This window comes from Balaenoptera physalus (assembly GCF_965194825.1).
Source record: "Balaenoptera physalus genome assembly, chromosome: 4".
NCBI classification, from domain to species: Eukaryota; Metazoa; Chordata; class Mammalia; order Artiodactyla; family Balaenopteridae; genus Balaenoptera; species Balaenoptera physalus.
Genome location: NC_138891.1, coordinates 135,094,113 through 135,166,201, shown reverse-complemented (window position 1 = coordinate 135,166,201; position 72,089 = coordinate 135,094,113). Strand labels below are relative to the sequence as shown.

The window sequence follows — 72,089 nt, the reverse complement described above, 5'->3', positions numbered from 1 at the left end:
TATGGAGATCGTTTACGGAACAGCAAGAGTCACATTTTGAAAAGCCTGTGCTTGTACTGTCAGAACATAATCTCCCCGCATGAACTAAGTCCCGGATAATGCATTTCCTGTTTTACAGTCACTCAGAAGTTGCTAGTCAGCATTGCTGGTGGCAGAACCGTATTGCCACATGGCGGGGGTACAATTAAAGCCACAAGTAAAGAAATTTGATGTTTTAGCCCACCTGAAAAGCCTTACTGGGAGCAAATTAATGACTTCTCTGGGGCCTTGTGAATTGTTGAGACGGCTCTGGGGGCCTTCATTCCTTCCATCAAAGATTCCCAGTGATGCTCAGACCCAGGCTGGGAACCCTCAGCTCTCAGACAGTTCAACCAAGGGCTCCTCCTGTCCATGTGCCCTGTGGAGGCCTGCCTGGGACCCCCTCTTCTTGGGGGCTTCATGAGTTTCCCATTGCTGCTGTAACAAATTATCACAAACTTTATGGCTTAAAATAAAAATATATTATTTTGGGCTTCCCTGGTGGTGCAGTTGTTAAGAATCTGCCTGCCAATGAAGGGGACATGGGTTCGAGCCCTGGTCCGGGAAGATCCCACATGCCACGAAGCAACTAAGCCTGTGCACCACAACTACTGAGCCTGCGCTCTAGAGCCCGTGAGCCACAGCTACTGAAGCCCACACGCCTAGAATGCATGCTCTGCAACAAGAGAAGCCACTGCAATGAGAAGCCCGTGCACTGCAAGGAAGGGTAGCCTCCGCTTGCCGCAACTAGAGAAAACCCGGAGACAGCCTCATCCACCAGAGGGCAGAGAGCAGAAGCAACAAGAACTATAATCCTGCACCCTGTGGAACAAAAACCACATTCACAGAAAGGTAGACAAGATGAAAAGGGAGAGGGCTATGTACCAGATGAAGAAACAAAATAAAACCCCAGAAAAACAACTAAATGAAGTGGAGATAGGCAACCTTCCAGAAAAAGAATTCAGAATAATGATAGTGAAGATGATCCAGGACCTCGGAAAAGAATGGAGGCAAAGATCGAGAAGATGCAAGAAATGTTTAACAAAGATCTAGAAGAATTAAAGAACTAACAAACAGAGATGAATGATACAAAAACTGAAATGAAAAATACACTAGAAGGAATCAATAGCAGAATAACTGAGGCAGAAGAACGGATAAGTGACCTGGAAGACAGAATGGTGGAATTCACTGCTGTAGAAGAGAATAAAGAAAAAAGAATGAAAAGAAATGAAGACAGCCTAAGAGACCTCTGGGACAACATTAAACGCAACAACATTTGTATTATAGGGGTCCCAGAAGGAGAAGAGAGAGAGAAAGGACCCGAGAAAATATTTGAAGAGATTATAGTCGAAAACTTCCCTAACATGGGAAAGGAAATAGCCACCCAAGTCCAGGAAGTGCAGAGAGTCCCGTACAGGATAAACCCAAGGAGAAACAGGCCGAGACACATAGTAATCAAATTGGCAAAAATTAAAGACAAAGAAAAATTATTGAGAGCAGCAAGGGAAAAACGACAAATAACATACAAGGGAACTCCCATAAGGTTAACAGCTGATTTCTCAGCAGAAACTCTACAAGCTAGAAGGGAGTGGCATGATATACTTAAAGTGATGAAAGGGAAGAACCTACAACCAAGATTACTCTACCCGGCAAGCATCTCATTCAGATTTGTTGGAGAAATCAAAAGGTTTACAGACAAGCAAAAGCTAAGAGAATTCAGCACCACCAAACCAGCTCTACAACAAATGCTAAAGGAAATTCTCTAAGTGGGAAACACAAGAGAAGAAAAGGACTTACAAAAACAAACCCAAAACAATTAAGAAAATGGTAATAGAAACATACATATCGATAATTACCTTAAACATGAATGGATTAAATGCTCCAACCAAAAGACACAGGCTTGCTGAATGGATACAAAAACAACACCCATACATATGCTGTCTACAAGAGACCCACTTCAGACCTAGGGACACATACAGACTGAAAGTGAGGGGATGGAGAAAGATATTCCATGCAAATGGAAATCAAAAGAAAGCTGGAGTAGCAATACTCATATCAGATAAAATAGACTTTAAAATAAAGAATGTTACAAGAGACAAAGAAGGACACTACATAATGACCAAGGGATCAATCCAAGAAGAAGATATAACAATTATAAATATATATGCACCCAACATAGGAGCACCTCAATACATAAGGCAACTGCTAACAGCTATAAAAGAGGAAATTGACAGTAACACAATAATAGTGGGGTACTTCAACACCTCACTTACACCAATGGACACATCTTCCAAACAGAAAATTAATAAGGAAACACAAGCTTTAAATGACACAATAGACCAGATAGATTTCATTGATATTTATAGGACATTCCATCCAAAAACAGTAGATTACACTTTCTTCTCAAGTGCGCATGGAACATTCTCCAGGATAGATCACATCTTGGGTCACAAATCAAGCCTTGGTAAATTTAAGAAAACTGAAATCGTATCAAGTATCTTTTCTGACAACAACACTATGAGACTAGATATCAATTACAGGAAAAAATCTGTAAAAAACCCAAACACATGGAGGCTAAACAGAATAAAATACCTAGGAATAAACCTACCTAGGGAGACAAAAGACCTGTATGCAGAAAACTATAAGACACTGATGAAAAAAATTAAAGATGGTACCAACAGATGGAGAGATATACCATGTTCTTGGATTGGAAGAATCAATATTGTGAAAATGACTATACTACCCAAAGCAATCTACAGATTCAATGCAATCCCTATCAAATTACCAATGGCATTTTGTACAGAACTAGAACAAAAAGTCTTAAAATTTGTATGGAGACACAAAAGACCCTGAATAGCCAAGCAGTCTTGAGGGAAAAAAACGAGCTGGAGGGATCAGACTCCCTGACTTCAGACTATACTACAAAGCTAAAGTAATCAAGACAATATGGTACTGGCACAAAAACAGAAATATAGATCAATGGAACAGGAGAAAAAGCCCAGAGATAAACCCACGCACCTATGGTCAGCTAATCTATGACAAAGGAGGCAAGGATATACAATGGAGAAAAGACAGTCTCTTCAATAAGTGGTGCTGGGAAAACTGGACAGCTACATGTAAAAGAATGAAATTAGAACACTCCCTAACACCATACACAAAAATAAACTCCAAATGGATTAGAGACCTAAATGTAAGACAGGACACTATAAAACTCTTAGAGGAAAACATAGGAAGAACACTTTGACATAAATCACAGCAAGATCTTTTTTGATCCACCTCCTAGAGTAATGGAAATAAAAGCAAAAATAAACAAATGGGACCTAATGAAACTTCAAAGCTTTTGCACAGCAAGGGAAACCATAAACAAGACGAAAAGACAACCCTCAGAATGGGAGAAAATATTTGCAAACGAATCAATGGACAAAGGATTAATCTCCAAAATATATAAACAGCTCATGCAGCTCAATATTAAAAAAACAAACAACCCAATCCAAAAATGGGCAGAAGACCTAAATAGCATTTCTCCAAAGAAGACATACAGATGGCCAAGAAGCACATGAAAAGCTGCTCAACATCACTAATTATTAGAGAAATGCAAATCAAAAGTACAATGATGTATCACCTCACACCAGTTAGAATGGGCATCATCAGAAAATCTACAAACAACAAATGCTGGAGAGGGTGTGGAGAAAAGGGAACCCTCTTGCACTGTTGGTGGGAATGTAAATTGATACAGCCACTATGGAGAACAGTATGGAGGTTCCTTAAACAACTAAAAATAGAATTACCATATGATCCAGCAATCCCACTACTAGGCATATACCCAGAGAAAACCATAATTCAAAAAGACACATGCACCCCAATGTTCATTGCAGCACTATTTACAATAGCCAGGTCATGGAAGCAACCTAAATGCCCACTGACAGATGAATGGATAAAGAACTTGTGGTACATATATACAACGGAATATTACTCAGCCATAAAAAGGAACGAAATTGAGTCATTTGTAGAGACGTGGATGGATCTAGAGATTGTCGTACAGGGTGAAGTAAGTCAGTCAGAAAGAGAAAAACAAATATCATATATTAATGCGTATATGTGGAACCTAGAAAAATGATACAGATGAACTGGTTTGCAGGGCAGAAATTGAGACACAGATGTAGAGAACAGATGTATGGACACCAAGGGGGGAAAGCAGCAGGGGTGGGGGGGTGGGTGGTGGTGTGATGAATTGGGAGATTGGGATTGTCATGTATACACTAATATGTATAAAATGGATAACTAATAAGAACCTGCTGTGTAAAAAAAATAAATAAAATGAAATTCAAAAATTCAAAAAAACAAAACAAAAAAAAACCTGCATGCAGCAACGAAGAAAAAAAAAATATATTTATATTTATTATCTTACAGTTTAGAGGCCAGAAGTCCAAAATAGGTTGACAGGGCTGCCTTACTTCTGGAGGCTCTAGGGGAGAATCTGTGTCCTTGCCTTTTCCTGCTTCTAGAGGCTGCCTGAATTCCTAGACTTGTGGACCCTTCCTCTATCTTTAAAGCCGACAATGTAGTGCCTTCAACCTTTCTTTCTCCAATCTCTGCTTCTGTCATCACATCTCTTTTTCTTTTTTTAAAATTTGAGGGAGTTCCTTGGTGGTCTAGTGGTTAGGATTCCAGGCTTTCACTGCTGGGGCCCAATTCAGTCCCTGGTCAGGGAACTGAGAGATCCCACAAGCCTAGCCGTGTGGCCAAAAATTAAAAAAAATATTTTTTCATTAAAAAAATATATTTGAGATATAATTGATACATAACATTATATTAGTTTCAGGTGTACAACATAATATTCAATATTTGTATATATTGCAAAATGATCTCTACAGTAAGTCTAGTTAACATCCGTCACCACAGAGTTACAGAATTTTTTCCTTGTGATGAGAAGTTTTACGATCTGCTCTCGTAGCAACTTTTAAGTCTGCAATACAGTATTATTAACTATAGTCACCATGCTGTACATTATATAATCAGGACTTAATTATTTTATAACTGGATGTTTGTACCTTCTGACCACCTTCACACATTTCACCCCACCCCCTGCCTCTGAAAACCACCAATCTGTTCTCTGTATTTATGAGTTCAGTTTTTTCTTTCTTTCTTCCTTTTTTCCTTTTTTTTCTTTTTAGAGTCCATATATAAGTGAGATCATATGGTAATTGTCTTTCTCTGTTTGACTTATTTCACTTAACATTGTACCCTCAAGGCCCATCCATGTTGTCACACATGGCAGGATTTCCTTCATTTTTTATGGCCGAATAATATTCCGTTGTATATATACTGCGTTTTCTTTATCCATTCATCCATCAATGGACACATCTTCTTTTCTGACACTCCTGCCCCCTCATTCCCTTATAAGGACCCTTATGATTACATTGGGCCCACATATATAATCGAGGACAATCTCCCCATCTCAATATCTTTAATCTAATCACACCTGCAAAGTCCATTTTGTCAAGTAAGGTAACATATTCACAGGTTTTGGGGATTAGGATGTGGACACCTTCAGGGGCCGTTATTGAGCACACGAGAGGGGCTGCACGGAATGACACCAGACAGGTGGGTAGCTGCTCTTAGCACCTCTGCTTTGGGCTCTTGCACCAATTCAGCCTTGCATGCCCCCTCACCAAGCACACCCACACCTCTAAATCCTGGCATCCCCAGGCTGGCCACTACACCAACACTCCCTCTCTCTCAAAATCTGAAAGCTGTGGACCTTGCAGGGCTCTGCCTCCTAAGACTGGCATTCACCCTTTTCTTGTTAAACTCAGTGCACCGTTAACTTGGTGGGTGTAAAAGCCTACCTTAAAAAAAGAAGGGATAGAAGAATTAGCTTCGTTTTCTAGAGCTTGGGGTTACAGCAGGTGAGGGTGGAAAGGATGGGCTGCATTTCTCCGGTAATCTGTATACACTCATTTGTGAAATAGGCTATGACTTTCTGTTTGCAAAAGGGCATTCTTTGGGCCATGATGTGGGTAGTGCTGGCCAGTCATTAGGTAAGTCATTAGGGGACAGTAAGTCCCCTACGTACGGACCTTCAAGTTGTAAACTTTCAAAGATGTGAATGTGCGTTCGCATGTCCAACCACGTAAGTTAGTTCATGTGTCTGGTGTACATTGTCGCGTGTGTGCATCCTCTACAAGTGGTTGTGCTTTTGTGTACTTTACAGTACTGTGTACAGAGTACAGTAGTACAGTATCTTTATTTCAAGCCCAGGATGTCTGGAAGCAAGCGTAAATGCAGTGGGTATACAGCCAACTGTGTTATTTGGGTACCTAGGCTAACTTTGTTGCACTTACGAACAAATTGGACTTACAAATGTGCTCTCAGAATGGAACTCGTTCGTATGTAGGGGACTTACTGTACTGGTAGGGAAGAGAAAGCGTTACTGGGAACAGCAGACTTCTTCATTTAATTCCTTCCTCAACACTAACAATTCTTTCTGGGTACACATTCCCCTTGAAAAGGCTCGTGCCAGAGTTGAGACTTCCAGGAAAAGCTGGTGTTTGATGTAATAATGCCAGTCACCTGGATCAGCACATTGGCTTAGCTTGGGCAGGACCTATGAAGTATCAGCTGATTTCTAGAACTCAGTAAGAAGAAAAAAATTCCATACCTCATTCTGTAGAGTTTTAAGGCAGCCTAGAATAATAAATACACTATATGGCGGTGTATACCATACGCATGTTTTTGTTGTTGTTGAAGTGTAGTTGACTTACAATATTGTGTTAGTTTCAGGTGTACAGCAAAGTGATTCGGTTATACACATATATATGTATCTATCTATCTATACATATCTATCTATCTATATATATTCTATTCTTTTCCATTATAGTTTATTACAAGATATTGAATATAGTTCCCTGCGCTATACAGTAAATCCTTGTTGCTTACCTATTTTATATATGGTAGTGTGCATCTGTTAATCCCATGCTCTCAACGTATCCCTCCCCCATGTGCAAGTATTTTTTTTCTTTATAAATTTATTTATTTATTTATTTTTGGCTGTGTTGGGTCTTTGTTTGCTGCGCGCGGGCTTTCCCTAGTTGCAGCGAGCGGGGGCTGCTCTTCATTGTGGTGCGCGCGCTTCTCATTGCGGTGGCTTCTCTTGTTGCGGAGCACGGGCTCTAGGCGTGTGGGCTTCAGTAGTTGTGGCACGCAGGCTCAGTAGTTGTGGCTTGCGGGCTCTAGAGAGCAGGCTCAGTAGTTGTGGCGCACAGGCTTAGTTGCTCCGCGGCATGTGGGATCTTCCTGGACCAGGGCTCGAACCCGTGTCCCCTGTATTGGCAGGCAGATTCTTAACCACTGCGCCACCAGGAAAGTCCAAGAGGTACAATAAAATCTTTGATGTTTAAAAAGTGGTTTTGAGTAACTATCACTGGATTCATTTTATATACAGTGTATATTTTGGATAATTTTAGATTTACAGAAAAGATACAAAGATAGTACAGAGTATTCTGTATGCCACTTATCCTGTTTTCAGTTTCTCCTAAGGTTAATATCTTACATTTGTCAAAACCCAGAAACCAAACTGACACCTTAATATTAACTAAACCCCAGACTTTATTTGGATTTCACCAGTTTCCACATTAATGTTCTTTTTCTGTTCCTGGAGTCAAATCCAGGGTACCACCTTACATTACACTGGATTCTTTTTGAAGTGGCAGATATAGGATTACAAAAAGGGTAGAGTTAATTATATGGTTTCCTGCTGGTAGGGTTGAAATCTGGGCACTTTTCTTTTTGAGTTTTGTTGTTCTTTTTGAAAATAAACCGGATAATAAAGACAAACACCTGGATTTGTCTCTTACAAGCAAGCATTTGCTAAGGGGGAAAACTTTAAATTTCTTTATAATCTCAACATGCCTTATTTAAAAATTGTGCACAATGAAGAAACTTTGGAGGTGATGGATATTCGTTATTTTGATTGTGGTGATGGTTTCACATATGTAAAAACTCATCCAAAGGTATATTTCAAATGTGCACAGCAGAAAGCATACCAATTATACCTCAATCAAGCTGCAAAAAAAAAAAAGAAACAAAAAAATTGCATGTCATCTTTAAGACCTTAAAATAGGGTTGCAAAATGCTTAGTCAATGATTATCGAGGCATCAGATCAATCTATATATTCCAGGAATCAAATTCTACCTTTTAGAAAACTTCAGTGAGAGAGAATTTTAACTCTAAAGATATTCCATCCTTAATGTGAATTAGGAATTTCTCCCTTGGAAATCAGACCAGGACCCATATAGAAAACGATCCCAATTCAATGCTAGTGGCTCTGATCTCCTAAGGTGTTTCCACACTGGGGAAACTCCAGTGTCACTTTGGGCTTGGCAATACCAACAACCCAGTGATGTCACATGCAAACTGGGCCTCACCCCACCTGCCTGGCCAAAGGTCACTGGGGCTGATAAGAAGTGAAAATGTACCAAGAAGCCAGAGTTGTCTCCACTGAGAATTGGATGTGTCATATTTCAGGCTGGTGTTGAAGGATTTTAAAAAACCAAGTATCACAGAACAAAATAATTAGGCCATGGGAAAATACAGTAGATATAATACAGGTGCACAGTTCCAATCCACAACTCCAAAATCCAAAGAGCTCTGAAAATCACAAGCTTTCGTAACTTATGACCCGAGTTAACATGAAGCTATATATACCCTTTAATTATGCCATAAAATGCGAACGTTACACATTTCCCTTGAGAATGATCAATGGTATGATTACAGGGTGCTGGCCCATACACTGCCACAGGGGCTACATGATATCACCTGCAGCATGTCACCTTTCTAAAACCCCAAACTGCAAAATATGACTGGCCCAAGGTTTCCAGGTAAAAGGTTGTGCGTCTGTGCAGATAACCACTCCCATTGATCACACATCAGTACCTGGTATCTTAGGGAATCTTGTCAACCAATTTGTAAAGAGGAAATTGGTATCCCCTTCTTACCTGAGGCTCTACATTGGAAGTCAGGGTCTAAATTGGAAACAACAGAACCCACCCTAGCTAGTTCAAGTAGAAAACAAGCGTCTGAAAGGGTATCAGGAAGCAGAATCCTTGAAGAGCCAGAAATCAGGCCTGGGGGCCCCATGGACAGAAATGGTTTTCACATCACCTGTGGGCAGTTCTACTGGGCACATTCTTTTCCTACAGCCTCACCAGCACCAAGGTATTAAACTGGGTGATTTTTGCCCATGTGGTAGGAAAAAAAAAAAACTTGTGAGATTTGTATCTTTTGACCATGAATGAGGTTGACCACCTTTTGTTTAAGAACATTTGAATTTCCTTTTCTATGAACTGTCTGATCACATCTTTAGCCTCTTTTTGGGTGGGTTATTGTCTCTTTTAAAGTTGATTTGTATTAGTGATATTAGCCCTCTTTAGTCATGTGTGTTGCAAATATGTCCCCCAGATCGTAGTTTGTCTTTTGAATTGGTTTGTGGTCATTTTTCCCATATAGAAATTAATACTTTTTATGCAGAACAACGAAATATTATACAACTGGAAATGAATGAGTCAGAGCCAACTTGGCAGATAGAGGTTGATCTCTTGTTTGGAGCAAGTGAAAACTCTTAGGGGCATGAGAGTGTGTGTAGTGCACTCCCGTTCTTATTTAAAAAATATGGTTGTGCAGGTACTGTATATTCTGTAAAGATACACAAGAAAACACTAATGATGGTTCAATACATGAACATGCATTGCTTTTGTGTGTATATATACCCTTTAAAAAAGACAAATGTTCTTTTTGAAATTTGTGAACTGTGGATGTGTTGCCGTCCAAAAAAATGATTAATCAATTAATTATTTAATGTAATTAAAGTGATAATTACTTCCCTTTCTGCTTCTGAATTTTTTTTTTTTCCTTAGAAAGAAAGGGACTCTGTAGTTTAACATTGTTAACAGATCCATTCATGTTTTCTCCTAGGACTTCATTTCATATTTATTTAATTGTAATTCATATTTATGTAAAGAATAAAGTTAGGATCTCAGTCCTTTTTTTTCCTGTTGGCGTTTTAATTGGGATAGTCCTGAATTTAGAAAATCATGTGGTGAGAATTGACATATTTTACAACCAAGTGGATCTTTCTATTTATTCATCTTCTTTTATATTCCTCAAAATAATCCCTTCTAGTTCTTGCTAAGTTTATGCCTCAGCATTTCATCTTTTTCTTTCTTTAAAGAGCTTCTTTTTATTTTATTTTATTTTTTAAAATTTATTTATTTATTTATTTTTGGCTGCATTGGGTCTTCGTTGCTGCGTGCGGGCTTTTCTCTAGTTGCGTCGAGCGGGGGCTACTCTTCGTTGCGGTGAGAGGGTTCCTCATTGCGGTGGCTTCTCTTTGCGGAGCACGGGCTCTAAGCGAGCGGGCTTCAGTAACTGTGGCACACGGGCTCAGTAGTTGTGGCTCGCGGGCTCTAGAGCGCAGGCTCAGGAGTTGTGGTGTAACGGCTTAGTTGCTCCACAGCATATGGGATCTTCCCGGACCAGGGCTCGAACCCATGTCCCCTGAATTGGCAGGTGGATTCTTAACCACTCAGCCACCAGGGAAGTTCCTGCTTCTCATCTTTTGATGTATTATTGCCGTGATTGTAGAATAGACCTTTTCTTCCATTATATTATTTTATTTTTCTGATAGGCAGTGTTTTTTAAAATGTTTGTGCTTCTGAAAGAAGGCATAGGTATTGAAAATAATTTTTTAAAAACTGAGACATAATTGACATATAACATTGTGTTACTCTTAGGTGTATAACATAATGATTTGATATATGTATATATTGCAGAATGGTCACCACCATAGGTTTAGTTAGCACTCATCACCACACATGGTTACAAATTTTTGTTTGTGTGTGTGATGAGAAATTTTAAGAGTTACTCTCTTAGTAACTTTCAAATGTACAATACAGTATTGTTAACTATAGTTACCATGCTGTACATTATATCCTCAGGACTTATTTGTCTTATACCTGGAAGTGTGTACCTGTTGACCCCCTTTAACTCATTTTACCCCCAACCACACCCCCTGCCTCTGGCAACCACCAATCTCCTCTCAGTATCTATGAGGTCTTTTTTCTTCTTTGTATTGTTTTTTGTTTTTGTTTTTAGATTCTACTGGTGAGTGAGATCATACAGTATTTGTCTTTCTCTCTCTGACTTATCTCACTTAGCATGATGTCCCCAAAGTTCACCTATGTTGTCATCAGTGGCAGGCTCTCCTTCTTTTTAATAGACGAATAGTATTCCATTGTAGCCATGATGTCTGTATGAACTGGTTTTTGTTTCTCTGCAGGAAATTTGCTTTTTATAGCTTACTTTTGTAAGGTGTTCCATGATTAAATTCCCTGATTGTTTCTAATACCTTTCCCATTGACTGTCTTCGTTTCCTCACCTTCACTCTCACATCATCTTCAACGGGAATGATTTTGCCTCCTCTTTCACCTGCCATCACACACCATTCGGATGAAGCCCATGTTCTGAGGTGTTGTTTCCAGAGACCTAAAAATGCACAGACCCTGATGATGCTTTGGTGTTGGTAAACAGCGGCACGGCCTCAGTTGGCGGGTGGACCCGGGCTGAGGCTTTAGCGTGGTCAGCATTCGTGATCTTGCCCTCTTGCCCAGCCTGCCCCGAGCAGATAGCTGCTCCTCTATCTTCCGGGCCCTGGACAGGATTTAGACTGGGTGGCTTGGCTGCCAGTTAATGGTACCGTTTACGTAGAGCATCTCCCCTTAGAGCTGACAGGGCCACCCCAAAGGGATGTGGTATGTGAGCAATAGGATTCCGAAGAGTCCTGACTGTTGCCTGGAAGGGGGTGGGCCCTGAAAAGATGCCAAGGTTCCGGGCTGGCGCGGGGGACCCCTGGGACAGATTTCTCAGTGTATCTCTGGGGTCAGTTTCACCAACAACAATGGCAGAGCGATGCCTGGAAATTATTGAGGATTTCAACAATTCTCCCAGGAGGGGAGAGGAGTCGAATGAGAGAGATGTCTCGTAAAGGAGGGGATTCGAGTTTCTCAGCTGGTGGTTCACCCAGAGGAGTCACCCCCGTCGGGGGCCAGAAGAAGAGGAGAGCGAGTTTCCCAGAGGTGGTGTTGTAGGGTGGTGAAGTGGCCTGGGCTGACGGGTCCCCTGGGGAAGGTAGACTCTCAGGGAAGGGAGGGCTCCTGCTAGGAGAGGAGAGAGGAGCCGCGGCCTGGAGCTGTGCCCGAACCCTTGATACTAGTGGCCATTTCCCTGCCCCACACACCCACTGGGCAGGACCTGACCTCCTAGGAGCATGTTCCGCTAAAGCTGGGGAAAGGACAGATGGCATGATTGCAGCTGGGAAGGCCCTGAGCATGCTTAGGTAAACACAGATTGGACTTTCCTAATGGCATCATCAGACAGATTCTGGAATCAGCCCCGGGACTGGTTAAGAATAACAGGAAAGAGACGATAGAGGAGAGTTAGCTTCCGAGAGCAATGTTTTTTGGCTCGCCTACACTCAGCGGAGACCAGGCAATTTTGCAATTGCCTTGTAATTTGTACTCAACTCGCTTAGTGAAAATAGCCGTCTGGTTCACATCATACGATGTGCTGCTATGTGGTTGATGTGAGAAGACACTTCTACCAGTGGTTAAAGCCCTTCAGATTTTTCACCGTTGATTGAGAAGACAAAGCGACATGTGGTTATTATGTTATAACCACACAGTATCAAAGGTTACTTAGCTAAGTGTGAAAGTAATAGTAAGCACGGCAAACATCAAGAAACTTAGGAGACTATTCCTCGAAGCCTTTTGAATACATCCAGTACTGCATAAAAATCAAATAGGTTCTTCTCAGATCAAGGTCACATGCTTTTGCATATGCTGAAACCCCCTCTCAGGGTGCCAAGGAATCAGACCCTCGGTGAATGAGTCTCCTTGGTACGTTCTTTTTTTAAAAATTTTTAAAATTGAAATATAGTTGACTTACAATGTTGTTTTAATTTCTGCTGTACAACAAAGTGACTCATTTATACACATAAATACATTCTCTTTTATATTCTTTTCCATTATGGTTTATCCCAGGATACTGAATATAGTTCCCTGTGTTATACAGTAGGACCTTGTTGTTTATCCATTCTATATGTAATAGTTTGCATCTGCTAACCCCAAACCCCCAATTCATACCCCCCCACCTCCCCTCCCCCTTGGCAACCACAAGTCTGATCTCTATGTCTGTGAGTCTGTTTCTGTTTTGTAGATAAGTTCATTTGTGCCATATCTTGGATTCCACATATAAGTGATATCACAGGGTATTTGTCTTTCTCTTTCTGACTTACTTCACTTAGTCTGATAATCTCTAGGTTATCCATGTTGCTGCAAATGGCCTTATTTCATTCTTTTTTATGGCTGAGTACTCTTCCATTGTATATACATACTTGGTACATTCTAATGTCCCATAGAAGAGTGATTGAGAGGTTTTTAATCATGTCACTGAGATGCAGGGTAGTTTAGAGAAGGATGGGTGGACTCTGTCTCCTTCTGGAAATAGATGTAAACAAACAGCTCAAGTGACTTCACATCAACAAATACTGATGAACTGACTAGGCATGTGACATTCCAAAGGACGTAAAATGATAACATAGACTCTGCCTCCAGGATCTTGCAATCAAATAGCAGAATAAGATGGGAACTCAAATAAGGCAGAGGAGGAGGAAAGCAAAGAGAGTTCTTAGAAGGAGGGGGCTGGTCAACAAGGTCCACCGCTGCAGAGCAAAGAGATGGCAGAGATTGGACCACACCAAAGACCAAAGAGCAAATCTTGGGGTGTGGTTGCCGGGGACAGCAGTGGCTTTCAGAGAGCAGCAGGCAGGGAAGCCAAACTGAGAGGGATTCACCAATGAGTGGGTGTGAGGAAGCCGAGAAAAGTGTGGTGATGAGGCATGGTGGTGAGCCCAGGAAGTGGTAGGGCTGCAGGAAATGTGGGTCATTTTTCTTACGTAGAGGAAGACCTGGGGATGTTTATAGATGTGGAGAAGGAACCAGTGGAGGAGGGATTAACGATGCCGAACACGTGACAGTGATCACCAAGCTGTCTCTGTGCCCCGTATGCAGGCCTAGCCGTGCTTCTTAACTGCTGGAAGACATTCAGAGCACGGGTGTTTCATCGCTTAATGAGTATTGTTTTGAGTTTTGTTTGCTTTACAATGAGAACCTATTAATATCCTACTCGTGAGGTTAAAAACAATAGCCAGAACAGGTGTTTGTTGAGGTCTGCCTTGTTTCCTGGAGGGGCTCAGGGCAAGTTTGAGCTCAGCTCAGACCGTCAATAACAACATAACAACTATGGATAAATATAAATGTGGTCTATGCATATAATGGAATAGTGTTCAGCTGTGAAATGGAACAAAGTACTGACACGTGCTGCAACATGGATGAACCTTGAAAACATTATGCTAAGTGAAAAAAGCCGGGTACAAAGGGTCACATACTGTGTGATTCCATTTATATGAAATGTCCAGAATAGGCAAATCCATAGACACAGGATGTAGATTGGTGGTTGCCGGAGACCTCGGGGAGGAGGGGTGTGGTGTGACGGCTTAATGGGTACAGGGTTTCCTTTCGGGGTGATGAAAATATTTTGGAATTAGGTATAGGTGGTGGTTGTACAACATTGTGAATGTACAAAATGCCACTGAAACTATAACATACTTTAAAATGGTTAATTTTATGTTATATGAGTTTTATCTCAATTAAAAAAAAAACAAACCAGGGAATTCCCTGGCAGTCCAGTGGTTAGGAGTCCGCACTTTCACTGCTGAGCACCTGGGTTCAATCCCTGGTCGGGGAACTAAGATCCCATAAGCTGTGCAGTGCGGCCAAAACAAGCAAGCAAACAAACAAACAAAAAACAGCTCAAAATGATGCTGGGCCCTGCCCATTGCTGGACTCTGCGTTCTTCCCGTCAAGGATTTGTTACTCACTAGCCTTGCAAATCACCGCAGTCCACAGTTTGCTGGTCTCTGAAATGGGGATCCTAACATTCATTGGGCCAATTAACCTCCTGGCACCGCATGACCCCAGCTGATCTCCTGCTGTCCTCCTCACGGCGTGGATTGCGTTTCCCTTCCTAAAGCTTCATTGCACCTCAGTCTTTAGCCAACGTTGTGGCTGAAATGTACCAGGCTCTGCAGGGGCACCCACTGTCCTGGTTAGTCAGGGATGGGGCATTTCCTCAGAAGAGGGAATTTCAAGTGCTGAAACTGGGAAAGGCCCGGGTAAACAGGGGTGAGTGATTGCCTTATCTTGTGCTCTGGTCAAGTGCTTTGCAGAAGTCAAGACTATGATCTCTCCAGTTTTGGGGGACGGTCCCAGGTTCTCTCACCCTGAGATGGTCTTCTCTTGAAGTCATAGGGTCACATTACAGATGTGTGACAGGGCTCCCGTGGGCCAGGGCAGGAGGCTGGATCTTAAGATTAGTGAAGCCAAACCAGCGCTAGATTAGGGGCTGGAGCAGTTTCTCCTTTTGTAGTGGAAATTGGAATTTCTTTTGAGGTCCACTTTGAGGTCAGGATGCAAGGTACAGAGATGCAAGGCAAACTCCCGAGGATTATGCTAATGGTAGTGAGGGGAGCTTGGCAGGACCCTTTGGGCTGGACAAGGACCTGGGGCTTAGATGCAGTCAGTGGGGGAAATTAGGAGATGCCTCAAGCTGGGAGATGCAGATTTACAGAGATGCCAAGGAGGCTCCGTGAGAGAGTGACTGGGACTGTCTACTGTTTCGCTTTGAAGTTCAGTGTTACTGGAGCCCATCTGCTGGATGGAGGGTGGGGAAGCTCGACTGAGGCTGATGGAAGAACGATCAGTGGGGGCCCTCATTCACCTTGAGGGCCGCGTGTGTGAAGGGGTTAGGACAGAGGGGATCTGAACAGTGGTCTTGGAGCCTAAGTCACTGGGGAGGAGTGTTAGTCTGGGTCAGCCTATGAGGGACACGGCCACCAGCGCATTGTGGGGTGCCTTCTGAGAAGTGGTTGTGTGTGAATCAAAAGTGGGCACTGGGACTTCCCTGGTGGCGCAGTGGCTGGGACTCTGCCCTCCCAATGCAGGGGGCCCGGGTTCGATCCCTGGTCAGGGAACTAGATCCCACATGCGTGCCGCAACTAAGGAGCCCGCCTGCTGCTCCTAAGGAGCCCACATGCTGCAACTAAGACACAGTGCAACCAAATAAATAAATATTAAAAAAAAAAGCAGGCACTAATGCACTCTTCGTAACAGCCCCAAAGTGGGAACAACCCAAATATCCATCAGTTTATGGATGGATAAAGAAACTGGTCTAACCATATAACGGAAATTATTCAGCAATTAAAAAAACCCCAAGGACTTCCCTGGTGGCCCAGTGGGTAAGATTCTGCTCTCCCAATGCAGGGGGCCCGGGTTCGATCCCTGGTCAGGGCACTAGATCCCACATGCATGACACAGCTAAGAGTTCTCATGATGCAATTAAGAGTTCTCATGCCGCAACTAAGTCCGCATGCTGCAACTAAAAGATCCCACATGCCGCAACGAAGATCCTGCATGACACAACTAAGACCTGGTGCAGCCAAAATAAACAAACAAACAAATAAATAAATAAATAAATAAATAAAATTTAAAAAAAGAAAATTGGAGAAAGTCAATGAAACCAAAAGTTGGTTCTTTGAGAGATCAATTAAAAAACAAAAACAAAGAAACAGCTAAACATGTTACAACATGGATGAGCCTTGAAAACCTTGTGCTAAATGAAAGAAACCAGTCAGAGGTCACATGTATGAGTCTCTTTATATGAAATGTACAAGATAGGGAAATCCATGGACAGAATATAGATTAACGGATGCCAGGGGATGGGAGGAGGGGGATGGGGAGGGACAGCTGCGGGGTACAGAAGGTCAACTTGGGGGGGGTCACACATTCTACCAGTGTGCCTCCCAGAGTCATGCTGTGTAACCTCTGTGGGCCCATTATCCACGGACTCTGTTTATGCTTCAAGACCAGCTCTTTGTGAAGGAGTCTCTGAGGCATGGAGGTGGTGGGGAGGGAGGACCACACAGCCCAGATGCTGTCAACGCTCTTAGTCTCTTTTGCTCAAATGTGGGTTTTCTGTGTCACAGAGCTGATTTTTGCCCTGAGGTTTTGGTTTCCTGTCTCTTGCCAAGTTTCTGTTTGCCATCCTTTTGTGTGAGTTAGAACAAGTCATAACTGGGGGTGTGGGAGGCCAAGAGACGGCCCAGCTCAGTGCTCTCAGTTCTGGCTGCACTTTAGCAATACCTGGGTCTGTTGAAAGACTAGCAACGCCCAGGCTTGTACCCAAAGTCTCTGGAGTCAGTTGCGGTGGGTGGTGAGCACCTGCACCTTGACTGTACAGCCAGGCTGAGAACCCCTCTTCTGCAGGAAATATTCCAGAAGAGATCAAAGTGCATGCAGGCAAAACAGAGGGCGAAAGTATTACAGAGATGTCTCAGGCAGTTAATTAATACAAATATTGTGTTATTTTCCTGGGCTTTGTAATGTCCATGATATTTGATTCCTTTCTGAGATTTGTAACTTGTAATTTTATTTTCTCATTCTACACAACTGTTCACTTTTGCACCAAATTTTGTATTCTCTTTCTCAAAAAGGGGCTCCCACGATTCTATGAGTTTTGTGCCCCAAAACACTTGGGATCTGCTTCTTGTCTAAAGGCTCACTTAGGTTCAAGTTTAACATTTTGGCAAGAGTATTTCACACATATATCACATTAGTGCTCCCATAATGTCTGTGTGTCTCAATTTTAATGACTATTCAGTTAAGGCGTGACAGCCAGATCTGTCCACCGCAAAGATCCATTTGTGCCATTGCAATTAGTAAGCAGTCAGTGGAGTAGTATGTTGTCACCGTGCAAATATTCCACTCCCCAACTTTTCACTGAATGGTTTTAACAAGCATTGGTGTGTCTTTCTGGAGTCAATTATACCACTGGGAGTTGCAAAATGCTAATTGTATGATTCTTTCACTCATTTTGCCTTTATTGGCTGGAATTCTTCTATGAAGAAAGCTTTCCCTTGTTGATTTCACAGATGATTTTAATGTCAACCAACTGTGGTTTAGAAGCAGCGATTCAGTCCAATAGCCACATTTACAGAGGAGAAATACTGAGGTTCAGGTAGGTATAAAGATTTGCTCAAAATCACACAGTAACTAGCAATCAAAGGCTACTTTTTTTTTTTTTTTTAAATACCAATAGAAAAACCTTTCCCTTGAAACAATGCCAAAACACCAGAGCAGTGCATCCCAAACTGTTGTTCTTTTAGAACTCCTGTCAACATTTCCCAGAACAGGACCTGGCTTGGAAAATACTACCAGGTTTTGGGAAACATTAGGAGGCTTTTCATTTGATCAAGGAATGAAATTAGCTCCCCACTCTCTCATGGCCGTTATTTATCATGGTTCTGGAGGTTCTGGCTAACAAAGTAAGATAAAAACTAAAAAAGACGTATAATTGCTAGAAATAAGAATACAAAATCACCACTATTTGCATATAGTATAATACTTTTTCTAGAACAGCAGTTCTCCTTTTGGCCTCAGAACCCCTTTACCTTCTTAACATTTACCCTCTTAAAATTTACAAAATGGCTTTTAAAAAAATGTGGAATATATATATATATATATATTTACCATATTAGAAATTAAGACTGAGAAAAAAACCTTTAAAATATTTACTTATCAATTCATTCAGAAGTAAAAAACCCAATTACGTGTTAACGCAATGAATTCTTAAGAAGAATGATTATATTTTCCCAAACAAAAAGCGTTTGGTAAGAAAAGTGCTACTCTTTTGTAGATTCACAGATCTCTTTAACCTCAGGCCTGCTGGAAGGCAGCTGGTTCCTTATGTCTGCTCTGCACTCAGCAGGTGCACTGTCATACGTAATGCAGTCAGTGGGAAATTCCACTTCATACTCATGAGAGAATGAGAGTGAAAAAAGCAAATCACCTCTTGGTTATTATTATGAAAATAGTTTTGACCTTGCAGACCTCCTGAAAGGGTTTCTGGGACTATACTTTGAGAACGGCTGTTCTGGAACACTCAAGAGACTCAGTTAAAAGCTTTACTAGTATCCATTAGCTTGCTAAAGTGGCTGGATAAATGATAAATATATGAAGACAAATCACTTTCCCGTATACCAGCATCTCTGGAATGTCCCAGGCTCAACACAGTGTGTGTGTGTTGTGTGTGTGTGTGTGTGTGTCCATTGTGTCACCTTTATAGCAAATCTGGAATCTTAACAATCCATGGCTCATGTTGCTAGGAGTCTAGGCTTTTCAAGGGTTCCTTTTCCCTAGCCATTCCTTCTAGGGCTCCTGGATGGGGCAAAAATGGCAGACAAGATGGGGAGGCAGAGAATGAGGGCTCACATATATCATCAGAGCTGTGCCTGCTGCGAGGAGCCCTACTGTGTGCTATTGGCCCTCCCTCCAAGTCCCCCCCCCCCACACTGTACTGCTGACATCCGGGATCTGCCGGCTAGGCCTTGCAGAGAGGATCCCGTGGCCCTCTTGGTGCTGCCTTGATCTTCCCGTGGCTCCTGGGCACTGAGGGAAGCAGGTGATTGAGAGGTTGGCCCAAGGGGTGGTCAGGAAGGCACCTCACTATCTCCGGGATCTGCCACCTTCTCTGTCACTCTGGCCCACCAGCCAGACCTCTGTATTCATGGAGCATGTCTCAAAGGGACAGTGCCTTCTCTTCCTCCAGTTCATCTCCCTTCCAGGAGCTGCTATCTGGGGGTGGAGTTTGTACAGGTGGGTCCTTGAGCCTCATGTGCATCAGTAGGTGTGACTGGGTGTCTGTGTCTGTGTCCTCACATAGTCCAGGGCCCTTCAGAAGATCAGTTGAGCAGGCAGTGGCCTTGGTCAATTGAGTCTCATTTGACACGTGTCAAAAGGCTGGGAAGACTGCAGTCATGCCGTGAGGGTGGGAAATTTCAGTAGGATGGAAAAAGAAAAGAAAGAAAGCAAGGGGCCAGGTGAGCAATAGTGTCTGAGTCTTCTGGAAGGTTTCGCCAGAGGAGAGAGGAAGGAAGCTCCTTCCTCCAGACACTGCTGGGAGCCCAGTGTGAATGTCCTTCTAGCATGAAGGGAGACCCAACTTTTCCAGGGGACCCATGACTTCTTTGTGGTTAAATCCAAAAGATGCTTTTTAGTTCCCTTATCCCAAAGCAGTGGACATTTTCAGTGTCATACAAATTTATAACAAAAAAACTTTTTTCTTTTGTAAACAGAAAAAAAGGGTTTTTAAAAATGATTATTTTCTATGCCTGTCAGAATTTTCTTCATGGTACTATATTTCAAGTGTCCCCAGACTTTATCTTAATTATATTGAAATACTATGGAGTCTAGTTTTGTTGCAGCCTTGGAATTCTCTTGTTTGGATGTTTTTTCATGAAATAGAAATGCTTTATGACTAACAGTTCATTTATTGCCCAGTTAATTTTTAAAAAAATAGATTTTAAGGTATAATTTATATACCATAAAACATCCATCTTAAGTGTATAATTCAATAATTCTTAGTAATTTTATAGAGTTGTACAACCACTACTGCAGTCCAGAATATTTGCTCATTTTTGTCTAACTCTTCAAAACACCTTAAGTACAATTAGTGTTAGAGAAAATATGGATATCTATTTTTCAAAAACCCCGAAATTTGAAAGTATTTTAAAGTAGTGTTTTTGCTTTCAGTGACAATAGCTTAAACTAAGCCAATTGAACTCATTTTAATGAATCAATCATCAACTATTCAAAAATTTATCAAGCATAACATAATGGTTCATTCTATGGGTCAACCTGGCTTGGCCTGGCACCCAGATATTTGGTCAAACATTATTCTAGATGTTTCTGTGAAGATATTTTTTAGATGTGTCCTAATCTCTTCTTCTCATAAAGACAGCAGTCCTATGGGATTAAGGTCTACCCTAATAACCTTATTTTACCGGAATTACCTCTTCAAAGGCTCTGTCTCCAAATACAGTCACATTCTGAGGTACTTGGTGTTAGGGCCTCAACATCTAAATTTTTAGGGGACGGAGAGAGACACAATTCATCCCGTAGCAGATGAAAAGCTAGTCTACTTGGCTAACTTCCTTTAAACTTCTTTTATCATTTTTCCTCTTGAGACATTCACTTGAGAAAAAGAGTTTCACCCAGTGTCTTAGTCAGTTGGGGCTGATATACCAAAAACACCATAGACTGGGTAGCTTATAAACAGAAATTTATTTCTCACAGTTCTGGAGGCTGGAAGTCCGAGATCAGGATGTAGGCAGGGTTGAGTTTTGGCGGAAGCCCTCTTCCGGGTTGCACACTGCTGACTTCTTCTTGTGTCCTTACCCGGAGGAGAGCAAAGAGGGGAAGCAAGCTCTCTGGTGACCTTTATAGGGGCACCAATCCCATTCATGAGAGCTCCACCCTCGTGACCTCATCTAATCCTAATCATATCCCCAAACCTCCACCTCCTAATACCATTGTGAGGGGTAAAGTTTCAATATATGAATTTTGGGGAGACACAAACACTCAGTCCACAACACCCAGATTGGAAAGTCAAATTTTAATTTTTAATCATGTGGGCTAATTAAGGGTTTGACTTAACATTCTTGTCAAAGTGATGATGTCTGGAAAATGACTGTGGCCATGGCTGCCTGTGTTTGCTTGAGTTTTCAAAGGCATGGAGTAAACTGAAATCTCTGTAAAGAAGGTTTTATTTCTCCCAGTCTGATTTCCCCTCCTACGCATCCCTCCAAGTAAAGTCAACAAATAGGGCTTAACACTTTTAGCTTCTCTTAACACTTTGTAATTTAGTGAATAGATCATTCATCTGTTCATTCATCATTTAACCATAAATTATTAGTAAGCATCTACTGTGTAGATGTGCCAGGTAATTTCTAAGATCAGGGATACTGCAGTGATCAAACGAGATTAAAAGAAAAAGCCAAAAATTCTATCCCACTTACATTCTAGTGGGGGAGACAGAAAATATTTAAGAGATGTAAGATAATTTTTTTTTTTCCTAAAGAGAAAAATAAATCAGGGAAGGGGGTTAGGAAATGTGTGTGTGTGGGTGGGGGAGGGGGGTGCAATTTAAAGTAGAGTGAGCAGAACAGGCCTCCCTGAAAAAATAACATTTAAGTCAAAACCTGAAGTGAAGGGCTTCCCTGGTGGCGCAGTGGTTAAGAATCCGCCTGTCAATTCAGTGGACACAGGTTCAAGCCCTGGTCCAGGAAGATCCCACATGCCATGGAGCAACTAAGCCCATGCGCCAAAACTACTGAGCCTGCGGGCCACAATTACTGAGGCCCGTGCGCCTAGAGCCCGTGCTCCGCAACAGGAGAAACCACCACAATGAGAAGCCCGCGCACTGCAATGAAGAGTAGCCTTCCACTTGCTGCAACTAGAGAAAGCTGGCACGCAGCAATGAAGACCCAACTCAGCCAAAAGTAAAAAAATAAATAAATAAATAAAATAAATTGATTTAAAAAAACCAAACAAACCTGAAGTGAACATGTGAACCATGGGGATAAGCATGGGAGAAGTGCATGCTAGGCAGAGCAATTGGCAAGTGCAAAGGTCCTGAGGCAGGAGCATGCCCAGTGTGCCTGAGGAGCAGTGGAGGCCAATGTGGTTGGAGAGAAGGGAGCAAAGGGGGAGATGAAGCCACAAGGGTGATGAGGTGCCCCGTAGATCATTGCAAGGATTTGGGACTTTGCTTTAAGAAGGGAGCCATGGGAGGGTTTGGAGTCCATGAGTAGTGTGATTGGCTTACAATGCTGAATAGTCACCTAAAATGACTGAAGAGGGGAAAGGGCTGAAGGAGGAAGGAAGGTCAACTAGGAAGCAATGCAATCATCTACCAGGAGATAATGGTGGTTTAGACCAGGTGGTAGCCGCAGAGTGGGTAAAAGTAGTCAGACTGAGATGTTTTGGTGGGATTTCCCAACAGATAGAATGTGAGACAGGAGTCAAGAGTGGCACAAGTTTTTTGGCTTCAAAAAAATGAAAGAAGGGAGTTGCCATTTACTGTGATGGGGAAGACTGAGGGCGCAGGAAGTTTGATTTGATTTCAAATCAGCATAAGCATATCTTATTTTATAACAGAAGACTTTTTAATTTTTTTTGGCAGCATCATGCGGCATGTGGGATCTTAGTTCCCCGACCGGGGATTGAACCCGAGCCCCCCTGCAGTGGAAGCATGGAGTCTTAACCACTGGACTGCCGGGGAAGTCCCAGAAGACTTTTTAAAAAAAAGATACTGTGTCTGAGGCACATGATTCTAGAATCTTCTAGATGATCCTGCAACCCATAAATTGTCCTAAAAACTGTATGTCCATCACTGCTTAGCTCAGCAACTGCTTATCTTAGCACATCCATGTGACATGGTGCGACCTGCCAAATTTCTGTTTATTACTGTCTGATGTATTATGTTATACCTGTGTTGTAATTAATGATCGCTCATACGTACTGAGCACTTCTTGTGTTTCAGGCAGAGGTGAAGCTGTTTGCCCAAGTTCATCCAGCCAGTAGGTGGCAGAGCTGGGACCTGAACCAGTTTGCTGGACCCTGAAGCTCCTATGCCTTTGACACACAATTTGGTGCCTAATTGCAAAACTGAATGTTGTGCCGCATCAGGAAGAAGTGCTTGAGAGTAATTCTGAATTATCCATTCCCATGCTCGAGAACAGTGAACTCAGTAAGTTATTTGTTCTTATGGCATTTGAGTTTTTGCCTGAGTTCCACACTTGAAAAAATAAGCTTCCCTGCGTTAGAGGAAGTGTAGCTAGATAACTGCATGCTTAGTCAAGGGGAAATTTTCAAAATAAAAGACAGTATACATTTGAGGAAGTGGGTTAACAGGCCATTGCCCAAGAGGCCAACAAAGAATCAGAGAAATTCACACTTCTCCATAATAATTGTTTAAAGCTGAATGGACAGCTCAAAAGCAGTATACATCTTAATTTGTAATCAGTCTTAAGTCAATGATCCCTGAACATGGTAATGAAGAGACCTGCATGGTGAGGGGCATACAGTACGCAATCGAGGTTTGTGGGATGAATGAATGTTCTTGGCCTTTTTTTTTTTTTTCAACTTCCTTTCCCTGAAATGACAGACAGCAACAGAACTAGGAAGACCCAGTCTTCAGCTGACGTATTTATTCTTGATGGTTATCGTCATCAAGATGTAAGTTACAGGAGGCAGATACCAGCTAGTACAGGGCCAGTTACAGAAGAAAGCTTTGGGGTACAACCTCAGTATAGTTTCCAAGGAAAACAAATATGCAAGACAAATGCTTCATTCTACCAAATCCTCTCTTTCTTAAAAAAAAAAATCAAAATGCATCTATTATTTTCCATATGGTTATGATTTTAATAAACTCAGATGAACACGTCTCATTCAGGGTAAATATGTACGCAAATCCCGTAAGTCATTGGTCATTTAAGATGAATTCTCCATATCTAAGCCTGCAGATTTGTTGACCACAGCAAGTAGGCATGGCTAAGTGCTCTGCTCAACATATAATAAGGTAGAAATCAAGGTGTTGGCTGGACTGAGTTCTCGTCTGGAGGCTCTGGGGAAAAAACCCTCCGTGCAGCCTGTTCTTCTTGTTGGCAGAATTCCAGTCCTCGAGCTGTAGGACTGAGGACTTGGACCGTATTTCCATGCTGACTGTCAGCCAATGGCTACAGGCCCCCTGAATTCCTGGCCATGGGGCTCTTTCCCTCCAGCAACAGGTGTTGAATCTTTGTGCTTCAAATTTCTGACTTCCTCTTCTATGATGAGCCAGAGAAAACGCTCTGCTTTTAAAGGGCTCGTAAGTCACAGCCACCAGGAGAATCTCCCTATCTCAAGGTCAACTGTGCTCTATAATACAACCTAACCACGGGAGTAAAATCCATTATCCTCACAGGGCTGGGGATCATACAGGGTGTTTACACCAGGTGTGGGGATCTTGGGAACCATCTTTGAATTCTGCCTACCACACCCAGCTTCAGGAACTCATGGCCAAAGTTGTTTCATCTTGTTGCAGAACCAGCTCCCTGGGAAGCAGGCGCTGAGATGAAGGTTAGCTTGCAGGAAGCTTAGTGAAGGTGCTCTCAGGATCAGCTCTATGCAAGGGAGGAGACTGAGGTGCGGCTGGGAAGAGGGAGCCGGAAGCTGGGATGGTCCTTCAGAGGTGTCGCAAGGTGGGGCAGCCCTGCGTGGACAAGACCCTGGATGTGGGCTGCCCCAGGCAGGGGTTCTCTGAGGGCAAGGCAGCAATCCGCAGCAAGGTTCTCCCTGAAAATGCTGACAGTGGGAGGTAAGGCAATAAACTTTTCATTTCTGATTGATACATTACAGTGATTGCATTGCACTGCATTTCTACTGCCCTCTCACTCCCATTCATCCAGTAATATTTTGAATTAAATCCAAGATATCATATAACTTCATCTATAAACATTTCAGTCTGTCTTCGAAATACAGGAAACTATGATAGCCTTATCTCATCCAAACTAAATTAATAATTCTTATTATAAAAATGTAGTTAGTGCTAATTTTTTAAATGGTCTCATAAGTGTCATGACTCTCCCCCCCGCCCCATTTCTCTCAAGTTTGCTTGTTTAAGTCAAAATTGAAAATAGATGAACTCTCTCTTTTTCCTTGCACTTGATTTATTAATGACACCAGAACACTTGTCTTGGAGACTTGCTCAGAGTCTGGGGTTTGCTAATTGCATCTGTATGTAGGATGTTTCTTTGTCCCCTGTACTTCCTGTAAGTTAGTAATTGGGTCTAAGGCTGGATTAGACGAGGATTTATTTTTTTGGCCAAAGTAGTCCACAGATGGTCACGTGCTCCTCCAGCAAGAGGTGCATCATCTGTAAATATTCAATACATTTTTTTTATCCATCCATTCATCAATGGACATTTGGGTTGCTTCCACCTCTTGGCTGTTGTGAATAATGCTGCAATGAACATGGTTGTGCTAATCTCTCTCTAAGATCCTGCTTTCAATTCTTCTGGATATATACACAGAAGTGGGATTATTGGATCATATGGTAGTTCTATTTTTAATTTTTTGAGGAACATCTATACTGTTTTCCATAGCAGCTGCACCATTTTACATTCCCAAAAATCGTGCACAGAGTTCCAAGTTCTCCACATTCTCACCAAAACTTGCTATTTTCTGGTTTTGTTTGTTTGTTTCTTGTTGTTTTTTGATAGTGGCCATCCTGATGGCTGTGAGGTGATATCACATTGTGGTGTTTTTTTAAAAAAAATTATTTATTTTATTGTTTTATTTTTGTGGCTGTGTTGGGCCTTCGTTGCTGTGCATGGGCTTTCTCTAGTTGCAGTGAACTGGGGCTACTCTTCATTGCGGTGCACGGGCTTCGCATTGCGGTGGCTTCTCTTGTTGCAGAGTACGGGGTCTAGGTGAGCAGGCTTCAGTAATTGCAGCATGCAGGCTCAGTAGTTGTGGTGCACGGGTTTAGTTGCTCTGCGGCATGTGGGATATTCCCGGACCAGGGCTCAAACCTGTGTCTCCTGCATTGGCAGGCGGATTCTTAACCACTGCGCCACCACGGAAGCCCTCACATTGTGGTTTTGATTTGCATTTCCCTAATGATCAGTGATGTTGTGCATCTTTATTTTTTTTTAAATTAATTAATTAATTAATTTTTGGCTGCGTTGGGTCTTCATTGCTGCACGCAGGCTTTTACTAGTTGCGGCAAACGGGGCCTACTCTTCGTTGCAGTACGCGGGCTTCTCATTGCGGTGGCTTCTCTTGTTGTGGAGCACGGGCTCTAGGTGTGTGGGCTTCAGTAATTGTGGCTCATGGGCTCTAGAGCGCAGGCTCAGTAGTCGTGGCACACAGGCTTAGTTGCTCCACGGCATGTGGGATCTTCTTGGACCAGGGCTCAAACTCGTGTCCCCTGCATTGGCAGGCAGATTCTTAACCACTGCACCACCAGGGAAGCCCTGCACATCTTTCATATGCTTATTGGTCACTTGTACATCTTTGTTGAAGTATCTAGTCCTTTGTCCTATTTTATTTTATTTTAATATTATTTTATTTTTGACCATGCCGTGCGGCATGCAGAATCTTAGTTCCCCAGTTGTTGCAGGAGGGGGGACCCCTTCAGGGCCTGAGAGTGGGCTCTTGTCTAACACTCAGAAATTAATTGTCCGAGGAGACACACGTGCTGACAAAGCAAGAAATTTTATTGGGAAGGGGCACCCGGGCAGAGAGCAGCAGGGTAAGGGAACCCAGGAGAACTGCTCTGCCACGTGGCTTGCAGTCTCAGGTTTTACAGTAACGGGGTTAGTTTCCGGGTTGTCTCTGGCCAATCATTCTGACTCAGGATCCTTCCTGGTGGCGTGCGCATTGCTCAGCCAAGATGGATTCCAATGAGAAGAATTCTGGGAGGTTGGCGGGACGTATGGACTGGCATCTCCTCTCTCTTTTTGACCTTTCCTGAATTCTTCCAGTTGGTAGTAGCTTGTTAGTTCTGCATTCCTTACCAGGACCTCCTGTTGTAAGATAACTCATGCAAGTGGTTACTATCTTGCCTGGCCAGAGCGGGGGGTTTCAGTCAGTGGTTCCCCTAACACAACCAGGGATTGAACCCATGCCCCCTGCAGTGGAAGCGTGGAGTCTTAACCACTGGACCACCAGGGAAGTCCCTCCTTTGTCCATTTTAAATCAGGTTATTTGTTTTTTTTGTTGTTGAGTTGTAGGAGTTCCTTTTATGTTCTGGACATTAACCCCTTAACAGATATGTGATTTGCAAATATTTTCTTCTTTCTGTAGGTTGCCTTTTCACTCTGTTAATTTTCTTCTTTAATATGCAGCCATTTTAAAGTTTTATGTTACCTGCGTTGTCTATTTTTGTTTTGGTTGCTTGTGCTTTTGGTGTCATATCCACCCCCCCAAAAAAGAAATCACTGACAAATTCAATGTCATGAAGCTTTTCCCTTATGTTTTCTTCTAGGAGTTTTATAGTTTTAGGTCTTACAATTAGGTCTTTAATACATTTTGAGTTAGTACATAGTATAAGGTAAGTGTCCAACTTCATTTGTTTGCATGTGGGTATCCAATTTTCCCAATACCATTTGTTGAAGAGGCTGTCCTTTCCCCATTGCATGGTCTTGGTACCCTTGTCAAAGATCATTTGAGCATATGTATACTCAAAATTTTTATTGGGTTCAGTAGACAAAGAAGGAAGGAGTGATACCAAACTCTGTCCCCAAACTGCACTCTACCCATAACCTCAAAGTTGTACCTGGCATGGTCTGACCTCTCTCTGGGGGTGATGGGGCAGGAGAAGCTACAGTGTTAGCTATCTGTCTTGGGTAATAGCTCTGACTGTTCTGTACCACCCCTGCCTTCAGTAGCTTGTTCAATAGGTGAAAGCGGATGAGTCAGAGTCAACTCAGCCAGAAGAGTGTGCAGGAGGGGCCAGGGCCGTCTCCTTTCAGGTCCAACTCAGCTTTGAAGCAGGGCCTACTTCTTCCCATCCTCTCCAAGGGTATTTCTACGGATGTGGGGCTTCCTTCTCAATGATTCATTTACTACAACGTCCTACTTATTAAAAGGCAAAGGTGGTTGTAGTAAAGGAGGCGGTGGCTACGTATTTGCTCAATTGCTTGATCTTGCTTTAGTAAAACCAACAACCAAACCATTTCTGGGGCAGGTCGTGGTAACCAGCACAAGAGTCTTACTTTTTCTTTCCTTTCCTCCTTGTTCAAGATGAGGCATTCACAAATAGAAGAACTTCACGAAGCTCCCTGTGTAACCATACTTTGAGGAACTATCTTCTGAGGGTAACAATGCCTAAGGATTCCCATGGAGCCCTTTAGCAAGGATTGAGGCACACCATTTAAGAAAAGTTTTAAGCCAGTGTTTTTCAAATTGCAGGTTTATTTGTAGGGTATCCTAATTCACCTCCAGAAATTTAAGAATTTGCCTTCACTTTGGTGGTAATCTTTAAAAAACTAATATAAGCATATTCTGGAATCATCAGAATAAACCTATTGTGTGTTTGTGTTTAGGGTCTCCTCCTTGAGATGTACTAGCAGCATTTTGATCATTTCCAGATAATGGGACCTAAACAGAGACAGACTTAATATGTTCTATTCCAGCCAAATGTAATCAAATGGTATTAACCATACTGTACAATCAGAGAGTCATGGTAGTTTGATCTTAAAAAATAGCATTGGCTAAATTGGTTAATTATAGGGTGCATGGGAGACAAGCCATGCTGAACTCAGAAGAACCTTCTCTCTGACCAGATTCATTCTGTCAGTGGCAATTTAACTTCGTCAAAATAACATTATTTTAAATATTGAATTAATGCTTTTGCTTTAACTTTATTGTTTTTCAGTTTTGATTAGAATTCATTTATAAATTTGATTTTGTTTTGTGGTTGTATGAGAGCTACGAACTGAAGATTATATTTGGTTTTAAATTCACACATATTTAAGGAATATTATAATTTAAAAATTGTCAATATTAGGAGATGCCAAAGAAGGCAATTACAATCCAACTTCCCACAAAGAAAAGCTCAAATCAGCGTGGTTTCACTGTTGAATTTTGCAAAACATTTAGAGAAAAATGAACACTAATTCTTCATAAGCTCTTCCAAAAAATAGAAGAGAAGGAAACCTTTCCCAACTCATTCCATGAGGCCAGCATCACCCTGATACCAAAACCAGACAATGGCATCAGAAGACAACTACAAGTCAATATCCTTTAAGAATATAAATGCAAAAATCCTCAACAAAATACTAGCAAACTGAATCCAGCAACATGTAAAAAGGATTATACACCATGATCAAGTGAGATTTATCTCAGGATTGCAGGTTGGTTTAACACACAAAAACTTATCAATGTGATGTGCCATTTTAATAGTATAAAGGAAAAAAAAAAAAAGATGATCTCAGCAGACACAGAAAAAGCATTTGACATGTAACACCTGTTCATGATAAAAACACAAAGCAAACTAGGAATAGAAGGAACTTCTTCAATCTGATAAAGGGCATCTACAAAAAACTCCACAGCTAACATCATAGTTAACGGTAAAAGACCACAAGCTTTCTCACTAAGGTCAGGAACAGGACATTCTTTCACTTCTATTCAACATTGTATTAGAGGTTCTAGTTGGGGCAATTAGGCAAGAAAAACAAATAAAAGGTATCCAGATTAGAAAGGAAGAAGTAAAACTATCTCTATTTACAGATGATGTAATCTTGAATATAGAAAATCCTAAGGAATCCACCAAAAAACCCCACCCAAACAAACATACAAACAAAAAACTTGCTGAACAAAGAGCTAATAAATTCAGTGAGGTTACAGGATACAAGATAAATATAAAAATAATTTTGTTTCTATACACTAGCAATGAACAATTTGACAATTAAATTAAGAAAACAATTCAATTTACAACAGCATCAAAAACAATAAAACAATTTGGAATAAATGCAACCAAAGAAGTACAAGGCTTACACACTGAAAACTAAAAAATATTAAAAGAAATTAAAAGTGACCTAAATAAACAGAAAGCTATCCCATATTCATAGATTGGAAGAATTAATATTGTCAATATGGCACTATTCCCCTAAACTGGTCTAGAGATTCAATGAAATTCCTATCAAATTCAGCTGGCTTTTTTGCAGAAATTGAAAAGCTGATCCTAAAATTTATTCTTCACTGTCCTGTGTATTGTAGGATATTTAGCAGCATCTCTGGCCTCTACCTGCTTGATGTCAACTCTCATCAATGTTCAGGTAAAATGTGCTTTGGAAACTAGTGATTTGGAAGTTCCCTCAGGCTTGGAAACATTAAATGCCAAGGAGATATGGGGAGGCACCAATAGCATCTGCTATAGTTAACCCTTATACCATCAGAACAATTTTTGCCCCATGTTAACTCACTTCATGCTGTAACTGGTTCTTCCAGGTGATGGCTGGTCACGATTAAAAAAGAATTTAAAAAATCATCATGATAGGGAGATTAGAGGGACAGCTACAGTCCCTATTTCTGAAGATGTTCTTAAGGCGAAAATAGACACTCATCTTCTCCCTCTTCTCCCACCGATTTGAGATTCTCCTCACTCTAGGCCAGCACTTCTGATCAGGGTTGCTTGCCTGGTGAGATGACCCAGACCTTTATCCCTGAGTGAGCTGTACCCCCATGACTGTGCCCTTATCAGGCTGTTACTGTAATTGTCCATTCCCAGTCATGACTTGGCATGGAAGCATGAAGACATGCCTCAGGGAATTCCCTGTGTTTCAGAACCACTCCTTCTTGTCCCATTAGGTAGTTGTATCACCTCATAATAATTGGGGTGAATTACGCTTGCCTTTACAGCATCTCCTTTTTCTGTCTTCTGGTCTAGTGGCATGAGGAGCTCAGAATAACTAGGTTTTAGCCACAGACTCAGGTTTAGTGGAGTCCTATGTCCTTTGGCAAAACACCCCCTTATCCCCATCAGGAAACGGAGACCTCTAGTCCAGCCAAACCTAAAGTGCAGATTCCCCAGGGGGATCCTGGGAATGATGGTGAGAGATGTCACTAGACTTCCATCCCTTGGTTCCCAGACCTTTGAATTCTACATATCAGAAACCAGCACCTCAATCCCTCAGCAATCACCTGCCAGCTGGTGCCTTAGCTGTGGTGTTTCAGACCATCCCAATGTTTTATCAGACTGGTAGCTTCTAGGTGATATTCCATACAGTAGGATTACTGGATCCCAGGATCATGGGTCCATTGTTGTACCTGCTTTGACATAAAATGGAACCCTTGGTCTGAGGCAATGTGTCAGGATTCAATCAGAGAAGCAGAACCACCCTGAATGACGTAGAATAACATATTGTTGTAGGCAGAATAATGCCCCCCACAAAAGACGTCCACGTCCTAATTCCTGGAACCTGTGAATGCATTAGTTTAGATGGCAAAGGGGGAATTAGGGTAGCAAATGGAATTGAGGTTGCTTATCAGCTGACCTTAAAATTGGATTATCTGGGTAGACCCAATATAGTCACGAGGGTCCTTAAATGTGGAAGGGGGAGGCAGAAGAGGAGGTCAAGCAATGCCAAGTGAGAACTTGACCTGTTGTTGCTGACTTTGAAGATGGAAGAAGGGACCACAAGCCAAGGAATATGGGTGACTTCTAGAAGCTGGAAAAGTCAAGGAAATGATTCTCCCCTACAGCTTTCAGAAAGGAACACAGCTCTGCTGACCCCTTGATTTCAGCCCAGTGAGAACCATTTTGGACTTCTGAGTCACAGAACTTACAAATCAGTCATATAATAAATTTGTGCTCTTTTTAAAAAAATAAATTTATTTATTTATATTTATTTATTTTTGTCTGCGTTGGGTCTTCATTGCTGCGCGCAGGCTTTCTGTAGTTGCGGCGAGTGGGGGCTACTCTTTGTTGCAGAGCACGAGCTCTAGACGCATGGGCTTCAGTAGTTGTGGCACATGGGCTCAGTAGTTGTGGCTCGCGGGCTCTAGAGCACAGGTTCAGTAGCTGTGGCGCATGGGCTTTGTTGCTCCACGGCGTGTGGGATCTTCCTGGACCAGGGATCAAACCTGTGTCCCCTGCATTGGCAGGCAGATTCTTAACCACTGCGCCACCAGGGAAGTCCTTAAATTTGTGTTCTTTTCAGCCACTGTTTGTGGTAATTTGTTAGAGTAGCAACGGAAAACTAATACTGATATTTATCATAGGGATTAGACCCTCGGCAGTTAGGCTGTCAGGAAGGAAAGCTGAACGTGAACTGACCAGCTGCTGTCGCACACCAGCAAGGCAAGCAAGCGAGTCAGCAACCACGTGCCCAGCTGCCCAATGCCATGATGGATGCTTGCCTCTGTCTTAAACATCTTTGGCAAATTGCTTCCCAGGGGGCTGCTAACCTGCAACAATACAGAGAAGGAAATTCTGGGAACTGTAGCTTCTGCATAGCTATTTTGATGCAGTAAAATGTCACCCACTCTTTTGACCTTTGGATGGTGATGGGGACTAAGGCACTGCCGGGCATGTAAGAAATAGCATTAATCCCAGTAAAATGAATTGCTACCCCTCCAGGTGGAAGTGGTCAGATGCTTGGAGCGTGGGTGGATGAAGGCTATTACTGTGTAGGATTCAGCATCCATCTAGGCTGATGTGGGGTTGAACAACCAGCCTTGGTGACAGGGAACCCAGGCTGTTGGGCCCGTGCATAGCTTCTTTCATGGCTGCTCTAGTCCTGGGCACACTGTGCAAACACCATGGGGGCTGAAGATGGAGACTGGTTGACCTCTACAGGATGAGTGGGCCTCTCTCCACCCAGTGGCCCAGGGCTCCCCCATGGTGGAAGCTCTCTGGTGAGCACTGGTAATAGACACCCAGACGTGCCCCTTCCCCAGACCTCTTTGTCCATGATTTTCTACTTTCTTTTATTCCAGGCCATTTGGTGGATTCATGAGTACAAGGCATGTAATTTATTCAATCATTTAAAAACATGTATTAAGCTCCACCCTGTACCAGGTGTGATGCTGAGGCCTGGGATCATTGTAGTGAGCAAGAGTGTCACTGCCCCTGCCTCCAAGAAGCTGGCAGTCTAATAGGGGAAAGGTCATTATACGAGTTCTTTCTAGGGTAACGTGGAAGTACGGAGTGCTGAGGGGCCTATAACAGGAGGACATAGAATAGTCAGAGAGTAACAGTTCAAGGAACAAGAGTAAGGCCGGGAAGGTCGGGCTGGAAAAAAGGAGCCACATTAGGCGAGGAAAGGGCTTAACCTAAGAGCAATGGGAAAGCATCTGATAGGTACCAAATATTGTCTTTAAAGGGCCACTCTCTCCTGTGAGGAGAATGACTTGGAGAAGGACAAGAGAGGAGCAGGACAGGTTAGGAGGTGGTGTGTGGGGACCAGATGGTGGCGTAGACTAGGGCAGGGGCGATGGACACAGAAGCGGAAGGATTCAAGAGCAATTGAGAAGGTGGAATGAATGGGACTTGGGGAAGGATTGGATAAGGAGTGAGGAGGAAGGAAGGGTCAAGGACACCTTGTGGTTTCCTGTCTGAGCAAAAGGATGGATCCACTTCCTGAGCTGGCACAGAGTGCAGTGGAGGGGAGCCTGGAGGTTCATTTCTTCATCTACGTTTACTGATTTCTTAGGAAGAGGTCAGTACATGGAGGTGCTGAAAAGAGTAGAGTAAAAGGCTCTCCCTGCCCTGAAGGAAGGCAGCCTAGTGGGCAAGAAAGAAAGGCAGACCAATACATGGAAGGCAGTAATTCAGCTGGCAAATTTTTTTTTTTTTGCCACGCTGTGTGGCATGTGGGATCTTAGTTCCCTGACCAGGGATCGAACCTGTGCCCCTTACATTGGTAGGGTGGGGTCCTTTTTTTTTTTTAACATCTTTATTGGAGTATAATTGCTTTACAATGGTGTATTAGTTTCTGCTGTATAACAAAATGAATCAGCTATACATATACATATATCCCCATATGCCCTCCCTCTTGCATCTCCCTCCCACCCACCGTCCCTATCCCACCCCTCTAGGTGGTCACAAAGCACCGAGCTGATCTCCCTGTGCAATGCGGCTGCCTCCCACTAGCTAATCTATTTCACATCTGGTAGTGTATATATGTCCATGCCACTCTCTCACTTCGTCCCAGCTTAGGTAGGGTGGAGTCTTAACCACTGGACCACCAGGGAAGCCCTATTCTGGCTTTTTGACCAAGTAATCCTACTCTGAGAGTGATCTGAAAGAAATAACTCTAAATGAAACAGTGAATCCATTTCAATTCAACAGATCCCTTTTCTGAGCAACTACTCACGTATGTTGGGCACCATTTGGCCTGAGGAATCGAAGACAAATTAATACAGCCCTTCACCTCAAGCTGCTCACAGTCCGGCAGGACAGACAAGCATGCGAGTAACTGTGACATGAAAGAACATGTGAACAGAGCCAGCTGAGAAGTGAGGGGAAGTTGGTAGCTGGCCAGATTCTTCAGAAGGTCCCCACCCCACGGAGCTGCCTCCCTCAAAGCCTTCTCCTTGGGACAGAATTAGACTGGCATTCATTTTTCTGGCTTGCAATGCTTGCAATGTTGACTCTCTTAAACACTGTTTATTTATTTAGGCTGAATTTGGTCTTCGTTGCTGCGTGCTGACTTTCTCTGGTTGCAGCTAGTGGGGGCTACTCTTTGTTGCGGTGCCTGGGCTTCTCATTGCAGTGGCTTCTCTTGTTGTGAAGCACAGGCTCTAGGCACGTGGGCTTCAGTAGTTGTGGCGCATGGGCTCAGTAGTTGTGGCTTGCGGGCTGTAGAGCGCAGGCTCCATAGTAGCGCACAGGCTTAGTTGCTCTGCAGCATGTGGGATCTTCCCGGACCAGGGCTCGAACCCGTGTCCCCTGCATTGGCAGGCGGATTCTTAACCACCTGGGCCACCAGGGAAGCCCAATCATCATTTTTTTTTTTTTTTTTTTTTTCCAGCTTCGCTGTTCGGCTTGCGGGATCTTGGTTCTCCGACCAGGCTTCAAACCCTGGCCACTGCAAGTCCTAATCACTGGACCGCCAGGGAATTCTCCATCTCTTTTTTTTTTTTTAAATTAATTAATTAATTTATTTTTGGCTGTGTTGGGTCTTCGTTTCCGTGCGAGGGCTTTCTCTAGTTGCGGCAAGTGGGGGCCACTCTTCATCGCGGTGTGCGGGCCTTTCACTATCGCGGCCTCTCTTGTTGCGCAGCACAGGCTCCAGACGCGCAGGCTCAGTAATTGTGGCTCACGGGCCCAGTTGCTCCGTGGCATGTGGGATCTTCCCAGACCAGGGCTCGAACCCGTGTCCCCTGCATTGGCAGGCAGATTCTCAACCACTGCGCCACCAGGGAAGCCCTTCTCTCCATCTCTTTTTAAAAGTTAAATTCCAGGGTATTAAAGCCTTATAAAATCTGGGAATAGACAATAGTACACAAAAGGCACTCTGCTATCTGTTATGCAGTTAAGGACTAATTCCAGTCTTTTGGAAAAAATGGACCATCTTTCTACTGGAGAGACAGGAAAATGTTTTTCTTCTTCTTCAGTCATTCCCTTTCCCCTCAGCTCCTTCTCTCTGATGGATCCAGGAACTTTTGGGACAGAGGACCGGGAGTGGCCAGAGTCACTGTGAGGAGAAATGTTTAAACCTGCTCCTGAGAGAATTTTTCCATTTCCTCCCTCTTCCCAAGACCTTTCTCTAAGCCAGCATATCGACTCTGCCCACTTTTTCTTTTCTTGGTCTGCATCAATTACTACTTCTTCACCCAGAAGATATCTTCTGCTAGAACATGAGTTCTAGTGGGGACAGAACGTGGGAAGGGAAGGTATATCCTTTGCATGAAAGACATATCAAATTCTCTCTTCTTGCCTTTTTTTCACTCAGGTGAAAAAACTGGATGTTACTGGTATTTGTCATTACTGTTAAGTAACAGGGAGTTTCCCAGGCATCAGAGATGAATTTACTAATATTTACTTCCCTGTACAGTTTGAAAAAAAATTCGCGGAAGCTTACTAAAAACACACGAAGGGTTCCCAGCCTGAATGTCAGTGGTGTTTAACTTCAGATTCAAACGTGTCTAGAAGGTAGATCAATTTACACGTGGGACTAGGGAGTCTCCTTAAAGAGCTTATCCTGAGAAGAAATGTTGGTAAAAGGAAGCAGTGTAGTTCGCCGGAGCGGAGTCTGCACCACGCTGCAGACTCACTGGGTCAAGGCTGTGCTCCGGCCAAGTCTAAAGTTGAGGCTGTGAAAAAGCAAAGGGCAAGCAAGAGAGCTCCCTGTCCAGGAGCTCCGTGGGGCGGTGACGGCAGTGGGGCCCCTTCAGGATACCAACGCCGGGCATGCGCACACCGGGTACAGGGACCAGCCCCCTCGGTTGTGAATACCTCATGAAGACAGCAGTTGCCACTCCTGTGATGCATGTTTAATCAGTTCAAGCAGAACCACCATAAAACCCAAGACTTTTGGCCTCAGTGCTTATTACAGAAAACTGTTTAACAAACTGCTTAAAAAACAGCAATGGGGGTTAAGACAAAGTACAAATGAAATAAGATACAAAGCTCACTGCATAGAAACATTGGAAACATGGTTGTGTCCTTCCACAACTCAACAAGACACACAAACAGTGTCCGAAACACCCATTTGGTTCAAATTTTAGATTACGATCATTTGACAATTATTTCCTGCGCACTTTTTACGTGTGAGGCACCGCTCTGTGGTAGGTGCTGGGGATACAGTAATAAGTCAAAATAAATTCCTGCTCTCACAGAGCTTCTGGTCCCCTGGGGGGCAGACAGACACCACGAAACAAACATGTCAGGTAGTCGAAGGGCTACGGGGAGGAGCGGGCAGGTAGGAAAAGTTTCTGTACACTCTCCAAATTCTTAGGAGCAATCAGAGGCTGCTTTGAAGGTCACAGTTTGGGGAAAAGATACAAACTCTAAATTATATTTTTGAAATAACTTTTTTATAGGTTGCAAATTTCTGGTCAGACTCTTTAGTTCACAGTTCTCGAGCAGCATTTATACTTTTCTAACTAGAAGCTATGCTAAGTCTTCAGGGCTGTACTACTGGAGTATGGCCCACGTCGTGCACGTGCACGTGCAGGCGTAAGTATGTATGCATGTTTACAGACGTCTGTCACCACTTACGTATATGTTAATCTATATTACGTATTAATACATTATTTCTGGCTGTAATGATACAAATCTTTTACATAATGCGTAGGTTATATCTAGTTTCTCCAAGAACTATCAATACTGTAGTTCTGAGGCAGTTTATTGGTGCTCCCAAGTATATGGTATTTCCAAGTAAACTATCCTTCAGAAAAAATACTTGTCACTTTACAAGTAAGCACATCCTGCTTAAGCTACATGTGGGCCACAGTGAAGAATGGGACGGAATTGCATTTTTAGGTCAGAAGACAAGGCAAAATCGAGAGGTTTTTGTTCGCTGCTGCTCAGATGCTTGTTCGCTGAAAACCACAGGGGGTCCCTAAACCCCAAAGACACACAGACTCCCACATCCAGGGACCTGGCGACTTCTGTGGTGTCTTTTCATCCTAATGCCCGAGTTTTCCCTCTTCCACATCCCACGAAGGCGCTGTTTCCTTTTGGGATGTCCATTCTGAAGCAGCCTTCTTCCTGTGGTAAATCCCGGGCCCGCGTGCTGACCAGGCCTGTCGCACTGACACAGCGTGGAGGCCCGGGCTGACAGGGTCCTGGCATGTTCCTCACTTCCTCGCTACAGAGGCAAATTCCCACTGACAGGGCCTTTACAAGCGAAGGGCCAACCCAGATCTGCTTTGAACCAAAGGCCTCCGGTCAGCAGGTTCAAAGGTGTGTGTGGGTCCCTGTAGGGATCCTGCAGCAGAGAACTGCTTCGGCGGGGATCCCCGGCCCATACTGTATGCTCCCCTGGGAGCTGGGCCGAGGTCCGGGGAAGCACACGGTGTGCTCTGCAGAGGACGTGCTGAGCGTCACAGCCCTTCCCAGGGCAGCTGCTTTCAACCTCTTCTTCCACCCAGAAGACCACAGCGGACCACCGTGTAAATAAGACTGGCCTGCCGTGATGCTCTGGGTAGCTCCATCTCCCCTCCCTTTCACTGGTCCTTCTGCAACGACTGAAGCCGAGAACCCGGCCTCAGAGGCCACCGGAATTCCTACACTTCCCTCCACCGCAGGCTCTCCATGAATAATCCCAAATAGCGAATCATTTAAAAATAAGCTACACATGCCTCTGAAAGGCATTATATATTTAAAAAATTAGGTTTTCTTCCCAGGTACATTTCCTCCCACACCTTGATACTAAATAATCAAGGACATTTTCTTGAGTGCATGTAGGCTGAGCAGAAGGGGTGCCTAATACTTCCAGACGGCGTACAGAAGCTGGCCTGGAGTCAGAAATGATACAGATAAGCCACGAAAACAAACCACCCTCAGGATGTTAGTAATCAGCAGTTGATTACACACATCATCCTTATTTTTCGCTAAAGCCACCTGTTTCTTTCCTACAGAATGACTCTACGTCTTACTCTGTCTCTTCTCTCAGTACCATTTTCTGGTCCCAAGACTTCTTACATCCACTGTGACTAATGTCACATACTCCCATATCTTAAAAGCGAATAGTAAGTTATCTCCTCAGATAGTTTCCCATTTCTCTGTAATTTTAGTGATTATGCACTCTGTCATCAGAGGCTATTGTTCCAATGTTCTGAATCAGGAAGACTTCATGGACATATAGCAAAAGATTGTCAAAAAAAAGATTGTCTGGTTTTAGTCCTAAACCGCAGAAGGGACAGGTAACTGTGACGTAGAAGCCAATGTAATTGGTAAAACGGATAGAATTCCCCCGAAAAAACTGTAAGGACCATACCGTGTTTCTGGCATCTGCAGCTGTTTCCCAGAGTAAGCGACTTTTTCAGAAAACCAAGTGATGGTGGTATTCAGGCTTTTCTAAAGCCATTTCCAAAGGGCCTACTTTCGTGTCCAAAGAAAAGACCAAATGTTCTAAATATGTCCTGAAAAATAACGGACTGTAATACTGGGACGGAGAAGGGACAGATGGTACACGCAGCGGCAGTGGCAGCACAGAGACGGTAGCAGCTGATGCGAACACAAGCGCCGACCTTACCACACGATGGCACGGTGGGGCTTTAGGGGATCATTAGGAAGACAGAGGGCATCTTCTGGATTTAACTCCTCTCATCCAGGGCGGCCCAATGACAGGTCTTTCAAGACCTTGCACATGGAAAAGAATGTAGAAAACTCCTCTCCAAATTCCTTTCAAATAGTTAAGTGCTTGCCTGTGTTTTTAGGACCTACGATCTGAAGATGATCTTTCTTCCCCCACAAGCAAATATTCTCTCGATAGTTACTGAGAGGACCAAGGAGCCCAGGCTCCCACTGCAACTCCCGCAAGACTCCCTAATATTTTAGAGTTCATTCTTGGTCACACAGTTTCCTGTTGCAGAAGTTCTTCACTTATTTTACTTCCACTGTTTTCGTCTTCATTAGAATAGTTTCCTGAATCTTGACTAGTTTGGGAATTGTACTTTTTGTGATCTTCATCAATTGGATTAGTCTCTTCTATTACAGTAAGAATGTTTGCATTTTCAATTATAGAACATCTTTCTGTTCGTTCCTCAGAAGTGGAAAGGAGTAGATTCCTTACTGGCGGTTCAGAGAAATACTAATTCAAAAGGGAAAGAACAGAAACAGATTATTTAAAATAACAAAAATTAGTCTTCTAGTTCTAATAAGCTGTGGTTTCTTAAGTTATCTAGAAACCCTATCTTTTGACATGCATATTAAAAAGCAAGCTAAGAGCATATCGATTGCACTATAATGTTTAGAATAAAACCACCACTAGTGAGGTCACGTACGTGTTAGTATCGTTTTGGGGAATTATATGAAGAGTCCCTAAGAAAGGTCCACGGTGCTATCAGGGGTGGGGAGTGGAAAAGTGTGGGTGAGGAAGGAAAGGGAGAGCCCTGGGATTTGGGACATTTTATTTTGACATAATAAAAATTTCGGTATCTAATCCACAAATACCCAGAAAAAGCACAGGGAGAAATTAATTTTTCCCTGTCCCACTAAGAATAAAGAGCTATTGTAACTTGTTAGTTTTAAGTTCTTTAAATAACAGCTCTGAAGAGAAGAGTATATAGAAATGATATTAAAAAACTCAGGCATAAAAGAGTAAAACAGTTCATATTTATAGAACGTTTGTACAGTGTTAGGCCTTTCTGGTTTATCACCTTCGCTCCTCACAAGTCTGCAGGATGGTACTATTGGCTCTGTTTTACAGTCTACGGGCACTTGCTCAAGTACCCTTAAGAGAGCTGCTCAAGTTCACAGAGCCAGTAAGTGCAAATACACTATAGCCCATCAACAATTCACCTTCAGGTCTCTAGCTCCAAAGCCTGGGGAACGTGAAACTGGGCAGGTAGCGCGGAAGCTGCTCCAGGTGAACACACCACCCCTGGGGTGGTGTCCACACTCTGGTCTCCACCACTCAGTGCTTTCACTAACTATGCCAACCAGAACACCGAGGTGCTGTGAAAGGAAACTCGTGTTCTGCTACTTCATTTTCTGTGATTTCATCCACAGAATACAGTTTTTGCACTGATGATAATGTTTTAATCTTTTTGTGAATATAGACTTTCAATGGTAAAACAAGGGCCACAGTAACCAAACTGGCAGAAAAATATGAGATTAAGGACACACCTTACTATTCCATGTTATATTCTATTAAATGACTGTTTCTAAAGTTAGTTTTCTGAAACTCTGAAGAAAAAAACCCAAATCAGTCTGTATCATTTTCTGAATATCAAGAAAACATTTATATTCTGTTGAAATCAAATATATTTCCCATTCATTTTAAGAAAAATCCAGTTAGCTGTTGAAAAGAAAAGTAACATACCTCATCTACAGTGGAAGGAGGTTTACTTGATGGAAAGAACACATAATTGATACATCTCAAGAGGACTTTCACAACATAAATGGCAACAATGATAGAAAATAATGCAGTGCAAATTCCAGCTATAAGCCAGGTTTTGGAAGTATTTCCTAAAAACAAATAAATGGTGTTTAGCATCAGTATAGGTTTTGACACACATATATTAAGACTGCTGACAGTCTGTGTGAAACAAATACAGCCATGTGAAAGGAAATATACATTCTATTAAATAATACCAACAATAACATAAAAAAATTCACAACTGAACTAATTAAGGGATTTCCACATAATAATAATATTAAGGATTATATAAAAAATTAAAATAGTCTCATTAAATTCTGAGTAATAATAAAAGGAAATTAATTATGCAGATATCCATGAAATATAAAGCATGCAAAAACCACTGAACTAAGTTGAGTATTAAAAATATTTTCTAAAACTGGAAGGCTCAGCGTGAAGTACTCACACAGTTCATGAAGAAAATATTCTCTATATTTTTGTGGTAAAAAGGAAATATTTTACAATTTTCAATTAAGTCTTGTTACATTAAAAAAGAAAAGATACAATAAAAGATTCTGACCTGATTTTGTTTTCTCACACACAGTATCACTAAAAACACTGCTTTTATTCCACTTGTCATTCTCAGTGAGTGCTCTGGCTTTCACACAGTATACAGTCAGCGGTTTCAAGTTTGGAAAGGTAAAATCAGTTCTTTTCTCTACAACTTTTCTCTATAAAAAATAAGTAAATCATTGATAAAATTTAGAACCCCAAGAAATCATATAGGGAATATCTATTTTCTGAATTCCTTAAATAGTCAAGATTGGCCTCTCCCAAACACTTAGTTGGTATATGTTTGAGAAATACAAATTTCTTTTGGACAACTCATTATAACCAAACTCAAAAGTTAAACATGGCTGCTCCCAAAAAAAAGAATACAATATGTTCCTAAGATGACTCTACTTTATAAGTACACGCTGATTTGGTTTAATCACCATCGTGTTATCTCTGTTTAGTGGCAGAACAATTAAGTGCAGAGGTTCTGGCCTCAAACTGCCTGTATCAAGATATCACTCACAGCTACATGGCCTTAGGCAAGTTATTTAATTTCCCTGGGCCCTACTCCCAGATCTGTAAAGTGAGGACAATTATTACTCCTATTTTGTATTAGTCAGCTATTGCCGCAATAATGTTGTATAACAAAACATTACAAGGCCAACAAAATAATGTTGTGCAATGCTGTGTAACAAAACAGCCTGTGGCTCAAAAGATATTTGTTTTTCTTACTCGTGAGTGTCCCAAAGTGCTGGGGGAACGCTCACGGAGGCCGTGGATCAGGTTTAGGTCTGCTCTACCGTCTCCCATCCGCCTGGGGCCAGAGACCACGTGGAGCTTGCTTTCCTCTTGACAAATGGGAGAAGCATGCATGTGCACTTAAGGCCTCTGCTCACACCACATGCACTCCCATTCCACTGTTTATAGCCTAGTATTAGTGAGGCAGTAACGAATATTCCATCCCAAGTATTTGCTGAATAGTAATTTAATCAATCAAACTGTCTGGCAGGGTTGAAGAGTGATTGAGACAATTCATGTAAAATACTTAGCCCAGTACCTGATACATAATGAGTATTCAATAAATTTGAGTTGTTATTACGATTGTAATTATTGATGTGTTGCCCAGCATAAGATGGCAAAAAAAAAAAAAAAAGTTATTGAATCTACTATTTGTCAAGCAATGTGGTATGTATTTTCATATATTTTACCTCATTTTAAACCTTATAACATCCTTTCAAAAAAATTAAGTTACAATGTAATATGCATAAAATGGATAACTAATGAGAACCTGCTGTATAGCACAGGGAACTCCACTTCGCTGTACAGTGGAAACTAACACAACAGTGTAAAACAACTACACCCCAATTAAAACAACAAAAAAAATTAAGTTACTATGACCACCACCACTTTAGAGGAGAGGAAACAAAGCTTTAGCAGTTAACCACCTTGCCTAAGGTTACACAATTTGGTGGCTTGAGACACAAATTTAGATCTTTCTGATCTAGGGATGACTGAGAACTAACCACAGTGCTCAACAGGGCTAAATCCTGCTATGGTTACCGAGTGTTCAGATAGTTAAAATGAAAGCAGCCAAGTCGCTGGAATTTTCTTAGATTTTCAACAGGAAATGAAGTTATAGAATTTACCAACTTATTTGCACAAGATTTTTAAAGGTTGATTCCTTGATTGTAATTCCACAGGGAAAAGTGATCTAGGAATAATGTGGATTATCTGATGTATATTAGCTTTGTCAGTGGTTTTTGAATTTTAGGGTTTAAACGAGTGTTTCTCAACCCTTTTGTCATGACTACTCCCCTAAGGAGCCTTTTTAGACCAGTTTTTCCTAATTCCTCCCCCTTTACAAAGTTGAGTAAGATTTTGTTGGGCGAAGTTGAACACTCGAGGCAGGTTTTCCTCCTGGAGGGTCACGAACCACTGTAACAGGTAAGATTCTTTTGCACCCTAAAAACCAATTTTTGCCCTCTTGGAGGTGCCCCACCCCCCAGGGGATATTTGGCAATATCTGGAGGTATTTTGGGTTGTCAGAACTGGGAGGGAGTGCTACAGGCACCTAGTGGGTAGAGGCCAACGGTACTGCTAGCCATCCTATAATGCACAAGGCAGCTCCCACAACAAAGACTCAGCCAACCCAAATGTCAATAGTGTTGAGAAACCCTGGTTCATGAATACCTGAGAATCCTGTTAAAAATACAAATTCCTGAGTTCTACCCCCAGAGATTCTGACTGAGTAGGAATAAACTCAGGATCTGAATTTTAAAAACTAACTGTGGGGGGGCGAATTCCCTGGCGGTCTAGTGGTTAGGACTCCATGTTTCCACTGCAGGGGGCACGGGTTCCCTCCCTGGTCGGGGAACTAAGATCCTACATGCCACGTGGCGTGGCCAAAAACACAACAATAACAACAACAACAACTAACTGGGGCCCAGATGCAGGTGATCGTAACTCTTACTGTGTAAAACATGGGAAATGCTCATTTCTTCCTATTGTAAATATCTGAGTTAATCACATAAAGTTTAAAAATTTCCCTAGAATTTTAACTTCAAGCTTTGTTTACCCAAACCACAGTTATAACTCTAAATTATAAACCTATACTACATAGTCTTTTTACCTCAGCATTTGAAGTGTTTTCCCAAAAAATAACTTCATAAATTAGTGGGTAAAGCTGGTTCACAGACTTGTTTTCAGACTCTTTTGGAGCACCGATAGAGACGTGCAGTGAGTCATCATTAACGGATTTCATGCTAATGACTGGAGGAAATATTATAGCTAGAAAAAATGTGTAAAGACACAAAGTTCAAATTAGACTAAAAAACAATTTTAAGAGTTCGCAACAACTTGGAGAATTACAATGTAAAGTAAAAACTATTGGCTTACTTTTCATTTCAGTATTAAATATTTTCTCTTCAGACCAAAACGATGTGTTATTTCCATTAGACGCTTGGACACGGATACGGTGAATTCCTTCTGGGAAAACATTTTGAGGAATCACACAGTGGGTAGTTTTGACATCTTCACAGTTTGGTATTTGTTTCCATTTGTCTGAATGACTCCCAGGAATCCTTTTTAAAAACTCACTTTTAAGACAAAAAAATGTTTTTTATTCTAAACACATTAATTTAGTAAATATTTACTGAATACCTATAATACACTAGACACTCTGTTAGGGGCTAAGGTTACAGAGGTAAACGGTCCTCACCCTCAGGAAACTCACAGGACGGTGGAAGAGACATGTTCACAAAAGAAAACCAAAGATCTTGCTCCAGAGTGTGATAAGGTAGTGGTGTGCTAGAGCTGGCTCGTACCGGTGCACAAAAACAACCGCTAAATTTTCAGGAATGCTGCCAGCTAGTTGTTAAGTACAGCCATTATTAAAAGTTAAGTTACATAAACTTACAAATAAATAAATTGTATTAAAAACAAAGGTAATAAATACTCAAAACTCATCTTGTCCTAATTATTTTCCTACATTTTATTATCTATGCTCAAGGCTATTTACGTCTATCGTGTCTATACAGCAGAAACGCTACATGATGGAGGGCTTACTGTGCATCTTCCCAAATGCATGTTCAGTGACATGCTGTTGGGAGCTTGACAGTGGCCATAATAGGAGTAGTTATATTATAAAGACTGGCAAATGCTACAGATAAGGCTTTTCCCTTCTGGAAAGCCAGCTGCTAAACGTACCAGCAAACCTGTGGGCAAGTGCTGTATCAGAGATACACACCAGTGTCCTAAGAGCAAGTCTGCACAGAGTAAGACTGGGCCTGGAGAGGTTAAGTAAGCTGCTCAGAAACAAACAGCTCCAAGCATCTCAGTTCAAGCCTGGAACTGTAACAGCCTCCTGACTTGTCCCCTTGTCTGTCCTGTCTCTTTAGTCCCGCTGCACCACACACAATGTGGCCACCTTCACCCTCCTCAAACACAGCCCTCAGGTTACCCGTCCCTCAACACAAAATTCCCAATGGCACTCAAATGCCTACAGGGCAGTCTGAGGCCAAGCCTAAGCTTAGGCCATCCTATTAATTCAATGTTCTCTCTCATTGCTCTCCCAGGCCCAAATGTTCTGCTACTCTCAAAGCAGGTCCTCCCTTCTTGTCGGCAAAATTCCAAACTGGCCCCCCAAATTCCTACCCGCTGGTGCACAAGCCCTACATGATCCCCTCCGCCTCAGTGTGGGCAGGATCTGTGAACTCTTGATTGGGTTACATTATTTGGCAAAGGTGAAGGGATTTTACAAATGAAATCAAGGTCCCAAACCAGTTGACTATGAGTTAATCAAATGAGAGCCTATCCTGGGTGGGCCTGACCTGATCAGATGAGCCCTTTAAAAGAGGGTCTAGAGGCCAGAGATTCTCTCTCCTGATGGCCTCCAAGAAGCAGGTCACCATGAGTTCTGCAGCTGCAAGAAATGGATTCTGCCAACCACCACATGAGCTAAGGAGACAGCACGAGACAGCGTGCACGAGACAGCACCCCAGCTGACACCTGAACTGCAGCCTTGCGAGACCCCGAGCAGAGAACCCAGCTAAGCCACACCTGGACTCCTGACCCAAAGTCATGGACACATAGATAATAAACAGTGTGTTTTAAGCTGCTAAGTCTGTGGTAGTTTATTACAGAGCAATGGGAAATGAACCCCTTCTTGTTACCCCGACCTAATTTTGTCTCTTCATATCCTGAGCTTTCCCCTGTGTGTAGCCCCTGCCTGGGATGCCCTCTCTTGTCGTTTACAAATATGTGACTCAGCAATCAAGGCCTGGTTCACACTGCATCTCCTTCCAGAGGGCTTCTTTGGTCTCTCCAGCCCCAACCACCTTTACATTTCTGACTTCTGTAACCCTTATAATCTGTACTCCACTCCTCAGTCCTAAATCACATTTTGCTATGCAAAGGCAGATAACTGCTTCGGATTTCTAGCACCATGTGTTTTATTCTGCTGTACCTTTACGATTCCTTCAGTGCTTTGTACAGTGTGCTAAGTACCCAAAAGAAACTTAGAGACCAGCCATCAGAAACCCCTATCCCTGTCTAGTCTGTGGCCCTACTGTTTAACATGCTTTTGAAAGTGAAGAATACATAAAAGACTCCTGTACAGTTTCCTGATCAGTGTGTGTGTGTGTGTGTGTGTGTGTGTGTGTGTGTATGTATGTATGTGTTATCTGTAAGGGCGTGTATGACATGAATGCGTTTATTATACAAACTGTTATTGCCTCGAAACTAACACCAAAGGGTTGAGAGTCATCAATCACAGCAGTATTGACTTCCCTTTTCCCTCATTTTTTCTGTGTCTTTCTAGTCTCTTTCTTCTCACTCTTCCCTTCCTGCTTTGCCTATACTTGCCTTTGGTGCCTCTATTCCTCTGCCCTCAGTAGCTCTTTCTTTCCTGTCCCTTTTCTCCCCATGGTGCACTTCACCTTCCACTTGATTATCCTCTTCTCTTCTCCCTCTCTACTTATCCCCTACAGTTTTCCAATCAGTATAAACTATATGCAGTCCCCTTCCACTCATGTGGTGCTAAGCTTCACTCATATTTGGCTGGTCTCTACTCAATCACACAGAGCACAGTTCTCTCCAACTTTCTTAATTTCCCACTAAAGTAATCTGCCAAAGCCACGAAAATAATCAAGACAATGGGAAGGCTAACTTGAATTGAACACGACAGAGTGACTGGAGTCAAATCATTTCAAGGGCTCATGGAAGAAGTGGGTTCTGAAGAAAGATCACGGCCATGGGTCAAGTATTGCAGACTGAGGAAATAGCACATGCAACTAGAATCACACCTTTTAAAAAAAAAAAAAAAAAAAAAAAGAGAGCCGGTAAGAACACTAGATAGTATTAGAATGTACCCATTTTACAACAAGTGAAGAAACTGAGGCCCAAAGAAGTTAAGTGATTAGCTCAATGACATCCTGGGACTAGAATGAAACACTCCAGTTCCAGTATATCACAACCACCTTTCCATCAGGCCACACGTGTGCACGGAGCAGCAGGTGGCTGAAGCAGGGTGAAAAGAAACCTAACAAACTGGGCAAAATAAACTGCCAAAGGACATTTATGCAATAGAACTTACTGGGACCACTGAGCTCGAAAAGTAGTGTTTTCATATGCGTAATCCCATTTAAGAACATAGACCTGATTTTCAGCATCGATTTGTATATTTTCTGGTGCAGGCACTTTATGTTTCTCTAGAAGACAAAGAGCACACAAAAACACACACACACATTTTCTCTAGTGAGATAACAGACGGCTAGAATTCCTAATGGCATGAGCAAGAAGATAAAAGGCTCGCATTTTATCATAATGACTTAACAGCTAAATAAGTTATGGTGTATAGTCACGCAAGGGAATACTATGCAGCCATTTAAAAGAATGTGATAGATCTATATGTGCCGACATAAAAAGAGAGCCTCAATATATTGGGTTAAACAAGCAAGTTTAAAATATATCTGGCAGGACCTTATTTTTTAATTTAAAAGACAAAAACCCCAAAACTGTTAAGTCCAAGTATATACTTATATAAGCCCTGAAAAAAGTATGAAAGGTTGTACACAGACTGCTGGTGATACTTAACCTCTGATAAATGGAATTGGGGGTCAGGAGGCAGGAGAGGAAACCTTTAAACCCTTCTAGACTGTTTGATTTTAAAAACAAAGCATATTAAACTTATAATTAAAATAATAAATCCAAGCTCCTGCCCTTAAACCTTAATTGTTGGCAAGATGTCACTGATTAAATGTATCAGGATGCTTTCATATTTTAACATTTCATCTATAAAGGTAAACTTTTTGGAAGATTAACTGTTCTTCTAGCAGCTACCTCCCTTTCTTGTGGATTCTGAATAAAAACAGTTTTTTTCATTAGAAAATACTTGGATTTTACGCAAAATTTTCATTACTATTTACTTGAGACAAAAATCCCAAATAACATTTGTTGCTTACGTAAATGCTGTTAGAACGCTTTTGTTTTAATGTCTATTAAACCATCACATAAGCTTTAGCAACTACTGGAAAAATGCCAAAATTAATAGGTTGCCGATTTGTATACATAGTTATTGAATCTGAAGCAAGACTTCCTCCTTACCTGTGGTGTTTATACAATACACTGGACTATAGAGACCAACTCTTCTTGGTGAACGTAGTTCTGCTTTAACTTTTAAACAATAAGTAGTCTCTGGTGAGAGTTTATAAATTTTATCTCTGGAATAAACAGTTTCAGTCCTTTCCTATAATTAAAAAAAAAATAAAGAAGTCTGTTCTTTAAAAAAGTATAAAGTCAAGTTTTAGAATTAATTCATGTCATTCTTCTCTCACATCAAACAAAGATAAAAATAATGCTTACTTCTAGACTTGAAGAGTTCTTCCAGATAACTAAGCTATACACAAAGCTGGGGTGATCCAGAGCCCACATGATACTATCTTTTGTCCCAGGAGGAGAGATGTTTATTATTATGGCCTTATCTTCAGCTTCTAAATGTACATCTAGAGGACCAATCTGAGCTGTAAAAATAAAAACATTTACTAGATAAGTTCACTAATACAAGCCAAAACATTCATACAACAAACAATTCTAAGCACTTAATATGTGCCTGGCATATAAAATGGAGAAAATCCCTCATGGAGCTTATACTTTAGTGACGGATGTGGCCAAAAATCCCAAATAAACAAATGCATATAATGTTATAAGGTCATGTGTGCTGTAAGAAAAAATGAAGCAACATCAAGGGACAGAGAATGGCAGCAAGAGCTGTTTTAGGTAAGTTAGTGAGGAGGAGGCTCCCCGAGGCGTTTGAGCTGAGACCTGAACAAGGTGAGGGAGTCAGTCATGCAAGTCTCGAGGGGAAAAGCATCCCCAGCTGAGGGGGCGCCAAGGGCAGAGCCCCTGAGATGGGAATGTGCTCACCATTTTCAAGAGACAGCAGGGGGCGCTCGAACGGCTGAGTGGTAGAAAATGAGATCAGAGAGGCAGCTAGAAGCCAGGTAACAGGCAGAACTCTGTAGTCTGAGTCTGCAGTCTCTGGAGGACTGCTGAGACCTGATTCACATCCGGGAAAGATCACCCTGGTTGATGTGTGAGGAAGCAGGGAAGCTACTGCAGCAGTTTGAGTGACAAATGAAAGTGGCCTGGCGAAGGCTGGTAGCAGGGGTGGAAGTGAGAAGGGATCCGATTCAGGATATACTTTGAAGGTTGATCACTCAGAATTTGTTGGTGGACTGGATGTTGCATGAGAGAAAGAGATGTCAAAGGTGATGCCAGGGCTCTTGGCCTGAGCAAATAAATAGGTGATGTCATTAACAGAGATGAAAAACACTGCAAGAAGAGCAGGTCTGGAGGGGGAAAATCAAGAGCTCTGTTTGGCCATTTAAAATTTGAAACGACTCGTAGACCTCTAAGTAGAGATGCTGAATAGGGAGCTGGTGATATGAGTCTAAGGTAAGGGGAAGGAATGAGGCTGGAGAGATATAATTTGGGAAGTCAAGAGCACAGATGATGTTGAAAACCATACGATTCCTGGTGGAGGGCGCGTAGAGAGAAGACGTTCAACGACCAAGCCCTGCAGACTGAGCCCTGCAGCTGTCCAACATTTAAAGGTCTGGGGGATGAGAAGAAACTGACAAAGGAGCAACCAAGGAGCAGGAGGAGAGCCAGCAAAGAGCAGTGCCCTAGAGATCAGAGACGGAAGGGTTGCAAGAAGAAGGGAGTGATGATCACGCCGATGCCACAGGGGAACTGGGCCAGAAGAGGACGGGGAATCCACCAGGCATTGTGGAGGTCACGGTGACCTTCGCAAGAGTAGTTTTAGGTTAGTGATGGGGAACAAAGCTCAAATGGAGAGGGCTGAAGAGGGAGTAGGACGAAAAGTGCACAGGGAGGGGGTACAGATCATTCTTGTGTGAGTTTTGGTACAGGGCAGTGGTTCTCAAACTGTTTGGTCTTGGGACCCCTTTACACTCTTAGAGAAACTGAGGGTCCTAAAGAGCTTTTGTTTGCATGGGCTATGTCATTGAATATTTAGCATATTAAACATTAAACTTGATAAAAATTTAAAATATCTATCAATTCATTAAAAAATAGTAATGATAAAACCCACTACGTGATAAAAAATATTTGTGATAAAAAATGACTATATTTCCCAAAACAAACAAGCCAAAAAGCTTAGTGAGAACAGTGGTGCTATTTCACATTTTGTTCAAATCTCTTTAATGTCTGGCTTAATAAAGAAGGCAGCTGTGTCTCCCACCTACTTCTGCATTCAGTCAGTCACCATTGCACATCAAACAGCCTCTAGAAAACTCCACAGTACACTCATGAGAGAATGAAAATGAAAAAGACTAGTAAGTCTTAGAAGTATTAAGAAAATAGTTTGGACTTTATAGACCTCCTGAAAGGGTCTTGGAGACCACACTTTGAGAACAACCACTATAGCAGTGGTTCCCAACCTTTTTGGCACCAGGGACCAGTTTTGTGGAAGACAATATTTCCACGGATTGGGGGGGCGGTGGTGATGGGGGGAGACGGTTCAGGCGGTAACACAAGCGATGGGGAGCGATGGAGAGCAGCGGGGAGCGGTGGGGAGCGATGGGGAGCGGCAGATGAAGCTTCGCTCGCTTGCCCGACGCTCACCTCCTGCTGAGCAGCCCGGGGTGGAAGGGGTGGCTTGGGGACCCCTGCACCGTAGGGAAAGCAGGAAAATGAGGCCATAGCAGGAAGGAGACACCGGTTTAAGGGAATCCTTGTTTGTTTGTTTGTTTGTTTTTAAAGATGGGAGACTTTATATCATGCAAATGAATGGGCTTGGGAAGAGAGCTGTTCTGGTAATATTTAATAAAAAATACAATGTAATTCAGCTGGCAACTTCTTACCTTTCTGAAATGGTATAAATGGCTTAACCTCATGCCATTGAGAAGTGTTGTTTCCTTTTTCTGCTCTTATGCGCAATTCAATTTTTTCATAAACATTTTTAAGCTTGACTGAAGAAAAGTTGCATTCGGTACTAGTAATATGTTGACACCCAGGCAATTTTTTCCAATTATCCATCCCTGGTCTTCAAGATAAAATAGCAAATAAATGAATGAACATTATAAATACAAGAGTGACAAACATGTTTTCTATTTACATTAACATTATAAAGCTAGTGTAAGTAGTTATTTCTTCTACTTGAGCTAATGTCCTGACAGTATTTTTGTGCGTAATATTCTACTCTTTTTCAATACATATATACCAAGTTATTATTTATACAATGGAATAATTCTGACATATAATTTTTTAATATAAAAAATCCTAATGCATTAGGATTTCAAAGAAGCAGAGAAAGAAAGAACCCGTAAGATAAAAGTGGACTTACTGTCGGCTTTGTTAAAGATAGTTGTGTGACTTTTGGCCAACTACTTTGTATTCTGGATCCTCTCTTCCTTAACTGAAAATTTGGGAAGTAGATTTGATGATTCCCTTCTGACCTCCTCCTATGAAGAGATTTACTAACCCTAAGGAAGACCTCAGAATCAGTATGGTTTGAGAATTTCCTCTGCTCTTCTCAAAACCAAACTATTCCTTCTGCATACTGATCTCTGTAATTCCTTTGTTACATGACTAGAAACAAAGAACTTAAAATGTTAACATAAACTAACAAACTTCTCAATGTGGATTTAGTCCATTAAAAAGTCTGAGTGATATTAGATTTTTTTTAAGCACGTGAAGAAATTAAGTTGGCACAGAGTGCCTTAAACAGAAAGGACATGTTGTTACAAAGGGGACAGGAGCTGAAGTGAAGGTGAGGGACAGAAAACAAACATTAGGTTTCAAAATTTTTGCCTGTGGTAAGCCCGGTCTGCCTTAAACCAAAGAGAGAAACTATCCTCTGAGAAGGCATTTTTGTCAAGCCTAATTCATAGTTCTAGCACTAGCTGATTTTTATTTTTTGGGTAATATTGTAGACCTCATTTTAAAGATGCTAAAGCATCCTTATTTTTTAAAAAATTTATTTATTTTTAAAAATATTTATTTATTTGGCTGCACTGGGTCTTAGTTGTGGCACTGGGGATCTTCACTGCAGCATGCGGGATCTTTTTTTGTTTTTAGTTGCGGCATGCGGGCTCTTAAGTTGCAGCTTGCCGGCTCCTTAGTTGTGGCATGCGAACTCTTAGTGGCGGCATGCATGTGGGATCTAGTTCCCTGACCAGGGGTCGAACCCAGGCCCCTTGCACTGGGAGCATGTAGTCTTAACCACTGGACCACCAGGGAAGTCCCTAAAGTATCTTTAATAAAAAGCTAAGGATGCTCTATTAAAAGCTAATAGAAATTAGGGATGATATCTAAACAATGTTTGTGCTGACTCCAATTCAAGTCTACCTTATTTTTCAAAAAAGAAACACTTTAAAAAAGTTACCGGGACTTCCCTGGTGGCACAGTGGTTAAGAATCTGCCTGCCCATGCAGGGGACAAGGGTTCGATCCCTGGTCTGGGAAGATCCCACATGCCATGGAGCAACTAAGCCCGTGCGCCACAACTGCTGAGCCTGTGCTCTAGAGCCCGCGAGCCACAACTACTGAGCCTGCGTGCCGCAACTACTGAAGCCCGCGCACCTAAAGCCTGTGCTCCGCAACAAGAGAAGCCACCACAGTGAGAAGCCCGTGCACCACAATGAAGAATAGCCCACACTCGCCACAATTGGAGAAAGCCCGCTTGGAGCAATGAAGACCCAACACAGCCAAAAAGAAAAAAAAAAGTTACCAAAAATATACACTACCATATACACTTCATTCCTGGCGAGTTTCCCCTTCTTTACCTATCTGAGCTTTGAGATTAGAGTTGGCATTAATAATACCTTGATTTAAATGCAAATCTTCCTGAGAAACTCCTCCACAACAGAATCTATTTTTTTAAAATCCAGACTTTAAAAATCTAAACCAAAAATTCAGATTGTTTTTCCCCTCAAATGTCATTTATTAGAAAATATAATTCCAGAGAAATTCGGAGATTAAGGAAGTCTGGGAAGTGGGTACGGTACACAGACCTCTTTAAATCAGGTGCACAGAGGGTCAAAATAAAATAAGCTCCAGGCAAAAAGCCAGTATAGCATTTCTGGTCCATTTATATGGAGAACTTTTATTATACTCAACAGAAAACCTTATAAAAAATTTAAAACTAAGCCTTGATATGGTTTCAACCCACCCTCACTCTTTACATCTGTCTATCCTGCTCCAGGAGATGCAGCTGCCCACTCTATTACAACTGCTTTTGCATGTAAGGGAGCTACTGCAGTGGTAGCTACATTTATATTTTCTTAAAAAAAACCCCAAACTTTATCATATACAGTGTTTGATCACAACAGAAATATAACTTGAAAATAAATGTGTAACCAATAGAAAATTCATTTCATAAAACCAGTTTCATAATAAAACTTCATGCCATCTTTGTCTCTCCTATTCACTAACGTATTCCAAGTACCCAGAAGACTGTCTGGCATAAAAAGCATTCAATGTTTGTTGAATGAAGACTGCACACTACATACGTCATAATACATTTTATTTTATTTATTTTAAATAAATAAATAAATTCATTTTTTTAGTTAATTAATTTATTATTTTTGGCTGTGTTGGGTCTTTGTTGCTGCATGTGGGCTTTCTCTAGTTGCAGCGAGTGGGGGCTACTCTTCATTGCAGTGCGCAAGCTTCTCATTGCGGTGGCTTCTCTTGTTGCGGAGCACAGGCTCTAGGCGCAAGGGCTTCAGTAGTTGTGGCACGGGGGCTCAGTAGTTGCGGCACGCGGGCTTAGTTGCTCCATGGCATGTGGGATCTTCCCGGACCAGGGCTCAAACCCGTGTCCCCTGCGTTGGCAGGTGGATTCTTAACCCACTGTGCCACCAGGGAAGTCCCCATAATATATTTTAGATATAAGTCACAAACACTGACGTCTTAGATAAGTATATGTTCTACAGGCACTGGTATCCCAGTAGCTTATTTATGTGTCTGTGTATCATTTATCACCAGTGATATGTCTAATGTTCTGAGAAACACTATGTGGAATATCTGTCCGCTGCTGATATTAACTACACTTTGGTTGATCACGTTCTCCGCACCACTGTTATGCGCACTTGACACACAATTGTGCAACACTCACAACAGCCTTCCGAGTTAGATGCTTCATCACTGGGGTGTCCCAGGCCAGTCTGCCTGGGACTGCCCTGGTTTAAGCTTACTGTTCCAGCTTATCTAAAATCAAGTGCTTCTGTTCACTCTCAGAAGTATCCTGGTTTCAATGATAAATTACATATGATCATACTAATTTTTTATCTTTACTTAACAGATAAGGAAACTGTGACAGAGAGAATAAGTAGCAGAGGATGGATTTAAACCCAAGCAGCCTGGCTCAAGTTCATACCACACTACACCACACTAACCGCTAAACTGGCTCCGCAAACTTGTGACCTGGCATGTTCTTACAAGGCAATTGTTTATAAAGCTAGCAGAACAGAATAGAGAAAGAACACGCTGAAATAGTGCATTGGATACTAAAGTCAGAACGGACAGATTATCATGAACTGGAGAATTCAGTAGAAGTGACAGAACGTGTGAAGGAACAAGAACACGAGTGCACTGTCTATGGCTCTGTTCTTTATTACAAGGGTAATTTTATTTTATTTTTAAATTTTATTTATCTATTTAAAATAATTTTTTTTTTTTTTAATTTTGTGGCTATGTTGGGTCTTCGTTGCTGCACATGGGCTTTCTCTAGTTGCGGCGCGCAGGCTTCTCATTGTGGTGGCTTCTCTTGTTGTGGAGCATGGGCTCTAGGCACGCGTGCTTCAGTAGTTGTGGCTCACGGGCTCTAGAGCACAGGCTCAGTAGCTGTGGTGCACGGGCTCAGTTGCTCCGCGGCATGTGGGATCTTCCCGGACCAGGGCTCGAACCCATGTCCCCTGCATTGGCAGGCGGATTCTTAACCACTGCGCCACCAGGGAAGCCCCTACAAGGGTAATTTTAAATAAAGGAATCTGAAATAATCTCTGTTATACCTAAAATAGTTGTTTCATAAGAACATTCTGAACTAAGGCAAAGAACAAATTTGGTAACAAAACTCAGAGTTCAATTTAAAGAAAATCTCTAAAGATGAAAACTTAAATTATCAGTTCTGAGAAAAACCACATATGTGTGTGTGTGTGTGTATGTGTATACATATATATGGTTGACCCTTGAGCAACACGGGTTTGAACTGCGTGAGCCCACTTACATGCAGATTTCTTTCAATAAATACATGTTACAGCACTACACGATCTAGGGTTGGTTGAATCCACAGATGCGTAACCGCAGATTACGGAGGGCCTACTGTAAAGTTATACTCAGATTTCCGACTGCACGGGACGGGGGTAGGGTGGGGTGACCATCCCTAACCCCCGCCATTGTTCAAGGGTCAACTGTATATACACACACGCACAAATTACTCACCAACAACTGCAGAACAACCGGGCTGTGGTTGAAGTGGTGGAATCCTTGTTCTAGAGGTCCTACACCCTGTTTCTTCACTGCCTGATTCCCTGCCTGCTCTTTCTTGGACAGGGATCATGGTTAGCAGACAGGGCCCAGAACCCAAAGCAAAGTACTATACTTCCTGAGCGGCATTTCCTTCTGTAATCCCTTCTTCCGCAACTCCCTGTCTGCCTATCCTCTTGGCAATCGTTAAGTAGAAAGTTAGCACTAGGGAAGAGGCAGAAACACCAGAAACACTGAGTCTGTGGGAAGGCAGGGTCCAATATACTGATGTTTATAAAGTGTATCTAGAATTAAAACTTTGTGTATGATGGAGACAAGAGGAAAGCCTGACCACAGAAGCCTATTCCAAGACTGTGGCTACTAGACCTTTAGGGGCACTCTCCCATATCCTCAAGGTATGCTCTAGGTCAGCCCCTAATTTATATTTAAAGAAGTTGGAGCATACAGAACAGAGAAGGTATGGCTGTGGACTACAGAAGTTGTCTGCTAGCCTCGTCCCCAAAATCTCTTGTTTCAATACCCAAGGATGAATTTGACTGAGTCTCTATTTGTAGAAATGAAGTTATAAGTGTTATGCAAAATAGCCATACATTTTTCTTTAAAAAAATGGAAAAACCAAATGTTTCCGAAATCTGAAAAAAAAATTTATGGTGTTGAAATGGTAAAAATTATTCAGCAAATCAATAAGTAGAGTAACGTACATTTTATACTCTGCTGAAAAAGTCACATTCCTGACAGACTCACTGTTGCTGTTCCACTTCAGGATAAAGTTGTCATCAATGATGCAGACCCTGCCATTTTCAGGAGATTTTAGATTTGTTCCCCCTGTCAAGGCAATAAGAAAGAAGACAGTTATACATACATACATATACACATACTAAAGATATTTTATATATTTTAAAATGTTATTCTTCACATCACTGATTGGAGAATGAATACATTTAAATATAAAATATAAAAGTTAAGCATATAAAAAAAATCTAAAAAAACCTAGTGCTTGCTCTCAGCATGGGGAGGCTGCTAATTATTTCTATCTCTGCATTCGAGAGAGTTGGAAAATGGTTGAGTTTTTAAAATCTATAAAAAGCAAACATTATATATCAATTATATCTCAATAAAGGTGGAAAAAATAAATCATAAAAAGGTAAGCATTGTCTTTTAATTGGAAAAAAAAAGTCTCTGTATAAAAGTAGTATTTTTCTTTGGTCTTAGAAGTGATACTGACGTAAAGGATACGGGGTTGGACTGTTTAACAGCCTCAATTTGGTTTCGCATACTATGTTCAGAGAGGGATATACTCTGATAGAGAGCTGAACAGATGTGGTTTCAGAGCTGACAACTATTCATAGGAACCAAACATTCACATAACAAAATCGATAGCGATATATAAGTTTATCACGTCACCCAAGCCCTACAGGAACCTGAAAAGTTCTTGACCACTGAACGTATCAAGTCTGAACTCTTCTGTTTATTTTTAAGGACTTCCATCTAGAGACCTATTTTATTTCTTATGCTTTTTTAAAAAACTGAAGTGTAGTCGATTTACAATATTGTGTTAGCTTCAGGTGTACAGCAAAGTGATTGAGTTTTATATATACATGTTGCATATTATTTTCCATTTTGGGTTATCACAAGATACTGAATATAGTTCCCTGTGTTATACAGTAAATCCTTGTTGCTTATTTTATGTATAGTAGTTTGTATCAGTTACTCCCATACTCCTAATTTATAACCCCCCCTTGCCATTTCTATTTTTTTTTTTTTGCCCTTTATTTCTTATACTTCTAGTACAAATCTTCCACCAGTTGGATGCCCTCTCTTCTGATTTTTCCTTTTTGGCCCCTCCAAATAGCGTTTCTCTTCCTCTCTGACCGCCCAAATCCTCCAAGACCCAGCTCAAGTTTGCCCCCTAACAGAAAACCTTCCTCAAATACTGCAGTTCATGCCAACCTTGCTCTTTCTTTACACATTGCATCATGAATCTGCACCACGCAATTTCACACTAAAGTAGATGTACTCAGCACAGTACCCGACATCTAACAGGCTCCCAAAACTTGCTGACTGAAGATGTCTTTTAAAAAATTGCTTCTTTGGGACTTTGCTGGTGGCGCAGTGGTTAAGAATCCACCTGCCAATGCAGGGGACACGGGTTTGAGCCCTGGTCTGGGAAGATCCCACATGCTGCGGAGCAACTAAGCCTGTGCACCACGACTACTGAGCCTGCGCTCTAGAGCCCGCGAGCCACAACTACTGAAGCCTGCGCACCTAAAGCCCGTGCTCCGCAACAAGAGAAGCCACCGCAATGAGAAGCCCGCGCACCGCAACGAAGAGTAGCCCCTGCTCACCGCAACTAGAGAAAGCCTGCGCATAGCAACGAAGACCCAACGCAGCCAAAAATAAATAAATAAAATAAATACATTTATTAAAAAAAAAATTTCTTCTTTATGTTAAACACAACCTCCAACCAGACTGGAAGTTCCTTAAGGCAAGGTATACACAGCTTCACACTTAACCTGCATTTTCCAGAGTCCTCAGACTAACGCTGAGTTCACAGGAACTTTTTCCATATCACAAAGGACTGATCTTTCATGATGATAAATTACAATCTTTAAAAGACCAGCTTTTAAGTTTACTCTTTTCCCTACAACATTTCTAGGCTTTACTTCTGCTTCAGGACAAGGATGTTATCTCCTCACAGACTTTCTACTACAGCGGTCCTTGTATAGAACTTTTTTTTATTGGGATTGCTGCCTCTACTTTCCAGTTAGAGATATTACGGTATGGAGTCAAAAAAAGAGGAGACACCTGAGGAAACATTTTCTGACTTTTCTTTTTAATTTGGGGAGGTACTCATTGAGTCTCCCCGTCCACATTTTTCTATTTTACACTCCTATTCTCCGAGACTTCATCACCGAATAGAATTACTTCCCCGTATCCCACTCTAAACTTAATCCCCATCCCAGTTGTTGGAATTTTAGAGATTCTGTGCAGCCAGAGGACAGTAACTGCATTTATGGGGTTAACAAAAGGTCTGATGGCATCTGTAGTCTCCAGCCCAGAATATTCTAATTCTAGTAATTCTGGGCCCTGAGATAGGATGCAGCAATTTGATACCTGGGGTAGAGCCAGGTATTTCCTCCGAGATGAAATCCTTCTGCTACTAAAGGAAGGAGACCCTGCAGTTAGAGGCATCTTGGCATTTGGGAGACAAACAAATAATTGACTGATAAATGGACAGGGACTTGGAAATAGTTATTAAATAGGATTTTAGAGTTCATAGATTTTGTTCTATTAGTATTAGCAATATCCCTTTGATAACAGTTTATTTCAACATTTAGCATGTAAAGTATATAAAAGGGTACTTAATCCAATATTTCTATTTATAAAATTGGTTGCTTCAACCCTTCACATTCATACTGATGACTAGAAATGCTTTATTATATATATACATTTTTAGTATTTATTTATTTGGTTGCGCTGGGTCTTAGTTGTGGCAAGTGGGCTCCTTAGTTGTGGCTCATGGGCTCCTTAGTTGCGGCTCACCAGCTCCTTAGTTGGAACACATGGGCTCCTTAATTGCGGCACGCGGGCTCCTTAGTTGTGGCATGCAAACTCTTAGTTGCGGCATGCATGTGGGATCTAGTTCCCTGACCAGGGATTGAACCCGGGCCCCCTACACTGGGAGTGCAGAGTCTTATCCACTGCGCCACCAGGGAAGTCCCATGGTTTACTATATTTTTAAGTCTGACATAAATCCAGACACATACATCTATACAAATATAAATATCCTCCCATATTTTGGATAGTTTTCTTAGACTAGGATCCCAGAGTTGCATTTACTAGGTTTGAAAGTATGAACAGTTTGATGATTTTGAAACATAGAGCAACATTACGATCTCAAGTTAGGGTTAACATTTCATTTAGTTTTCAACACTGCTATTCCTTTGAGAAAAAAGTAGATTAGTTAATTGAAAGATAACTAAGCCCTTAACATATAGGTGGATAATCAAGAACTAAATTGTGTGACCTTTAGAAAAAGTCTAGACTTAGGCCCCAGGGCTTTGAGGCCAGATTCTCAGGGTTTGATTTCCTCCTAAAGCACTGGCTAGCTATATGGCCTCAGTCCACTCCTCTGTAAAATTAGGATAACAGTGCCTAGCTTTGTTCTAAAAGCTGAATGAGTTCATACCTTTAAAACACTAAGAGTAGTGCCTGGCACATAGTTAAGAGGACAATAAATGCCACTTGTGTATAAAGTTTATTTTAGCTCTCCTCTAATCTAGATTAAAATTGTGATCTTAATGAACAACCTCCTGGGATGTTAATTTTACATGAAAATTCTGGGGAAAGACTTTTTATACGAAAGCAAACATGAGTTGAAGGCAAAATTTTCATGAACAAAAGACTCCAAAGAAATTACCAGGGGTTACACCAGGACCCTAGTACCCATATACTATATACTATGTATGTGGAAGAGTTTGAGAAATAGGTGTGAAACAGAATAAAGGAAACATCATTTAAAATGAAGTCAGGAGGCCAGAAGCTGGAGCCTTCATGCACTTTCACTCACCATCAATTCCAGACCCCAGGAGGAAGAATTCTCCTCTACCAGCAACAAGCCCAGCCAATGGGAAAAGCAGCACCATCCTGAACTCTTGCTTTCCTCCAATGGACTTACTCTCAAAACAGCCCCACCCAACTTCCTCCTTTTCCTCTATAAAGTAACCTTCTTCTCTTTTTGTTGTTGGACTTGCCTAAGGTTTTTGACCTAACTTGCTTGTCCCAAATTGCAATTCCTCTGCTATTCTGGAAGAAACCCATTATGCTGGTAAAATAACTAACTGGCTGTTTTATTTTTTAGGACAAGATAGATAGGATATCATGTACCCCAGAAAATAAGGATATGCTTTTCTAAACAAACAGGTATTTTAAGCCCACTAGGCAGCCTCACCAACTCCTGGATTCCTGCTCTCAGCTGCTAGGCCCTGTTTGTCTTTGGGCCTCCAAAGACAAAGGGGGACACCGAGTTCCCCTTCTCACTACAAAGTCAACCGTATGACAGTTGCCATTCCTCCATGCATCCCAGCTAAGTTAAGAAAGGCAGCAAATTAGCTTGGTGGCTCCCAGCCTTTGTATTTTGGCTTTGTATTTTTCTTTTATTATTATTATTTTTGATTAGATTGTACGAATCCTGAGGGCAGAGAAATGCTTGCAAACCTTATCCCCCTCCCACATGGGACCAAGTAACTGTTTACTAAATTGAGGAAACAGCAGCACATAGCTCGTGGCTAAAGCCTTGTTTATTATTAAAAAGTCCAGTCGAGCTGCCGGAATTTTCGGACGGAAACAAACTCGACACCAAAGCCCTCCCACACCCAGCCCCGCGGGGTAGGAGCCCAGGGAACAGGAACAGGGCCGAAGGGATGGCGAGGAGGGCGCCCCCAAGCAAGCGGTGTGGAAGGATCTTGAACATCACTTACTCTCGTTTGATTTTCGAGCCCAAGTCGGTTTCAATGTGAGCGCTGCGACCACGGACAACCAGAGGTCTCCCAGAGAGGACCTCTGTCCCTCCCGGGTCCGAGGTTTCCCACGCCGTCGCTGTCCAGCCTCGCGCCCAGCCCCCGACCCATGGACCCCCATCTCTCACCTGAGGCTGCGGGCAACACCCACGGCGCCCCAGCGACCAGCATCAGGGTCGTCGCGCCCAGGAGCGCGAGCATCGTCCGCGGGCCGCCGGCAGCCCTCCAGTCACATCTTCTGCCACCGCAGGTAGGGCGAGGCGGCGCGAAGGAAAGTTGGGCGCACTGGCTGGCCCCGGGCCGGCGCCCCAAACTCGCCGAGCCCACCTCCGCGTCGCCCCGCCCCTCTGCCCACCGACTCCCGCGCACGCGCCGTCCCTTCTGCGCGCGTGCCAGCGTCCGCGCACGCGCGTCGGACACCGGTGGGCTGCGCAGCCTCCGCTGCCGTCTCTCTGACCCCTTTTTCCGGCCCGAGACTGCACGCTCGAGGTGCACCCTCGGGTTCCGGGAAGACCGCGTCTAACCGGAGGCCTTGACCCGGGCGGGAACGCGGAACTTTGCCAGTGCGTCTGCGCAAGCCTCGCGGCCTGGCCTCCGCTCCCCCGTCCTCCTCGCCTCCCCCGCACTTCCCGCTAGTAGCAGCCGGAGGCCACTGTCGGGCGCTCTCGTCCCTCGCCCTCCCCAGCCCGGGTAGCGGACAAGGGAGCCTGGGAAAGCGGTGTTGGGGAGGCTTGGGGATTAAGGGAGAAAGCAATGAGGAAGCTTCCGAGCGGGTCAGGCCGCGAAGGGTAGGCGTGTCCAGAGTTAAGCCTAGACACGTTGAGCTCCCGTTTTCCGAGCGATCTGGCCGGGGGCAGCACGGGTCCCTTGGAGAGGGTCGTGACGGCGTCCGGGCCTTGGGGGTGGTGTCCGGAACAGAGGTCTCTAAGCTCTTTTGATCGTCTGCCCTTATCAGTAAATAATTTGAGTCCATTATTCAATGGTTATTTAAGTACGTTAATAATAGATTATGTACATTATAAAAATACACAAAAGGGAAAATGTAAAGGACGAAAGATGAAATAAGTAGTCAAAGGCGTAGCTGTTAATTATAAGAACTAAATTTAATGCTCAATTATAAAGTCAAATGAGTTTTGGTAAAGAACTATGTGCTTGAATATTGCCTTATAAACAACTGAGGTATAATTTGAATACCATGAAATTCACCCATTTCAAGTGAACAATGATTTTTAGTAAATCTGTCCAGTTGTTAGCCCTCATTTTTAAAAACCTTGGATTATTACTTTGTGATTCATAAAATTTTAGGTTTGGTTCTGAGTATGTCAGTGTCTTGCTTCCATTGAGGTCATAGATGGAAAAATACCAGATGAGAATATGTGGCTCTAAATGGAAGAAGGAAGTTCCTGATTGCACTTATTAATCATACTCTCATTAAAAGCCTTGACAACGGCTTATGGTTTTCATTAAAGTTTTTATTTCCTGCCGTCCAAAAGTTGTTCTTGCAAACTAGTTGGAATAGAACAATGGACCCAAAGTATTTCATGGACTGAAACATTTCATTCGAAATATTTTAAAATATGTTGAAAAATTTCCCTCCACTTTGGTGGGCAGCTCGAGGTTTTTTAGATGCACATAGCATTTTTGGCAACAAAAATCACATTCAAATGGAACTATTTCCGAATATATTTTATTTTATTAAAATTTATTTATTTTTGACTGCGTTGGGGCTTCGTTGCTGCCCGCGGGCTTTCTCTAGTTGCGGCGAGGGGGGGACTACTCTTCGTTGGGGTGAGTGGGCTTCTCATTGCGGTGGCTTCTCTTGTTGCGGAGCACGGGCTGTAGCCATGCGGGCTTCAGTAGTTTTGGCACGTGGGCTCAGTAGTTGTGGCTCGTGGGCTCTAGAGCACAGGCTCAGTAGTTGTGGAGCACAGGCTTAGTTGCTCCGCAGCATGTGGGATCTTCCCGGACCAGGGCTCGAACCCATGTTCCCTGCATTGGCAGGCAGATTCTTAACCACTGCGCCACCAGGGAAGTCCTCCAAATCTATTTTAAAATGCAAGAATTATATATACTGAATACCTGTATAGTTTCTTTTGATTTTCATTTGTTCACAATAAAAGCAATTTTAATGGATTAAATGCTTTGTTTTGTTTTTCAGTATTGCTACATGACATGCTAATGTTTTACACTTATTAAAGAAAAGGTCAGTAAATATATTTTGTAAAACCAGTTGAATGGCACAGAAGACTTTCATAGTTTTTCCTATCTTAATACAATAATTGTAAAGATTGGATTGTATCTTAATAAAATTGGATTGAATTTTAAAAAATTACCACAGGCGTGACACCCTGTAGTACTTTGTGCACTTCAGTTTCAACTTGTTTGCTGTGATAGTTTGTCTCTGGATGAAACATGAATTAATTTCCTGTGTGGTGCTAGCTCTGTAACCTTAACCTAGAACCTCCCCCTCACCCCCTTTATTCAAGTCAAAATGATCCATCAGAGGTTATATAACTGAGCAGGACCCTATCAGGCCTTCCCAGAATAGACCCTACTCCCACCCCTCCATGTCCTCCACCTGCCTTTTGTCTGTAGAAAAACTTTAGTCAAAGAATAAGTTTGACCTGAGAAGGGAGAAAATGCAGAAAGAAAGGAATGCAGTCAAGCAAGGCAAAATAATAATAGGTTAGTCATTAAACAGAGTCAAGAACCTTTAGTTCCTTCTCAAGGGCTATAGATAATATTCTGAGCCACAGCCTTTGAACTGTTTTGCAGATACTGAAACCCCCGCCAGGTGGAAGAAGTTAACTGCATGCTGCCCACAAGCATGTAGACCCCAGACTGGTTGGAACCAGAAGGTTGATGGTGTTGACTCCCAATTACCTCACCACCAACCAATCAGAAGAATGTCCACAAGCTGATCACACCCTGCTCCCTGAACACTATAAGACTCTTCACTACCCGCTGCAGGACGGGATACACAGGCTTGAGGGCTTTAGCCCACTGTGGCCCCCTTTGCCAGGCAAAGCAATAAAGCTATTTCTTTCTACTTCACCCAAAACTCTGTCTCCAAGATCTCATCCAGCACCAGTGTGCAGAGGCTGAAATTCGGCATCAGTTACACTTGCAGTTTTTCCATAAAACATGTTCTTTTAAACTTTTTATTCTGAAATTGCGATGGTCCAGCCACCGCAGGGGGTCTTCCAGGTCCCAACGGAGAGGGGTAAGGGACTGAATAGCACCGTGAGTATGGGGGTCAGAAGGACCAAGACAACTGATGGTTGCAAGGCACTTTATTTAGAATTTACTGAATCTTATATAGACAGAAGAGGAGCTCATTATTAGACAATAATCCCATGGAATTGCTCATTGTCTCAGTTCAGTCACTACCACGGACGGACGTCAACAAGTTTACAACAACTATCCTTGAACATTATCTTCCCTTAACCAGGCTCACACACAGCCCCCAGCCATAAGGAACAACCAGGACTCTCAGCTCCCTGAGGTCTCCTGGCTTGAGATAGCTTTGCTAATCTCTTTTACATTCCTCAGGCCTGGGAAAAAGAGTGCATTCCAAGGTAAGGGCTTTGCTTTTTGTGAGAGACATACTGTCTCCTCCAGGAGTTACCTCCGGCTAAGACTGCATGCTTCCCACAGAAATAATTTCAAACTTACAGAAAAGTTGCAAAAATAGTAAGAGAACTCCTGCATACCCTTTGCCCAGATTCACCAAATTGATACTTTGTCATACATGTCATCTCTGTCTACACATACAAGTATGCATACAAACTTCTTTTTCCCTGAACTTCTTTAGCTTTCTTTAATCTGGAGCAGTTACCTGGCCTTGGTCTTTCACAACACCGACTTTTTTTTTTTTTTTTTTTTTTTTTTATACAGGCGAATTATTTTACAGAATGCTTTTCAATTTGGGCTTGTCTGATGTTTCTTCATGATTGGGATCAGACTATGCATTCCTGGCTGGAATACTGCATAAATTGTGTTGTGTTCTCAGATATTCCATCTGAAGGCACACCATGTTCCTAGCCCCTCACTGGTGATGCTAATTTTGAACAGATGATCAAGATGTTAATCCAATGTCTCCACTCTGTAGTCCTTCGTCTCCTTGCAATAATCTATGGAGAGATGCCCTAAGATGCTGCAAGTACCCAGCTTTTCATCAAACTTTTACATCTAGAATTAGCATCCATTAATGATGCCTGCCTGAACCAGTCTACTCTGATAGTTGTGAAATTCCTATTTCAACCCTGCCTCTCCAAATGCAGGTATTGGTTGACATATTATAGGAGAGAGCTTTCTCTTCTTTCCATTTATTATCAGTATGGATTCATAGATTCTTATTTTATTCAGTGTTTATAGTTCATTACGATCCTTATTTATTTATTTTTAAAAATGATTTTTAAAAAATTTTATTTATTTTTTGGCTGCGTTGGGTCTTCGTTGCTGCGTGCAGGCTTTCTCTAGTTGTGGTGAGCAGAGGCTACTCTTCGTTGCCGTACGTGGGCTTCTCATTGTGGTGGCTTCTCTTGTGGAGCACGGGCTCTAGGCGCGCGGGCTTCAGTAGTTGTGGCACGTGGGCTCAGTAGTTGCGGCACGCGAGGTCTAGAGCACAGGCTCAGTAGTTGTGGTGCACGGGCTTAGTTGCTCCAAGGCATGTGGAATCTTCCCGGACCAGGGCTTGAACCCGTGTCCCCTGCATTGGCAGGCGGATTCTTAACCACTAAGCCACCGGGAAAGTCCCAATCCTTATTTATTTAAAAACTTTTTAAATTAATAGACTTCACTTTTTAGAGCAGTTTTAGATTTATAGAAAAATTGAGCAGAAAGTATAAACAGTTCCCATATATTCCCTTCCATCCCCCCCCCCACACCACCTTTCACCTATTGTTAATATCTTGCAATGGTATGGTGCACTTGTTACAATTAATGATTCTATACTGATACGTTATTATTAACTAAAGTGCATAGTTTACATTAGGGTTCTCTCTTTGTGTTGTATAGTTCTATGGGTTTTGCCAAATGGTTAATGTCATTAATCTACCACTACAGTATCATACAGAATAGTTTTACTGCTCCAGTGGTTAAGAATCTGTCTGCCATGTAGAGAACAGACATATGGACACCAAGGGGGGAAAACTGCGGTGGGGTGGGGATGGTGGTGTGCTGAATTGGGCGATTTGGATTGACATGTATACACTGATGTGTATAAAATTGATGACTAACAAGACCTGCAGTATAAAAACAAACAAACAAACAAAACAACTAATACTAAACTTTCATTGGGTTATTTGTATGGAAATATGTTAATATAAATGTTTCAGACATTACATGAAATTTCTAAAAAAAAAAAAAATAAGAATCTGCCTGCCAATGCAGGGGACACAAGTTCGAGCCCTGGTCTGGGAAGATCGCATGCTGCGGAGCAACTAAGCCCATGTGCCACAACTACTGACCCCACGTGCCACAACTACTGAAGCCCGCACACCTAGAGCCCGTGCTCCACAACAAGAGAAGCCACTGCAATGAGAAGGCCGTGCACCACAATGAAGAGTAGCTCCCGCTCGTTGCAACTAGAGAAAGCCCACGTGCAGCAACGAAGACCCAATGTGGCCAAAAATAAATAAATAATTAAATTTATTTTAAAAAAAAGAATAGTTTTACTGCTCCCAAAATCCCCTGTACTCCAGCTATTCACCCTTTTTATTTTAGTGCTCAAATTGTCCCAGTCTTGGCCAGGGGGAGCCATTTCAAGCTGGCTCCTGTTTCTTTTGATACATCCCATCTTTTTTTTTTTTTTTTGAGCACTTCTTTACCTTTGGGCATAAAATGTTCTAGGCTCATTTTATACTTTTCCTGCCCCAGCCCTGAAATCAACCATTTCTCCAAGGGGCCCAGGCTTCTTTTAGTGGGAAATAGTATTTAGAAACCAAGATGGGGGCACTAAAACTTTTGTTTTAATTAAAGAAGTGCAAATCAAAAAGTCAAAAGAAAAGGAGCTACGGGAAATTCGTTTGGCTCAATGTCTAATCCATCTCATAATTGTCTGGTACCATTTTATCTTTATTTGTTTTTTTTTCAGATTGTGGGACATTTGCCTGATAATATCAGTCAGGGATGAAGGCAGGTTTAAAAACTGGCTGGAGAAAGGATAAGGGGGTCCGTTTTGCTCTGCCAGCCCTATCGTTCCCTAAAGGTATAGGATCTGTCTTCTCAGTATGGGCTGAACGGTGAACAGTAGCAGTTTTAGAAGGGAGGTGGATAGCTTGTAATAGGGCAGCAATTATATGCCCATTAGCAATAGGAGTCCCTGCAGAGGTCAAGAATCCACGGGATTTCCAAATTGAGCCAACAGCTTGGCAGACTGCAAAAGAGAGGTGGTTTTCCCTTTCTCTCATGTACACACTCTAGTAAAAGCTACAAGTTCAGCAGCTTGGGCTGGTTTGACAGTGGGCAAAGATTATGCCTCAGGTGTTTCACGTGGGGAACCCATGGCATAACTAGTTATTATGTTTCTCTCAAAATTTCATTTATAAGCGCCATCACAAAATAGAAGTAAGCCTTGGTTGTCTGAAGGGATGTCTGAGAGATCTTCTTGTGGCTTTGAGACCATTTTTGTAGTTTCAAGGCAATCATGTGGAATGGAGTCAGGCTCTCCATCACCAGGGAGGGGGCACGAAGTAGCTGGATTTAGAGTATTACAACGATGGAAGATGATGGAAGGGTTAATTAAAAGAGCCTGGGTGGTGCTTTGCGATGACCTAGAGGGGTGGGATAGGGAGGGTGGGAGGGAGGCTCAAGAGGCAGGGGATATGGGGACATGTGTGTGCATATGGCTCATTCACTTTACTGTACAACAGAAACTAACACAGTATTGTGAAGTAATTATACTCCAAAAAAGATCTATTAAAAAAAAAAAAAAAGAGCCTGGGGACTTCCTTGGTGGTCCAGTGGTTAGGACTCCATGCTTCCACTGCAGGGGGCGTGGGTTCGATCCCTGGTCTGGGAACTAAGATCCTGCATGCCATGCAGCGTGACCAATAAATGAATGAATGAATGAATGAATGAATAAGCGAGTCTGCTCGTAGGTGGTTGGTTGCCCATGTAGGGAGATGCTGCATCCTATGAACTCGCAAGATAGCGGACACAGCATGGGGAACAGAAAGTTGCATGGGAGACCCTATTGTTAGAGTACTGGCTTTGTCAATCAAGGTGGCAGCTGTGGCCACCACATGTAAGTGTGGGGCCTTACCTAATGCTACAGTGTCTAACTGGCATGAGAAATATGCTATAGGACTCATCTGAGAGGCAAAAGACTGTCCTATAATGCCTGCAGTAATTCCATTATTTTCATGGCAGTATGGATGAAAAGGTTAGTCAAAATGAGGTAAGCCAAGAGCTGGAGGTATAGCCAGAGCTAATTTTAAGGCTGCAAAGGAGGTAGCAAAAGGCTTGCTGGTGAGGAGTTTGAGGCTAGAAAAGCATGACAGGTGTTAAGAGGCCCTCAAGATATTAGGGTGGGCTGAGACATGGGCAATGAGGTAGGCTGCCCAGAGACTCCAGCTGCTTGAATAGACTCAAAGGTGACAGGTAGAGATAAATCCTCTGAGCAGATGGTAGAGAAAATCTCACCAGTGTCAATTAAGAAATCCAGTTCGGAACCTCTGTTTTAAGTTTAATGGTAGGCTTTTGGGGTTGAACTGGGGATCCGCTGACACTGTCATTTGAGGGGGAATTGTCTGTCAGGAGGAGAAAAATGAACCTGGGAGTAATGGGACCTAGAGGGGTTGTTTCTTAAACTTTCCTTTCTCTTAAGTGCAGGACAATTTTTCTTCCAATGTCTGGATTTCTTACAGTATCTGCAACTGTCTGGAAGAGCTCTGAGTGGGCGTGGAGTTGCTCTTAGAATCATGCTTTTGTTTTTCTAAAGATTCCAGTTGCAAAGCAAGAACTCTTGCTTTTAACTGTTTTTCCCCCCTGGCATTTCTGCAAACTATTTTCAAAGAATTGAGCTACAGCTTCCATTATTAGCTTAGCGGTTGCCCAGACCAACTGACCACACTATTTTGAATCTGTTTTTAATAACAGGGAGAAAATTTCCCACTAAAGCAGATATGAAGAGATTCCTGTGTTCTTGGGGCTTCTGGGTTCAGTGCGGTGTGTCTTTGAAACGTTTGTATAAAACGTTCAACAAAGGCTTTTGGATGTTCCCCATTCTTCTGAGTGTATAGTTTGATCTTAGGCCAATTAATCTGGGGGGGAAGACTTCTACTATTGCTTGAACAGCAGGCTTATAGGGCCTACTCATGTGTTCTGCCCTATAGTTCTTCCTCCTTCTGACAAATGACAAAACAGATAGAGACAAAGAAAAACAGTGACCATCTGGGAGGACAGAATCAATAAAAAGCAAGAGTACTCATTTACCAAATGCCAGAGGCTCTATGTCACAAGGAACTAGCTCCAAAACTAATCTCCTGCTAATCTAAATAGAGAGAGAGAGAAAAGGGACTCCCACCACTTTCCCTTCAACCAGACCCTGCAGGCAGAGATCTGGGAGGCTGATGTGATAAGAAATCTTAGCTTCTGCTGGCCTTTGTCAGGTGTCTCAGGATCTCTCAGCTGTAGCAGCCTTGGGGTGGCAAGGGTCTGGCCAGTCTCCTGGCTGGCTTACCAACTGTCAGGGAGGAGGGAATTTCCCCCTCCCCTCCCTTCTTGGGTTCTTGCAGCTGGACTAATAATAAAATTGACACTAGACAGATTAACAGGAGGAAAGAAACAAATTTTAACTTGTATATATGGAGTTCTCATTGAAATGGGCCCTAAGAAGTGGCCAAAGCAGGCAGCTTTTATACTTTTTTGATAAAGAAATAATAAATTTGTGAGGAATTGTCAGGACAAAGAAACTTAGTTTTGGGTGCTTAATTAGTGCAGAATCTAAACAAAGTTTGGGGGACTTCCCTGGTAGTCCAGTGGTTAAGACTCTGTGCTCCCAATACAGGGGTCCTGGGTTCGATCCCTGGTCAGGGAATTAGATCCTGCATGCCTCAACTAAGAGCCTGCATGCTGCAGCTAAGACCTGGCACAGCCAAATAAATAAATAAATATTAAACAGAGTTTGGGTTTGGGGTAGTAAATTAAAGAAGTAACACAGTTGGTTTATATAGGCTTCTTGGGCCTGAATTCCCTATCTCTTGTGATAAGGGTGTCCTACTTCCAGATGCAAGGGAGTGCACCTTTCACATGGAAGATTTATTTCCTGCTTTCAGGGGGACAGAGGAGGGTCCGTTTTCTTCTTGCATCCACTGCTTCTCAAACAACTTCAATTCAAAATAATCAACATGCCATCAAGCATATTTTGGGGTGACCCTCCCTGAACCCCAACACCAGAATCTGGCACAAGGTGTTCAATAAATATTGGCTAATTTTTCCCCTGGCCATTATGGTTATTGTATTTTCTATTTCAGAAAGGCTCAGGGGGAAGATCTAGGTCTGCTATTCTGAAGGATCATGTGACCCCCAAATCAAAACTTTCTTGTCTAACCTCAACTGGGCTGACATTTAAAACCTTCTGCACTCACTGCAAATCTCTGCCCCACCACTTCTCATTTTCAACAGATGTCCCACTCAACTCCTACTTTCTTGGAAAATTCAAGCAACCACAGATCAGACTTTAGTTTCTCACCACCAAAATCTCACATGCATCTGAACTTGCAGCTCTTCTTTCCTTTTCTTTCTTTCTTTCTTTCTTCTTTTTTTAAACCCTTTTTAAGTTGAGAGGTTTAATTTTGGAATTGAAGGCTATGGAGAATATATAAATGGATTTCTTTAAAAGGAGAAATAACCTGATCCAATTTTCCAGTAGAAACACTCTGGCAGCAGTGTGGAGAGTGAGTTAGAGAGAACAGTGGGAGACTGAAAGATTTCTTAAAATGTGGTTGCGGTTA

General features: G+C 42.3%; 1 protein-coding gene across 4 annotated transcripts; it reads right to left on the bottom strand.

The window, feature by feature from the left end:
* Nucleotides 1-32,380: 32,380 nt before the first annotated feature.
* Nucleotides 32,381-62,746, bottom strand: IFNAR1 (interferon alpha and beta receptor subunit 1). Of its 4 annotated transcripts, XR_014262788.1 has the most exons (13): nucleotides 62,259-62,501; nucleotides 57,313-57,436; nucleotides 51,986-52,167; nucleotides 49,464-49,621; nucleotides 49,206-49,347; nucleotides 48,196-48,310; nucleotides 45,000-45,199; nucleotides 44,734-44,891; nucleotides 42,130-42,280; nucleotides 41,514-41,659; nucleotides 39,465-40,280; nucleotides 34,117-34,300; nucleotides 32,381-32,982 (listed from the first exon to the last, which is right to left on the bottom strand). XR_014262788.1 is itself a non-coding variant. In XM_082459118.1 (11 exons), the coding sequence occupies exons 1-11, from the start codon at nucleotides 62,329-62,331 to the stop codon at nucleotides 40,041-40,043; spliced, it is 1,689 nt and encodes a 562-aa protein (XP_082315244.1). In that variant the 5' UTR covers nucleotides 62,332-62,746; the 3' UTR covers nucleotides 37,000-40,040. The 4 variants fall into 4 exon arrangements, 2 of the variants coding, with proteins under 2 accessions (XP_082315244.1, XP_082315245.1); XR_014262789.1 differs by lacking the exon at nucleotides 34,117-34,300; XM_082459118.1 differs by lacking the exons at nucleotides 32,381-32,982; nucleotides 34,117-34,300 and having other exon boundaries at nucleotides 37,000-40,280; nucleotides 62,259-62,746.
* Nucleotides 62,747-72,089: the final 9,343 nt, after the last annotated feature.

What these genes read in the sequence shown, in the direction of transcription:
- IFNAR1 (XM_082459118.1), bottom strand. Translation starts at nt 62,331, where the DNA reads ATGCTCGCGCTCCTGGGCGCGACGACCCTGATGCTGGTCGCTGGGGCG. An exon ending in ATTTAATACTGAAATGAAAA is followed by an intron (nt 44,892 to 44,999) that starts GTAAGCCAATAG and finishes CATTTTTTCTAG; the next exon opens with CTATAATATTTCCTCCAGTC. An exon ending in AAAACACTTCAAATGCTGAG is followed by an intron (nt 42,281 to 44,733) that starts GTAAAAAGACTA and finishes TATTTTTTATAG; the next exon opens with AGAAAAGTTGTAGAGAAAAG.